The sequence below is a fragment of the Tripterygium wilfordii genome, chromosome 22 (genome assembly GCF_013401445.1).
Source record: "Tripterygium wilfordii isolate XIE 37 chromosome 22, ASM1340144v1, whole genome shotgun sequence".
Taxonomy (NCBI): domain Eukaryota; kingdom Viridiplantae; phylum Streptophyta; class Magnoliopsida; order Celastrales; family Celastraceae; genus Tripterygium; species Tripterygium wilfordii.
In genome coordinates this window covers 7,156,257-7,228,345 of record NC_052253.1, presented here as the reverse complement: position 1 = coordinate 7,228,345, position 72,089 = coordinate 7,156,257, and the positions used below count along the sequence as shown (strand labels likewise).

Genomic DNA, 72,089 nt, shown 5'->3' with positions numbered 1-72,089 from the left:
TTTCATAAAAAAAAAAAATTGAAACTCCAAATTTGGAGTCCAGTTCAAGTTTGGTGTCATTGCTGTGGATGCCCTAATATGCTCAATTAGTGGTATATGCTCAATTAATATTGGTTTGAAAGGAATTCCATATACTGCTCAGAATTGGATGTTTTCAAACAATTTATTTATTTGGATAATGTTTTCAACAATTTTTGCTACTACTTGAATACTATAATAAGTCAACTTAGTGGTTGACCATGCAGACCGTAGGCTTTCACTTGCAGGCGCACACTTATTATAGTGGTTGACCATTTCTAATGGAGACCATAGGCTGTGCAGGCGCAATTGTGGTTCATGGTCGGCAAAGTCAATAGTCAATATCTTAAACCAATTTCTCTATATAAACCATTCAACATCGATCAACACATCTATTATTCTGCATAACACAACCTAAAGAGACAGAAAAAAGCCATGTTTCACTGCAAGTTCGTCTTGTCCTTGCTGGTATCCCTAGCAGTCTTGCAATCCATTTCTGCAGTTGATTATGTTGTCACCAACAAAGCTGGATCGTCAGGAGGCAGCGTGCGGTTCAAGCACGAAATTGGCATCCCCTACAGCAAGCAGACACTAGAGTCAGCCACAAAGTTCATATGGAAGATATTCCAACAAAATAGTGTGGCCGAGAGGAAAAACGTGCAGAAGGTGACCTTAATAATCGAAAACATGGACGGTGTCGCGTACGCTGTAAACAACGAAATCCATGTCAATGCGAATTACCTTGGAAACTATACTGGTGATTTGAAGAGGGAGTTCACTGGGGTGCTTTATCATGAAATGACACACATTTGGCAATGGGATGGTAATGGACAGACCCCAGGAGGCCTAATTGAAGGGATTGCAGATTATGTGAGGCTCAAGGCTAAGTATATTCCTAGTCACTGGGTTAAACCAGGGCAGGGTGATAAGTGGGATAAGGGTTATGACGTTACAGCCAGGTTTTTGGACTATTGTAATAGTCTTAAAAGTGGGTTTGTGGCAGAGCTTAATAAGAAGATGAGGAGTGGTTATAAGGCTACCTATGTTGTTAACCTGCTTGGGAAGACTGTTGATCAGCTTTGGAGTGACTACAAGGCCAAGTATAGCCAGTAGATGTGCAACCCCTTGTAATAGCTCAAGTAAAATGAAGTGTTGTATTGTAACCTATTTGATCAGCTATATTGTCTTAAATAAATTTTATTGACACTATTTCTATAGCTATTTTGTCTATAAAATTTGTGTTTGGTTTAGCGGTTTTCCAATTAATTTTTATTTTCATTTTCTAGAAAACAAAAAATACTCTTAAAAATGTGTTTGGTTAGACATTTTAGAAAATATAAAAACAGAAAATAATTAGAAATTAGAAAACATAACAAAATTGTTTTCTATTTTAGAAAACACAGCACAAAAGTCGGAGCTCTTCGTCAATCCTCATTTTTTTCCGTAAAGCTTGCTGCCAGTGCAGAACGAAATTGCTCCCATTCCGTATTGTCATTGCTTTTTAATTAAATAATTTCTTAATAACTTAATAGGATACTTTTGACCTTTTAAAAAAAAAGTGGACCACCACGTACGTTGGAGAAAGTCGGCATGTGTATTAATTAGGACTAAATAATTAATTTGTATTCAATTCAAAACCTTTTTTCTTTTTTAGAAAATAGAAAGAACTTCAAACCAAACAAGTTTTCTTTCTTAGAATATTGAAATAGAAAATAAGAAATGAAAAATAGAAAATGAAAAAGAAAAATAGAAAACAAAAAACAAACCAAACGCACTGTCTCCTTTGTAAGAAATAAATGTTAGACTATAGTTCCTACAATTTAATTTTGATGATTTAAACATATTGTGCTATTTGATTACATGTGAAATGTGATGGATTTGTTTTGAAAAGTTTTTGAATTTGATAATGTATAAAAAGATGGGTAGTACTAGTTATACATAACCAAACATTCCTAAGTATCCCTCATATATCTGACATTCCACACCAACCACATTGACATGACAATTTCAAAACTAAATGATATTTTGAAATTCAAAAATCTCTCATAGATCTAGTACTGATATACAATCACTCTCTCTCCAACCACTTTCCATTTACAATATTTCTCTCTTCAACCACTCTCCATCTTTACAACCCCCTCTCTCCAACCACTTTTCATCTATAACCTCTCTCTCTCCAAATACTATCCATCTGGAACCACTTTGCATCGGGATAGGGGGTTGAAATTATTCCAGCAATTTAACCTGATCTCCATCATCCAATGCAATAATATATTGATTTGACAACACTACACCCAATACATTCAATGGTGCAGATCATGTGATTCCACCAAATCCTTTTCCCTTTGCATCACCCTTGGACAGATTGCAATAATTTAATTTTCCACAATCACAAGGTGGTAATAATAAGCATTGGTGCTCAGATTACCCTGCTTTATAGATCAAAATGCCTCTATTGATCTCAAAAATTCTAGTTTCATTAGCATTATAGTGTCTATTTTTGAGATCAATCCATAAATCCTTTGCAGTGTTGGAATTTGAAACGCTAGGCACAATATCTATTGAAATGTAGTTAGTGATCCATGTTCTTACTAGGATATTGAATCTTTTCCATTTGAGATATATTGGTTCTGATACATCAGGCATTTGGATAGAACCATCCACAAAACGCAGTTTGTTTCTCAATTCCAGTGCTGTCAACATGGTAGAACTCCATACACGATAGTTATCTGCAGTTAGGACTAAGGAGATAACTGCGGATGCGCAAACAAGAAGGGGAATTTATTTGTGGCTTATCAAAAAAAAATTTAAGCCAAAACCAGTTCTGTAGCAAGAACCCCAGTAGAAGAAACTGATCTTGCTGGTTTTGCGGACTCCATGCTCAAATCAAAATCTAGGGGGTTAATCACTCAAACCCCGCTCCGATACCATAAAAAGCAATGCCACAACGGTCAACAATTACATCAAGGAGACTTCGCCATAACGGCTATTACAAGTTGTATAAATACAGAAATCCCTTGGTCATATACTAGCTTATATTAACTTAAAGAAGAGCTAATATAAGAATAATATCATTTCTGAGATAACAACCAAGTGTCTCAACAGAACTCTAATAGTCATAAATTTTTATATCCACGTGAATTGGAAGCCCATGATTTAGCCGTGCATTATTCTTTTCGGTTGCATCATTCCATAACCACATTTCCTGCAAAACCATCCAAAACAATATTTACACGATCCAAAACGATAACGTTATCAAAGGGCTTTGAGAGCCCATAAAGAAGAACAAGAAATCAAGGGTTGTGGTGTAAGAGAGAGCCACTCCAGCAATGAGACGATCTTCAACAAAAATAGGATCAAAATTAAATCCAGAGTACCATGAAAATGATAAACCAGACACATGTTCCATGCTTGGTCTTGGATGACCATAGGATTCAAATATTGCTTTAGACATCTGTTCTTTCATTTTTCATTTTCCCATCAAATTAGGCCCAAGGGGCAGCGTCGATGGATAAGGCCGCTTGGCCCGCATCAATGGATGCTTAGGTTTACTAACCTTTGGGCAATGTAAAAAATTTTAAAGTTGCCTTCAAAAGGGGAATGGGACTATCTGATTTGGTTTGGAATTTGGACAGGGCCTAACTAGTAGAACTCGACAAGAAATGTCATATGTTCCAATGAGAAAAGGTTCCAAGAAATAAGGATCTACGATAATATGGGCAGGCGGCTGAAATAGATGTACCAAAGGTTTTATTTCTCCATATAAACTTGAGTGTGCACTTGCAGCAAGAACAATTTACTTAGAAATAAAAAAAACTCAAGCAGACCACCATTAACTTACGAAAACCTCATCATGCTTGGTGTTCCAGAATGACTAATACAACTTCTGAGATGGTTTGAAATTTCCGCCTTTCCTTGAGAAGCTTCTTTGCTACTTCAAGAGCCCTTCGCTCACAATCTGCCCGTTTGCTAGGATCAGTGATTGACTCAAAATCTTCAACGTGGGCCACGCCAACAATTCTCCTGTTGAGAATAACATTATTAGAGCAAACTCAATAGTATATCAGTATTACGCGCGCACACACACTATTGAAACTTAAATCAATGTCTAGAGTACTATCTTATTTTAGATATTTTTGTGCGCTTACACTTCACATGCATATGACATTCCCTCTTCATTTTGACTCTCAACTATCTTCCAGGAAAAATATGGATAACAACAGAAGCACATGTCATAAATTTTCAGAAGCCGAAAGATATGGATAAAAGCTACTGTGAAGTGTGAATGACAAGAACATATAACGTATAATACAATAAGATTTTTCCTCTCACCGTATCATTTTTGCAGCGCCAAATCCAAGGGTGTCATGGAACAGATCGCTCATGTACTTTCTTTGTACTAGCTGTTGAAGCTCGAGCTTATTATAAATTTCAGGAAGATATGCCTCTCCAGGGCCATCCTTATGCTTATCCCAGAGACCAATGAATTTAGTGTGAAAAAGATTCCAGGTCTCTTCAATTGTCCTCAAAATCCATTTCTTGTATATCTACATGACAACAAGAATTTCACATATAAACCTCAATAAGATCAGGCATAGGAAAAAGGAGGAAAACAAAAGGCAAAATGCCAAAAAAACCCCCTTAAGGATGTAAATGAAGTCTTTCCAATTGAATAGTAAGCTTAAATACTAGTGCCTCAAATATTCGTACATTATAAATGTGAAGTAGCAAAGTTCATGTAAATCCTATGAGCACCACAAACACGCATACAAAGACATATTCAGGTATACTCAAAGAGCATGGCATCACTTCTGTCTATATGTAGCAAATTTCACGACAATTAACTTCATTCTTTAATCAATCCGCAGAGGCGTCAAGTCATTTTCTGCCAATTGTTAAGGTCTAGAACTATATCTGCATTCAGCTCAGTGCATCAGCAAGTGCACTGAGCTTACTCACATGCAGACATGGGTAACAAACAAAACACTAAGCAGGTCAAAGCTACAGGTACATAAGGTTAGCCTAACAATTAGTGAGAAAATAAAGAAACTCAATTCAGCAGCCCCAATTGTTCGTCTGAGTGCATCATAAACAAAAAAGAGATTTTCTCACATACAAGGGAATCCAATTAGTAAATGAATAAGGCTAATTCAACAGTAAATAGCACTATAATATGATCAAGATCAAAGAATCCGGAAGGCTTCATTAACCTAATCCCCAAGGTGACATGTTGGACAACATGGATAGAGATTAGAGATACAAATAGGCTAAACCATACTTTATGTCCTTGAAGTTGCACATTTTCCTCGTTTTTGTCCTTGAAGTTTAAAATTTGCTCAAAATATCCTTAATGTTACAAAAACCAACTCAAATCTGTCCCGGTTTCACTGTTCCGTTAATTGTTTGTTGGATTTTGCATACATGGCAACCAAAAAATCATTGCGGCATACACGTGTCATCTTTTACAAGAAAAAATTACATGTCATCAAAATTGCAACTCATCCCTAATTTTATTTTTTTAAAAAAAAAAAACTTCTTCTCCTTCGAAGGACTAGATGGAAAGGAATTGCCGGAATCAAAAGGAGTTTTATTACACCGGAATTGTCGCCAGTAAAAGACATTGAGTTGGAAAGGAAGCAATAGGGAGAGCAGCCCCAAACAACAAGAACAAGATAATTTTCAAAACCAAGAAAATCTACTTTTACTGGTAACCTGAGAGCAAGTCTCATTCGATTGGTTCAAAGGGGTAATGAATGAGGTGGCCGAGATGGGTATTGATCTTGCCTAGGCCTAGAGGGACTACCATGGATCGTGGCTGGGTCTTTCAGATCTGCGAGCATGAATCTGATGGGTATTGATTATTTTGGAAAGCAGAGTGCAGAGACAGAGATGCCAGAGCCTTAAGCTGTTGAAAAATAACAAAGGTATGCTAAACCCTAAGCATCGGATGAGAAATCATGCACCAATTCAACACTTCTTTGAATGACTACAGGTAGTTTTCGACTCATGTTGCAAAATTAAGTAATAAATATTCTCAAGGCAACAGAAATTTGACTGAAGCTTCACAATATGTTGAAATTGGTGAGTTATTTTATTCAATTTAAAGATAGCTCCAGCAGACGAAGCTATCGACCGGTACGTCGGCGTCGAGGTCGGCGGTTTTCCTATTGTAGGGCAAAATCGAGTTTTGGAAGAACAACCAATCCCTATTATTATTATTTTTTTACAATTCCACATGCATTTTTTTAATATAAGAACAATGCCACATGTAACAACACGTGGTGCACTTGCCAGAAACATATGCCACATCAGCTTCAACTACATGCCAGGAAATCGGGCTTGGGACATGATTGAGTGCAATTTTGAAACATCAAGGATATTTGGGGGCAAATTTTAAACTTTAAGGATATAAATGAGAAAAGCGTACAACTTTAAGGGTATAAAGTATGGATTAGCCAATACAAATATAACAGGGCTTTTAGATAGGTAGAATCTTCTTTCTGTAACATTAACAACTTATGGTTCCACACTTTGCTTTTTGGTTCACTGAGGAGGTGAAGAGAGATGGTAATATGAGAGAGATGATTTTGAACTTCATTTGAATTTGTGTTCTTCCTGGCACCTTCTTGGTGCTTTTTCCCTCTTAATAATGTTACAATTTTCATTAAAAATATATAAAATATCAGCTGATCAACATTTTAATAAATCATATACAGACTGCAGTAAGGCAAAGAATCAGATAACAAAAACGAAATGGAAGCGAAGCGAAGCAAAGCAAAGAGAGAGAGCAAAAAAAAGAGGTCATACTTGTCGGTCATTCTGTTCATTTGCATGTCCATTTTGGGCAAAGAAAGCCAAAATCAAGTTCCCAATAAAAGCTCCAACATCAAAACCCATAGGCCCATAAAATGCAAATTCTGGATCAATAACCTGAGTTGACTCCAAGGTAACCATGATGGAGCCAGTGTGCAGATCTCCATGTATTAATGCTTGAGCTCTTTCACAAAACCTGAGAGAATACCCAAATCCAACGAATCATGAAACAAACTATTAAAAAATGGAATCTCCACATATTAATTTTTTGACGAGCAACAGGATAAGACCAATACATAGATTTTAGCCCAGCAACTTCAAGCTTCAAAGTATTATCCTCTCGAATAGCCTTGGCATCACTATCAAGATAAGGGGAAGTCCAACGGTTAAACTGAGATACTTTGTAAGGATCAGAGAGAACAACCTGCTCAGTAAGCCTGCATAGTTCAACATTCCCGCAAAATTCAGCAACTGCATACAGCAACAAAAATCAGTAGGTTAGTACTTTACCTCAAAAACATTGATGTAACCAGAGTAAAGGGGTATGAGTTCCCATTAATCCACTAATGAAACTCAATGATAAAATTGGGGTGCCACTGTCCATCTGCTCATTAAAATCAGGCTTGAAGCAAACTAGAAAGTCGATCCATAACTGCTCCGGCAGAATATATGCAGCTTTCAGAAAACAGACCACTCATAGAATACCCTTTTTTTTAGTAAATAACAAAAAAGGCACCTATACTTACTCCAGATGCATCATCACGTATATTATAACTAAGTGCAACCTCCAAAATAGATGATGAACTTTGGTTTTCAAACAAATATGATGATGAATCATGGAATTTTGTCCATTCTAAATCATAAGTACAAAGAGGAAGGAAAATCAAACTCCGTTCAAAAACTAGCAAAAAAAGGAAGGGGCAAATGCAGAAAATGTATTTACCCAAGCCTTTGTGCTCCAAGGTGGTGTGATAAAGCAGGGATGTATAAAAAAGAGTCTTTGACATATAATCAGATATGTGCTCTGCCAGTAATGGATATTCAATTCCAGCAATTAACCCCTTCCTGAGGATTATATGCGGAGGCTCCAAGTATCGCATACCAATCAAAGACATTGTTCGGTCAAAATGATAAACTTGTGGAACGTGTTCAGGACACAAACGACCATGCTCTTTCAGTGCCAAGGTCTCAAAATAAGCCCTTTCCTTTGTCATTGGCCATGTCTCAATACAACGTAAGTATGGAAGCGCCTGCAGTCATACCAACTAAAATAACTGAGGAACTAGTGTTTAGATCAATATCCATTTTGCCCCGGATATCAACAAAACTGAAGTATAATTGTACAAATAAACAGGTCCATGCCCAACCAAGAATGGGAATAAGCAACAGGTTGATATTATACAAAGATCAATCTGAAACTATAGATTAATTTACAAGTAAAATCACAACTCAAGTAACAATTAATAGCTAATCACAGGTATACATTAGGAGGAAAGTCTAACTATAGCAAACCCACATTCAAAAGAAGATGTTCAGCATTCACGGCCAATCAATCTCCAATACTAACCAACCCTTTAATGCCTAAGAAAAACCATTACCAAGTAATGTTTCCCGGTTGAAATTCTAAAAGATTCATAGCTTCAATTTTTCATTCCTATTTCACACTTCAGGAAAAATTATTCAAGCCAAGCACAGCAATTACCTGCTTGATGACAAAGGACCCAGATGAGCCAACAACAATGTAGACGAAATTGAGATTGCCATCCCCAACTTCTTTGACCGTCAAGTCAGCAAAATTGTTCCCAACAATAGATAAGAGAGAAGGCGTGACCTTTATGTAATCGACCAGTGCCTTATCGTCCAGTGGACGGAACTCCGAGTACTCCATCCCAGCAGTGGATATCGGATAGTATTGGAGATAATAGGGTTTAAGGAGATGGGGGTCTTCAGGCGGATTGGGATTGGACTGTAGCGTAAAGAGAGTTTAGTAGAATGAGTAAAGTTGGTAATAAATAGTAATGTGGGTTCAAGACAGCGAGATACAATGAACCTGGTCATTTGTGATTAGTACTATTTTGAAGGGATTCTCTTACAAAAGTACTTGATTAAATTATTGGATTTGCGTATTTATCCAGCAACATACATGCCGGTTTTCTTCAATGCCATTTTTTATATAATGTATTTGTCATGCCGTTTTACTCTCAAAAGCTCTAGTCCAGTCATGCCCCCTTTTTTGTTTTAATTTGTAAGAGCATCTTCATTTGCACCAAATCAAGCCTCTAAAGGGAGATGTTAAATTTGTGGTCCACTTTCTTGGATGTGAAAATTGATTCAGAGGAAAGAGAAAAGCAAAAGATGCAAAATGATAGTTAGGCCACATGATAAATTGTTACTCACTTGGTTACTTGGGTTAGAGTAGGTAATTTTATTGAGAAATCAAATAAGGTATAAAATACTGTAGCAGTAATCAAATGATTGTTTTGATTACTTTATTTTGTCAATCGCATTGGACTTAATTGAATTTTTGACTTGGAAGTAAATGGATGTGGCCTCCTCGAGCACAATCGTACAATGGATCAACTCCGATTTAGTTCATTTATTAACAAGTTTCGTTACAAACTAGTTTTGAGCTTATTTACTATCGAAGGTAATTGTAAAAGGCTCATGGATAACTTAGTTCATTCGTCGTGCAAGAGTTCAGAGAAATTTAGTTTGACTTGTTTGCATTCCTACTTTTTGGTTGGCCTTTTGAGATTGATCTCATGTTTTTTGGATAGATTTTGATTTGGTGAACTCGAAAGTCATTTCGCGGATGGTGAGCATGGTTATCAACTCTCTGATCATACTATTTTTAGGCTTTGTTTAGTCGGAATGGAGCACAACAATTCCTTCTCCATTGATCTTACCATAAGCCTCAAAGTACCTAGTCACGCACTTTATGAGTGGTTCCCTCTCTTTTCAGGGCATTGTGAATAACAAGTCTAGATTCATCAATACAATAATGCTCATAATGAACCTGGAAACAAACAATTTTGTCAGCTTGGGCAAGAAATATATTGAGTTCTCCTCCAACTGGTAGAACCACTGAGTTGCGATTTTTCTGAGGCCAGGGGGAACAACATGCACATCAGTAATCATCCGAGGCCTAAAGCATTATAAGTGCTAGATTCTGCAATCAAAAATTTGTTGATGGGGGCCACCAGCAGTACTACAAAATTCAAAAGGAGGGAGTTTAAGGAATCTTGAGGTCGATAGAAGTGTCAACCATAAGAGCTCCAAGTATCAAGTTAGTAAGGATCCAATTTCAAGAGATACAAATTGTAAGTGAGATGTATGATGTCCAAGATTTTTGACTCCCTCATCTCTTTTGGAAGAGATGGATTATTAATATATAGTTTAAGTTTAATGTAGAAGGTGAAGTGGGCCACCTACTTCCTATTACTAGGACCAATTAGAAAGGATAGTGTGTTCCTAGAAAGGAAATCCCAATTGAGGATATGGTTATAAGACTAGTGTCAGACTCATGGGATAGAGACATACTTGAAGTGATGGTTATGTCATTAAAAAGATTGGTGGAGGGTCTTGAGGCCGCTGTTTAGATCTGCCCGATGATGAATCTAGGGTTATATTTTGCATAAGGGAAAATTGTCTGGTGAACGCCTATCTGGAGAGCTTATCGAGTGTTGATATAATTTATACATGCTCTTCAGTAAAGGGGGTTGCGATTGAGTAGACGATATTTGATGTGATGTAATGGGTTAGGCGATGGACTAACAAGATCTAACTGTCGTAGGCAGAAGGCCTATGCCTATGGACGTACATCGGCATAGTTAACGGAGTTAGGGTAGGGTATATATATGGTTATAAAGGTCAAGACAAAGTTTTGCCACTAGAGCTTATCCCCCACTCTCTGAGTTCGTGTAATTTTACTTAGAAAGTAATTTCTCCTGTGTATGTGGTTCGACATAACTGGGGCATATACCTACAATAGCTGGGGTATGCACCGGTGGTGACTAGGGTGTGAATCGATAGTGATAGGATGTGCATTGATAATAATTGGAGTGTGTATCGATTGTGATCGGGATACATATCGATGATGACCGAGGTGTGTCCCGGTAGTTACAGGATATGTATTTGTAATATTTGGAGTGTATGCCAATGGTGATCAGGATGTATACTGTTAGTGACCGAGATGTGTACCGCTAATGATCGAGGTGTACCTTAGAGGGACACTCTGACCCTAAAGTTAGCTCAGTGGAAAATAGTGTTATGAATATTGTTCGGTACTTGATACTCTTTCTTTAGCAAGTAGACTAGAGTGAGAATGTGAGAGATATTTTTTTACCTAGGTGGTGGTCCCTTTTATATATGAATAAGGAATAATTGATTTTTCATGATCCTGGACGAGATTTTTGGGGTGAATCCCATCTTGATCTCTTCATTGTTCGGCGGTAAGTGTTCCTTGGTACCTCGAGGTGTTTTGGTCACCTAATCACTATGGTTATGACTATTTGGTTGCCCGAGGAGTCTTGTCAAGATGACATCTAGATTGGCCTAGAGGTTTTTAGCTCAGTTACTTCCCTTTTGGTCAGCAGGATGACACTGTCAATATTTATTGGAGTGGTAATTATGGTATTATCAACAATGATCAACCTCAAGAAACACGACCCAAGAGTTTGATTAGTGAATTGTCTGATTCTCATTGATTACTTGAGAATGTCATTTTTTTTCAATCTCTATAACACCCCTTTTATTTATATATGTATTGTTATTTGATGTCTATTTTTTTATCAAAAGACGTCGATCCCAAAAGAAGAAATAACCAAAATAAATTATCAATCTATTGCAAGTTGTGGATCAATCTACAGTTGGGCCAACTCTAAACTCAGACCATAAGCATGACCCACTCTATTGCTGGCAACAGATAAGGTTTGGCCTATGCTCGTGTAGGAAGAACGAGGCCGAAACTCACAAAGAATAGTTAAGTCCATAAACCATAAACCCGAAATCCTAACTCCTAAACCCTAATATGTTATTTTTTAAATGAAAATTTCATGATTTAACATGATCTTTGGTGGGGAGTTGTAGTCAATTCTAACCAAAAGAACTGTAGCCTCTCAACTTTCATTTAAGTGCTAAGCATATGCCTGGCAATACACAAAATTATTATACTAAATAATTTATTTTACTCAATAATCATTTTAAAAAGTTTATCTAGTCGATAACCGCATAACACTTCGAAAGTATTTAGACAATTAAATTCATAATTATTGTCAATGTATATTTTTAATACAATTCTAATAGATTTTAAGAGAAAAACATAATGAAAACTTGCATCTAAAATAAATTAGGATAACTCTTAAATTTATTTTATTCAATTAATTATTTTTAGGTTTTACTATAGAAATGCATCAAATAATTATAGGGTAAATTGCACTTTTGCACACTGAAAGATGGTGTTTGTTCCAATTTACACACTTAAGGTCAAATTGTTTCAATTTTGTAACCGAAAGATTAAATGTTTCAATTTCATAACCGAAAGATTAAATTGTGTCAAATAGGTCACTCGGTCAGGTTTTACAACTTTTGGTTAGTTAAATTGCATACGTGGCACTCTGACCGTTAACGGCGTGATGATTTGGCGAATGACGTGATATATTCACGTTAGGGCAATGACATGGCAAGAAATTACGCGCCAAAACATGTCTTCAACCAAAAACCTAGAACCCAAACGTCATTTCAAGGATCGAAAAAAATCTTCATCAAAACAAAACCCTAGAACGAAATCCTCCAAATCGTTCAGAGGTTGCGACCTGGTTCACGATCTTCGCTTCATAGTTTCTGGTAAGTTCGAGTACTTCAAGAACCACTAATTGGTTTCTATCGTGTTTTACTTAATCGGTGGAGATGAATGATGGTTTTCCATGTTGATTTTCTGAACTTCGTTAGATTTTGGGTTGTGTCGATTATAATATCTGATCATCGACTAATTTGAATGCTCTGTTATGGTCGATTTTGGGTTGTGTCGATTATAATATATTTCATCGACTAATTTGAATGCTCTGTTATGGTCGATTTTGCACAGTATCGAACATGAAACCCTAATCCATGATCTGTTTGTTGTATTTGTTCATATTAGGTTGTTTGGAAGCAATGAAGCCTGCTCTGAGAAGACCTTTCACAAGGTCAAGCAACCGCTGAAGAAGACAGTCCATCCACAAGAAAGGCTTCAGTGGTACAGTTACTTTGGATGATAGCGATGATGAAGTTCTGGACAATTTCATGGCAACTTTGGAAGGGAGTGCACAGGGTGTTGAGCAGGGCATTAGTTTGGGTGATCTTCAAGGCAGTGGAAATGTTTTTGCTGGTAGAGGGGGGAATGTCAGGACTAGAGGTGGAAATGTGTCTGGTAGAGGTAGTAATGTAAGGACTAGAGGTGGAAATGTGACTGGTAGAGGTAGTAGAGTGGGGAATGTAAGAACCAGAGGGGGTTATGTGTCTGGTAGAGGATCTAATTCGTCTAGTATAGGATCTAATGCTGCTGGTAGAGGATCTAATGCTGGTGAGAGTGAGGGCAATGGTAATGTTGAGGGCAATGGTAATGTTGAGGTTAATGTTGATGTTGAGGAGGAACCACTTATCAAGGATGTTTATGAATCTGATAATGAGGACATCCTATTGTTTGATAATGATAGTGATGGGGAAGTAAGAATGAGGGCAAGTGGAAATCCTAAATTTATACATGATGAGAATAGTAAGGAGTATGCCTTTGAGCTTGGGATGGATTTCCCTACTCTTATGGACTTTAAGGATGTTGTTAGGAGTTACGCAATTGAAGGAGGGTATCCGATAACATTTGAAAGGAATGAGAAGTTAAGAGTGCAAGCTAAGTGTGATGTGGGCTGCCCATGGGTCATTTGGTGCTCTAAAATTACTGGAGAGGCGACATATCAAATCAAGACATATGTTAGCAAACACATGTGCACTAGAACATTAGACAACAAACAAGCAAGCAGTACATGGCTTGCTAGGAAATTGATAGACAAGATAAGAGGAGAACCAAACATTAGTGCTGCTAATTTGGTGACTTATGTCAAGGAAAATCTATCTTTGGAAATATCAAGAACTCATGCTTATAGGGCGAAGAAGAAAGCACTGGAAAGCATAGATGGGAATCATCAACAACAATATTCTCAGTTAAGGAGTTACATGGCTGAATTATTGAGGACTAACCCAGGGAGCATATGAAATATTGTTGAGGATAGGGAAAGGCCTGAAGATGCAGCTGTGTTCAAAAGGGTATATGTTTGTTTGGCAGCTTTGAAAGCTGGCTTCCTAGAAGGGCGTAGGCCTTTGATTGGGTTGGATGGATGTTTTCTTAAAACAGGGTATGGTGGTCAACTACTAACTGTTGTGTCACAGGATGGGGCTAATGGGATATTTCCCATTGCTTGGACAGTGGTTGAAAGGGAGAATGGAGATTCATTGGAGTGGTTCTTGAGGAAGTTATTGTTGGATATTGGAGGCTTTGATGCAAAGAGATGGTGCTTCATTTCTGACAGACAGAAGGTAAACTGATTGGTTTCAAATTACCTACTTGTTATGTAATTATATAATTGCAATCGATAGGATGTTTTATTATAGGGTTTAGTTCAAGCAATTGAAAGGCTGTCAGAAACATTCCAGCAAGGTATAGAGCATCGTTTCTGTGTTAGGCATATCTATCCCAACTTCAGCAAAAGGTGGCCCGGGACTCAATTCAGAAAATTGGTATATGATTGTGCTAAATCAACAACAATGCTAGTCTTTGAGAGACAAATGCAGAAGATTAGAGATATTGATGAGGAAGCTTGGAAATATTTGAATGACATTCAACCTTGCTTATGGACAAGAGCATGATTCTCCACCTATAGCAAAAATGACTCAACATGTAACAACTTCAGTGAAAGTTTCAATTCGAAGCTTGTTGAAGTGAGAGACAAGCCAATCATTACCATGCTTGAGTGGATAAAAGCAGAATCAATGGACAAACATGTCAAGCTTCGACTAAAGATGGCATCAAAAGAAGGGATACTTGTGCCAGAAGTAAGAGACAGGTTAGATAAAGAGTTCGATAAAAGCAGGACATGGACAGCAAAATGGAGTGGCGATGCTCAACACTCTGTTTTTCAGGTGATTGGTAGATGGTTGCTATTTAATGATTTTTAATGTATTAATGTTAACAATCTAAAATGATGTCACAGGTTTCCAAAAGGCCATAACAATATGTTGTTAAAGTGGATGTAGCCTCTTGCACATGTAGGGCATGGGATCTATCAGGAATTCCATGTACACATGCTGTTGCGGCGATTGGTTGGCTTCACAAAGATCCAACTGACTTTGTCCATGTTGCTTATACAAGAGAGACTGAAATGAGGATTTACGAGCACAATGTGATGCCAACTAATGGGGAGAACTTGTGGTCATCATCAGGTGGTGACAAAGTACTTCCTCCACCAATGCAGGTTGCAGCTCCTGGAAGACCAAAAAAGAAAAGAAGACGGGAGCATGACGAGCCTAGATCTGGTACTAGGTTAAGTAGAAGGTATCCAAAGATCAAATGCACTAAATGTGGAGTTGAAGGGCACAATAAAAGAGGCTGCAAAAATCCACCAATATCATAAGTAAATTGAATTGAACATGCATGAAATTTATTTTACATATAACTGAATGGATATATGTGATTGTGATTGCCAGCAAACAACTGAACTTGCTGAAACTAGTGCTGCTGGTGGCAGAGGTGGTGATAGAGGTGGTGATGTTGGTGGTGGGGGAATTTGTGCCAGAGGTGGTGGGAGAGTTAGTGCCAGAGGTGGTGCTGTTGGTAGGGGTGGTGGGAGATTTACTGGGATGGAAGGTGTTGCTAGTACACATGCTACAAACAAATTGCCTATTCGAAGGCCTAATGTGACCCTTGGATCATGCAGTGTAAGTGGCATTCATAACATAATTGAATCAGGAAATGGGAGTGGGAGTGGCATTCAGAATAGAGTTGAAGCACGCAATGAGGTGACTTTCCATTCAAATAGCTCACCACCTTCTACCATTGCCACCAATAAAAGCCCAAGTAAGGGGCAAAAGGTTCGTGCGATCAGGAGGAAGCTAGGTACACAGCCAACCATTCAAGGATCAACATCTAGTGCAAGGTACAAAGCGATGTTGAATTCAACTCAAGAATCAATGACTAATGCGAGGAAGAGTGCATAGTCCATATCTATTAGTCAATAACTTATTTTGAAACTTTATCTATGGATGACTGTATTTATCTATATTTTGGATTCTATGCTGCTAGTATATGACACCTCTTTTGAACAATGAGTAGGTTTTGTGAACATTTGGATCCATGTCTAATTGCTATGGTATATGAAGGTGTGATTTGGAACTGATATTAACTTTCAGTGTCTAATTTAGAACATATATGTTTATACATTTTTTAATATTTGCACATAACGGTAACTATAGGTGTTGGTTTTGGATTTGTCCACTTGGAATTTTTTTCCTCATATAATTACTTATATCCACGTATAATTTCATTATACACATGTAATTTCCCGTTAATGGTCAGAGTGCCACGTATGCAATTTTACTGAACAAAAGTTGTAAAACCTGACCGAGTGACCTATTTGACACAATTTAATCTTTTGGTTACGAAATTGAAACAATTTGACCTTCAGTGTGTAAATTGGAACAAGCACCATCTTTCAGTGTGCGTGCAATTTACACAATAATTATAATAAGCATAACCAAAACCAATATGTGATTTGAACAACCAAATTTATAATTACGATGATATGTGAGTAGTTTATTTTAAATTTTATTCAAATTATATATACAAACTATTGATTTAAAAAATATAATTTTTTACCAGTTTGTATCGAAAATAAACTCCACCGTCAGTTGACACATGGCAGTACGAGCCCCACATTTTGCAAAAGACATATGACCTCCTGGTGACACGTGACGGAGATAGGATATTTTTATTATTGACATTTGTTCATTTTGCATGTTTTTGGGTAATTGCTGACCTGGAATCCAGTGATCACTTACTATAAATTAGGACTGTCCGAAATCCAGTGTCCAAAAATGCTACAAATCAGGGAATATTTGTCTTAATGGTTTATTCTCTTTTAAACCAGTTTGTTGAGGAACAACCAATATTCTAGCAGGATTATCTCAAAGAGAGTTCAAAGAAACCAAAGTTTGTTAGCCTCACATCCTTGAATTCTCTCACTCAAGTTTTTAGCTACTACACGACACTAAGAAGTCAATATCACATTCGGCCTATATTTCAAGGAATAAGACAATTTTCCAATGATCTTCCGTGTGGAAGAATCAATAAAATGGTTGTTGTTAGCCTTGTTCCCACAATTTCAAACACGAATCAAATAAACGTGCAAGATGGAATACATCACAACCTCTAGGAGCACGATCAGACAGATGTTGTCATCATTCTCATTTTCAAGAGAAGGTTACAATTATCAATAGTACTAGCCCAATCACTCAAGTCACAACAAGAAGGTGGTCTTACCACTTTTTTAATGATGCCCCATGATAGAGTACGTGCAGTGAATGCCATAGAAACAGGAGAAGAAAGATGGAAAATTTACAAACACCCCGCATCAACCACAGACCCAACGTCTTCAAATCTTTACTGCTTACTTAGGAAATGATTCCGATCACTTGTCTTTTCAATTGGCATGGCTCAAACCAACTAGTTCTACATTTGTCCTTTTCTTTTCCAAAAAGCTTATGAGGCCATGTCTTTAATGTAGCTTCTAAAGCATGTCTTGTTACATCTCAGGATGTATACCTTTCCAATGGAATTCCTAATGCATTTCAAGAATATGTTATTTTTCATTTCTCTCCATTAGCAGTCCTTTCATTCCAGTGATAGTCTTTTGTCTTTTGCTTTTTTTTTCCAGATTGACATTTCATGAATTTTAAGTCCTTTTTTCGGAAGACAGACCCTCGAGCAAGCAATTTTCTGTTCTCTACCTACATACAATATGTTAGGTGAAGAGGTCATACTTAGCGCGAACTCTATTAAATCCTTTGGACTGACAACAAATCTTGGCACCTGCATTTTCAACATATACAACCTCAATACTTCTGATCCCCAATGTCAAAATTACGGCATCTTCTATCCTATGTAGAAGATGATGAACATATTTTTGGCACACTTGGTGGGACATGAAGTGTCAGTTACTTGTAGTCATGACAATGAGAATTGAAAAAACAACTATTCCTTCAGCTCCATTGTATAACGTTCTGAACTCTGGAACACAAGAAAGTTTTTTTTAGGAGACGCCTTCTGGCTTTACTTCTTTAAGTCCACTTACTACCATTCCTATCATTGGCAGCACGACTATTCCTTTAAGAACAAGGGTGAACAAACAGAGGGACATGAATTAGGCCAACAAACAGAGGGACATGAATTAGGCCAACCCGAGGCTCTCTCTAGTTGCACTTCTTGCAAACCCGTGGAGCTTTATTTCTAACCACAATAGTAGCAACACCAACCTTATCCCAAGGCTGAGCTTAGGGGGCAAGTTCTCTTTGGCTATTAGAAGCATTACCATCCAACGTAGATGATTCAGCATCAACCTCAATAGGTGGTGAACAGGGACTATGTCGTGAACATTCCTTACCAAATTTAAAGAATCCAGGCTTTGACGAAATATCGAGATACTAGAGGGAGAAGTAGTGGCACTGGCGGTGAAAGGCATGCTTGTTCAATTGAGGAAGAAGTTTGACGACTTATACTTTCATGATTTCTCTCACCTGATTGTTAGCGCTATCCGCTACGAAAGAATTCTTAATGAGGAGCAGGACAGGGCCAACTCATCCAAATGAACATTCTACATATATTCAAATTACACAGTGGCCAATGTCGAAGATGATCTTAACCAAGAAGTGGTTGTTGCTGAGATTCTGAGTAAAAAGTCTTACATTTGCAAGGATATTGTCAAGACAGAACCTCCTAAGCAGTCAATAGTAGGCATATCCAAGTTAGCCAAGTTCTACACCTACGATGTATCCAAGATAGAGAAAATCTTTGATTGCCTCTTAACAGATAAGATGATCAAGTTACCACTTGGGCATAGAAATCCTCCTCCATAAGAAATCTAGAAGAAGACTTACTTAACGGTAAGTACCACAATTATTGGAGTTATTTTACCAATGATTGTGTGGCTTTCAAGAATAAAATTCAAGCCAAGATAGGAAGAGGAAACTTTATTGTTCTAGAACCATCAATGGGAGTTGACTCCGATCCCTTTCCTCTAGAGATGGCAAATCACATGGTTTCTGTCAATATAGACCAAATGCCTATATCAACTCTAATAAAGAATGTGGCTCTAGAAGATGTTCAAAAGGCCAGACCTCCAGACAGATACTAGAGACCTTCTGTCCAAACACCAAATCCTAAGGAGATCTGGCACAACCAAAATTTTTCACAGAAGCGGCAACCAATGAGACCCTCTGGGAGACCAAGGTTTTGCACAGACATATTATTCAATTAGAACAAACTCTGCCGAAAGAAGGAAGATTCATCCTAACTATATGGAAGGGATTGAAGGCTCATTTCTAGAAGACAAAAGCTTCAAGCCCGATTCAGGTTCTAAGAGCAAGTTCAATGTAAGGAAGGTGAATTCAAAAGGCTCTAACTCGTTGAAGTAGTGAGACAATAGAAAAGGAAGCAAGGGAATAAGAAGATTCAGTGATAGGCCAATCCATCATCACTCCTCCCAACCTAGGCCCAGCATGGCCAAACCACCATAGTAGTTAAGTGATACAAATTAACTTCATCATTGTGAAGGAGCAGAGAACCCAAAACACGAAACTAAAAACTAAGTTACGCCCACTTACGCTAGGGAATCACATTGGTACTTAGCGTGTACTACAAGCCTTTAAACCCTTAGGTATCCCTAGTAGACGAATTTTAGTCTTGTGAGAGTTTTCAAGGACGATAACCATAAACATCACAATACTTTTGTAGAAACAAGAAGAATAGAAATTTCCACTCCCACACTTGAATTACGCAATGTCATCAGGGCATGAAATAATATGAAAATAGTAAAAAGAACAATCAAAGAGTTAGAGCGACACAACCTAACAGCGAAGACACTCGAAAAATAATTCCCATGTATACTTTCAGCACTGCGTAGTCATCACAAAATCATCAATTTCTCCTTCATCTGAGTTCTGATTGACGAACCATAAAATTTTGCAGAAACTAGACATTCATAACTTTCTACATCTATATAGCTCACATACTGGTTCATTAAGAGCTTCCCCCAAAAAATTTTCAATCTAGCGCTTCTAGATGGGTTGCCTCCCACCAAACACTTTATTTAAGTAGTTAGTTAGGGAACTTGGAAGCTTTTTGTTCGTTGGATTGCAATTGTCATCTTCTAGCCATACCAATATCAACATCCAATGCATGTTGTTCGGCCCTCATGGCTGTGGAAACAGTAGAATCCTCAAGAAAATTTGAATGTCATTTTTCTCTCTTTCCAAAAATATCTTGTTGCAGAATATTAGCTTGTGATACTTTCACAATAGAGGGGCACAACTTGTTAGTGGATAAAGGAAAGAACTTAAAGGTGGGAGTATACTTGCCTCTCTCGTATGAAACAACTCTAAGTACATTCAAAAACTCAACCTCAATTAGATGTCCTCATTTATTCACAATTTCAACTTTAATAGTGAGTATATTCTCCATTGATTTTTCTTTTTATACTGCCTTTGGCTTGAATGTCATTATGTCTTTATTGTTTGCCATTGTCAGTGTGCCTTCGTACACATCAATTGTCATCCTTGCAGTCGTCATGAATGTTCGGCCAAAAATCAATGAAACTCTTCTCTATGACCTTGGCAGTTCTGCATATCAAGTACTAGAAAGTCAGCTAAAAAAAATTAGTCAATGTACATTAACTAAAATGTCTTCTAACACTCCCTTAAGATATCGAATAGATCGATCAATCAATTGGATACCCATAGAGGTCTTTTTGAGCATATCTACATTCATAGATTCAAAAATCGAAAGATGCGTTAAATTAATTGTTGCACTCAAATCCAATAAAGCATGTTCAAAATTTTTATTGCCTATGCAACAAGGTATTGGAAACTCCTTGGATCGTTAAGATTAAGCGGCAACTTCTTTTGTAATATGGCACTACACTCTTCGATCAGTTGAACCACCTTATTATCATCTAGTTTTTTCTTTTCCAGCAAATTGGAAGACTTTATATCCATCTTTGGTGTTTTCCTTGGTACCCTTTCCTAAGCTTGGAGAAAATGAGGATTGTTGTCAAAAACCTTCAAAAAGAGTGTGTGACTTCTATTTTTGTGGCCTCCCTTTTTATATCTTACGGTTAGAGAACTAGGTTTCCTAAAAATGAAAAGCTGCACTTTTCAGTGTTGGGGGCCGCTTGGGTGGCCCAAAATGGGTCTTTTGGTTTCAAAGTACTCAATGGATGTTGGAGCATCCTAGGCCATTGGAGCGGCCCATAACTCCCTTTCTTGTCCCAAAATCCTCTTTTTACCCGCTTAAGTGCCTATGGGCACTAGAACGGGCCTTTTGGGTGTTTTTTTTTTATTGAATTAGCTCCTCTTTTCTCCATGTGATTTCACCGACTCTCTTACAGTAAAAATATAAGGAAATCGCATAACATCAACTCAATTACATCATTAATCACCGAGAACTTACATAGAAATAAGTACAAAAGTGTGGTATAAAATATGCACATCAACTACCCATCTTCTTCTTTGTCATCGGTGTCACTGATCCTTTGCTAACATCCAAAACTCCACCTTTCATAGAGAACTTATAGCTTTTAGAATCCAGACTACTCAAAGACACAAGACTCTTCTATAAAGTTGGCACATGAAAGACACTCGTCAAGGTCCTAAGAGCTCCACCTTGTAACCGAATCTGAACTGAGTCTTTCCTAACAATCTTGTAGGAAGTACCTTTATCCACGAAGACTGTGCCACCTTTCATTGAGTCATAGGTTGTAAATGCATCCCTATAAAAAGACATGTGATATGAGCAATCCGAATCTAAAATCCATTCTTCTTTGGAGCGAGCCTGTGGAACTGTTACAGAAAGAAAAAAAGTTGAATCTTCATCTTAGCCAACATTCGCATCACCAATATTCATCTCTGCATATGTCTCTTGATTTTCATGGCCTTTGAGCTTTGGACACTCTGACTTGAAATGTCCAAACTGATAGTAATAATAGCACTGAACACTTTTCTTTGATTTTTCGCGGCCCTTTTGGAAACCATTCTTGCCCTTAATAAATGGATCAACTGCCTGATCATCACTACCCTCATTATTCAACTTGCTCATTAACTCTTTCAAGTTCAAAGATGTCTTGATATTGATCAAGGAGATTGAATTTCAGCCATATAGCACGGAATTAACAAAATAATCATACCAGACCAGTAGCAAACACAAAAAGAATAAGAGCTTGATCCTCATCGCCAACCTTGAAGTCAACGTTATTCAAATTCATGATAATTTGATTAAAATTATTCAGGTGTTGCTGTATTGACACACTTGTGTCCTTCTTAAAGGTATACAACCGTTGTTCTAAATACAATTGGTTCGTGAGGGACTTCATCATATACAAGCTTTCTAGCTTGTCCCATAACCCCTTGACTATTTCTTCGTCTACGACCTCCCTAAGCAATACATCCGCAAGAGATAATTAAATCACATTATGTGCCTTCTCGTAAATCTCAGCTGCTACTTCTTTGGATAATTTTGACGGTGCATATGCATTCAAAATCTTCGCCAAACATTGTTGTCACAAAAGTGTTCGTATTTTGATATGCCACAAACTGAAACCATTCTCTCCATCAAACTTTTTATCTCGAATTTTGCGTGAGCCATTGAGCCTTCACTCCAATACCAATTGTTGTGTATTTAAAGACAAAATTTGAATCTAGAAAATATCAGGAAACAAAAAAGAGAAACAAGACACAAGGTTTAACGAGGTTCGACACACCTTGCCTACGTCCTTGAGCGAAGAACAATGAAAAATTTCACTAATATGAAGAAGCTTTACAAAAAAAGATGACCTCTTGCACTCAAGAGCTAACCATTAAATCCCTTTTCTCTCGGATTCTCCCACTCAAAACCCCTCTCTGGCTCTAGATGGCACTCTCCCAATGTTTGCAACTCAATACAATACTCAGACAAAACTCTGTAAATAAAAATTATTTATGAGAACTGCCCCGTAACTCAAACTAGGACTCAAACATGTCTTGAGCCTTCCTAGAACGGCTAGATGAGGAAGCGTACTCTGCCTCCAGTTGCACACACCTGCTATTTGAACAGCAACTCCAGGTGTCCGGACAACATCTCCAGACAGCATACTTACAACACCAACTTTAAGCCAAAATTCCACAAATTTTAAAAAATTTGGAGTGTGCTACAACCCTCTGTTCTCCAAACGCTTTATAACCCATGAGATGACTTTTTTGGTGTATTTTAGAAAACACCTCAAACTGTGGTGTTTTTCATGATATATAAGTTTTGTGGACAAAAATACACTTAGTCAGTTAATATGTTTAAAATCATTAAAACATATTAAATAAAATATTTGTATCTATTTGCAACAAAATATGAATTTTTGGGTTAAAAATGTGGGCTTGCATGATGGGCCACGAAGTAAAATGCCCAAACCCATGTTGAGATTAATTGTTGTCAAAGAAGTCTTTTTGGATAAGGTTGGACCAAGTTGTTAGCATGGTGAGTGGTGCCAAAACAATAGTAAAAATATACCAAAAAGTAGGAAAGGTCGAAGACTATTGTCCATTGTAATAAGTGATTAGCTCATGGTGAAACTCAGCTCGCGCCCTAGAGATAGGGATTCCAAAAAATTAATATTTAAAATATCTCAAATATAATGTGTCACATAGTGAATGATTTACTTTATTTTCAACTTGGACAATACAAATCCACTCATTGCGTGACATATCATATTTGGGACATTTGGGGCTATAAAAATTTAGAATCCCTATCATTTTTTTAAATTGATGTCAAAGATTATTCTAGATGTTGGTTTGGATGAAAGTTGGATTGAGTCAAAGTTGTAAACATGGTGAGTGACACCTAAAATGAAAGTATTTGCATGTATTAAGAAAAGTAGTTGCTGTCAGTTATTGAGATATTTAAAGGATGTGATAGTTATGGACAGTTAGAATGGCACCCGTCTTTCAACAAATACACTCGATTAATGAGTCAAATCAAGCAACCCAATCAATTTATTTTTCATCTTCTACAAATTTACTTTAATTTTTCTTTCAATTCCCATTCCAATTCCAATTTATCTCGTTGTCAACTTTCCTACAAAATCACTTCAAAATCCTTTTAAGTCGTCATTACTTTGTTGATCCCAATTATATCATTATCATTTATTTATGTACTCATGTGTCATTTCAAGGAATGAACTCTTTAATTCAAACAGTATTTTCTTCAAAGTTCAATTGACAATATTCAACCAACCTCAGTTACGCACTTGTCAATTCAACATAAGTAGATTTTTGCAGAAGCTATTGATACCAGCAAATGCGGAGTTCCCAGACAATAATATAGCAAGTCCCTACGGCATCGCATAATTTTCTGATAAAAGTCAGATCCTGCATCTTAGTTTATTCATCATGTTTGAGATCCTTCACACGCCTCTGGCACATCTGAAAATCCAATACATATGCTTACAGCTAAAAGACGACTAGACAATTGCAACAATATCATTTACTTTGTTTTTTTTTTAATTAGATTTGTGGGGGATTTTTTATGCCCTTGTGGGGTTCACACCACACCCGAAGAATTGTCCGTTCCGGTCACTTGTGCATCATCGGTTAGTCTATTCCCCATGGGATAGGCCGACCAGCAAACACATCAACCTCACAAATTTATTTTAGAACCCATGACCTCTTGATAAATTGATAATTCATTAACTCAAAAATCGATAGGTTTAAAGATATAATTTGAGGGGTCAATTTATAAATTTTAAAAGCTCTAGAGGTATTTATTTTTTTCCCGTAAATAAATTGATAATTTATTCATATATAAAGAGTAGGTTTAATGCAATGAATAAAGTTAAACATTCGGAAACGACCCAAGTTTGAGCAACCACAATGGTAAAATTTTACTGGGCCGATAAAAATGTATTGGATTTTGTGTTTTGTTGATGTGGTTGTATTGTGAGACGTGTTTTGCTGATGTGGCTGTATTGAGAGACATGTTTTGGTGTAGTTTCGTTGGGGACAACATGAAGATATGAAATGTTGTTGGCCTCCATATTGGATGAAAAAGGATAATATATAGAAATTTGTATTTTGCTGATGGATTATATTGGAAGACGTGTTTTGTTGATATGATTGTATTGAGATACGTGTTTGGCTTAACTTTTTGTGTAATAGAGATGAAATTTTTATCCACCCAGCAAAAATGTCCTATTGCATTTGCTCTAAGTTTGGTAGGCATCCATTCATCAAATTTGGAGCTCCCTTTGAAGTTTGAACCACCTAGATAAAGATGGGTGCATTTTCACCTAATTCAGTCATCTTGATTCCGAGTTTGGCGAAGATTCTGTATTTTTTGAGTGAATAACAAGGAACCCAATTGCCACTTGCAATTGTCAAAACAATCAAATTACTAAAATAAATGGATTACCATTTTTTGTTTTATTACTATTGGTCATAGTTTTGAAACCCGACCCGTGCATCGAACCGTCAGGGCTGAAGGGTCAAGGGTTTCGAGGTTCAACCGTTACGATGGAAGTTGAACCGCGGATTTTTAATAAATAATAAAATAATAATATTTATACTTTAATAGTTATATACTATATATTTATAAACTATATAACAAGTTAGAGGAGCATACCTGTATAATTCAACCTTAATTTTTTTGCAAAAATTTACCAAATTCTATAGCAATAAGCAAATCAAATAAAATAAACAATTCATAAATCAAACACAAAATCCAAATTCATTAACAAAAAAAAAAAAAAAAATTATGTGCATTGAAGGTAAATTACATATTTGGCCTCACAATTCATTAACAAAAATAAAATATTCTTTGTTTTAAGTCATTTTACAACACATGCGGGCTTTCTTTTAACCTTTTTCGGGTTAACCCACGGTTTGACACGGGTTAATACACAAACGGTCTTTTTTCGGTAAAAACAGAGGAGGTCGCCGATTAACGGGTTTCACGGTCCGACCAGCTGGTCAGTCCGGATTTAAAAACTATGATATTGGTTGGTTATAAGTAATCGGATTGTAACGAAAATATAGAATAACATATGAGCCTAACATCAGGCTGTCAAGCCCGTGCGCATTAAAAATTTTCACCTGACGACTTGATAAGTTGGATCAAAACCTAGCACGTAGCCACAAGGATATTACTTCAAGTGGGATTCGAATTTGGACATCCCAATTCCACATGATTTGAACCAAGAGAGATTTACCAACTAAACTATCATGCAATTGGTTTTGTCTCTCTTTGTTACCAAATAGGAGAAATAAGGTTGCATATGCAAAAACCATGCGATGCGGGCTAACTAAAATGTCAATCCCGTAATGTTTAAGAAAGTGTTGCCAAATAAGGGGACGGCATCTCGAAACAAGAGCAAATTGTCAAGTTGTCACATTAAAAGCCAACAAATTTTGAGAAAACTCAACGCTCTCAACATGACATGTGAAATCGACAGCCAATAACATAGTTGACACTATTTTACTCTATGCACCCACTTCCAGTACTGTTTGGAGACCTAACAGATGATAGAACCCTTGGAAAATGAAAACTACGACCACATGCATTCTACCCTATAAAAACCCAATTTTCACATACACAAGCTTGACTAATTAAGATCACCTCCATACTTTTATAAGAACAAATAGTATCTCCATACATAAATGGCTGCAAAGCTACAATATTCTTCTGCAACCCTAACCCTAATTATACTTATTTTGTTTGGCTTTAGAAGTTGTTTTGAAGCCCAAGCTCGACCGTTGGAGACTTTGAAGCTGCGCAGCTCCATAGAAGGCTCCTTGATCGATAGATTCTTGCTCCTTCGGGCGACGAAGCACTCAGGGCCGAGCCGTGGTGGTCTAGGTCACAGATCTACACATTTGCCCAATATGAAGCAGCAGAGTAAAGAATCCAATGGTCCAAGCTCGGAGGAGCACCGATGAAAACTTATCTCATTCCTGGCCTTAATTTCTTCTTCGGCAAAAATATCGTTTATATCCTCCAACTATCAAGGTTTTTCCGAATCGATCCTTATACTATAAACTCAGCTATTTCTATCATCCAACTTTCAAATTTTTGTTCTATTTTTGTCCTGAATCACACTTTCGGTGAGATTTTCGCTGGATTTTGCTTATGTGGCTTCAAACTCTAACCAATTTTACGGATGGCGTGATGATGTGTCAAAAACAAAAAAAAATAAAATCTTCTACACATGGCATCCACATGGCCAATAAAATAAAAAACAAAAACAAATAAACCTATAATATGAAGAACAACCAAGGACATGTTGCTCCAACCATTGTATTCAAAGACTTTGAAATACTCGTCTCTAGGCCTCTTATCGCAAAACCCACTCCCGAGCTGACTCCGGCCGCTTCACTCAACCGTCTGCGAGGATCTGGGTCTGCCCTTTTTGCTTCTAGGTTACCATTGCGAAGATCTGGGTCTGCCCCTTTTGCCTCCATGGTTGCGAAGATATGGGTCTGCCCTACTGAAGATCTGGGAGAGAAGGAGCGAGCGAGTTGCCGGTAAGATCGAATGTCTGAAAATACGAAAGAAAATGGCTTGTTCTTTTGCTGGGTTTAGTGAGAGAAGGGAGAGAAAGGAGCTATCATGAGTTCTCGATTTGATTTTTTTAAAATTTCATTTTACATGTGGAAAGAAAGAAGGAAATTTTAAAAATTTTTTTGATACATCAACATGTCACTTGTATTGTTCACCGGAATTTGGATGTCACATCAGCAAAATCCAACAAATATCTCGTTGGAAGTGTGACTCAGTACAGAACCAAAAAAAATTTGTTAGTTGGAAGATAGAAACGAGTGAGTTTATAGTTTAAGGATAGAATCGAAAAAGCGTTGACAGTTGAAGGATATAAATGATATTTTTGCCTCTCTCTTCTATATATGCAACTTCTCTTTAGTGGTAAAATAAACCTTCTGTCTCCAAATTTAAGGGGTGTTTATGCAACTATTAGGGGTCCAATTACTTGTTACCCTTTAATTTTCTCACATTTTATCGAAATAATGTAATTGTATGTAGGATAAATTTGATGAGAAACAGATTTTGATTTCATTTTCTGAATTTATAGACAAAATACAAAATGGGGATCAAGAAAATTACAAACCATCAAGAAGCACACAATATTATATGTCAATAATACCCTCATCTAAAAATTCTCCAAAAAGTAATTAATAATCATCAAATAAAATAAACACATGTGATTCGTGGTTAGCCGGGTTCAGGTTGGTTGGTTGGTTTTGGACCTCAAGATGTGGATTCAAATCGGTATTGGCATGGGGTACAACAAAAGCCAGGTCGGTACCCCACTCTAATACTTTCGAATATCCAGATTCCAAATCTAATAAAAAAACACATGAACATAAAAATACTATTGAATATCCAATTATCTTTCTACCTTCTATCATTCTCTCTCACAAATATCCTCTTTCTTCTTCCTCCAATCTCTCTCGTCTCTTTCTTTCTTCTTCCTCAAAAAGAATAAAATCAATCACAGAATCAAATCTCAAACCAAATCTGGTTAAAGTTTCCACAAAATAGAAATTTCACATAAATCATGAAATATTTAAGAAGGGCAAAATGGGGCAAAGAAACCATCGATGATGGCAAACTCAAAAAATAGCTCATATTTGATTTATGCTGAATTGAGAATTCAGATATAACAAATAAAAACTATAAAATTCACAAACTGAAACTCAGCTTAAATTTTCCAAACAAAATTGACAATACACGCAAAATCATTACATTCAGTTGATTGGTTAGACTAGTAATTGGATCACTGAAAAAATTTTCCTACCTCGACAGCCACACGCCATGGGAACAGAAAGCGTAAAGAAGCTGCCGATGCTGTTTCATGTTGCAATCCATACTTTTCCTCTAGCGCATTCCTCCACTTCATGTAATCTATTATCTATGAATTCGGTTTCCCAACTCACTCAATATATTCCATCCTATGTGTTAACCCTAGCAAGTCATAACCTTTGACTAAAGTACATATTCATAAAGTATCTGGAAGGATTGAATCCACTTAAAATCACTGCAAAACAAATGAACTCAAGTTTTAGCAACAAAAAAACCAAAGCAGAATACAAACAGGAAAATGTTCAGACGCTTACAGATAGGAGAAAGGACAATGACAGCCCCAATTGGATAGAGGAAAAATGTGGTCCTTTCCAGAAACGGTAGTACTGCAGCATAAAACGCGTTATAATTAGCCAGCTAATCGATCAATGCAGTAATAGACGACTTGTGAGCAAATTGAACTTTCTGTGGGATCCTCAATCAGGATATGAAATTATGCAAGCGTTTCCAAAGAAATAATATAATGTACATATATAGGCTATGTCCCACCTATCCTAGTAAATAACATCTTTTATCGAATAGCTTGCTAAGAGAGTAGGTTGGTATTGTTCCTAAATAGAGGACTGGTCATAGAATATGGCACCAATCACACAACGATTTTGTAGCCGGAGAACTGTGAACAGCATAATGTTCCCATGACACATTTAGATCTATAATACACTATAAAAGAAAATGTCAAATACTAAAATTCAGCTTACCATCATAGCCCAAGAAGTTGAGATAATGGTAGTAAGAGGCCGCCACCATGAAAAGTAGATTTGATAGAAGTAAGGGTAAAAAACCATGGGCTACCAAAAGAGGTGAAAGAAAGAATTGTATAACTGCAAAAAAGAAAACCCAATCACACTGTGCTTATTAAAGTTGAGTTCTAAAAGAACAAAGCCAAGCAACTTTCAAAAATTACCGTATAGCACAACAAACATTGGAAAGAAAGAATTGCAGTGCACATCAAACGCATAGAGCCTTCAATAGAAAGAAAACTAGTCAGCCCCAAACAAATATCAGACGGTAATATATGGTACAAAAATGAAGACATCAACTCGCAATGGATAAAAATTATAACACAAAATTCCCGACTTGCCATTCAACACGTTGCTCAACCACATGACTATTTGGAACCTCTTCCCGTAGGTAAGCATTCGTCAGGAACCTGCACATTAATTGAGGGTTACAAGCTTTCATTACGTAATATTGTGAAACCTCAACTCACTAAGTCCTATAAGAAAGTAGACCAATCAGAAAGCAGTTGAGCATCAAGAAAACAGAAAACTGTAAGTTACAATATATCAGGAAAGGAACATGATTAGTAAGACGAATATTTATCAATAGGCAAAGGACCCGGAATAAGGGTTTAACCTAGCTTTCAATAATTACAAAAAAGCCAAGTGCACAGTAGTCTGAGTTCAATGAAGCCAGTAGATGTCATACATAGAAAGGGAAACAATGACAACAATAAGTTCCATTCATCCAACTCAATCCCATTAATTTTGAGCAGCTGACAAGAGTAACAAAATTTTACTTACGGTCATTGATTGGGATGCAACTCGGCTGTTAGGAAAAGTCTATGAAGGTGAGGGAGGGACCCAAGTTCAGAGTACATGTAATTTACAAAGTGGTAAAGATGAAATAGCTTTTGATATTGACAAAGAATTCTGATTGGGATGCACTTTGACCCATGGATACAGAAACAACCAAGTATAATGTACATCAGATAAGGGACATAAATATAAAGATGAATCAATAAATTGGTTATTCAAAATTTATATATATGCTTGAATGAATGTTGACATCTACAAACTATAGCATCAAAGTAGGTGACCAACCCAGAAATGAATTTGCAAGTACAGATCACAGGATCCTCACTTACCAGCAAACGTACTAACTCAGCAAATCGAGGATCAAGAGTTAATTTTAGAAGACACAAAAGCAACAAATAAAAAAGCAAACAACAAAATGAGAGGTGTTTGGCAAGAACTCAAGTGTGTTTCAAGATTAAGAGATGAAAAACATCAACCTTACAGTGTTCCAACACAACCAAAGAGTATCATCAACAATGCCACTTATCAAGCATTCTTCAGTATTTTAAAGCTTGAACAAATAAGTAGTCAAACAATGGATTGTTCCAGAGAAATGATTACTTTTACAGGTTATTAGTAAGAACACAAACTCCATAAGGGAATTACTCTTCAAAATCACAAAAATAAATAAAGGCCTAAAGGTGATCAAGAATTTGGCCTGGCCAGGCCAGGACCTAAAATATAAAATGAGGCCGAGTCACCCTAAGTTTATCTTAATTTTAGGCCAGGCATCTTCTAAGGCATACAACAGTATGTGACATCATCTATACATTTCCATTGCGCGTCACATTATAAAATAGTTTAAATTTCATCTAGTATCAAATCAGGCTTCTATGTACAGTACCACAGCCCGTGAATCTTTGTTAAAGTCCACAGTGAACTGGAACATCAATCTCAGGTCAGAGGGGCCACAAAGCCCACGACACATCTATAACACCAAGCAGATAAAGCATTTATATGAACAGTTAATCCATCGCTATTCCCATCAAACTGAGTGTAGCCATAATTGCAACATGAATATTACGCTCGTAGGTAAAAATTGCTTCCTACCAACAACATGTCGCTATAAGTGCTCCAGTAATTAGAAAATGGAAAAGCAATACTGAAATAACCACGAATACAGCATGCGTTGCGCTATGATCATACCTGAAAGAAAGAGAAGCAAGATAATAATTGATCAGTTGACAAGAACTTATCGAAGTCCATAAATAAGGCAGTAGTAACTATTCATTCTAAAACGAATATTTTCTTCAAAAACTTTTACTGAATCATGAGAAATTCTTGAAGATGCAGAAGGTGACTAGTTATTCCTCCGTCGCACATCGCCTAGGTAGGAAGTTATGAAGTGCTTTACATGGGCAAGCCCACACGTAACTAGCATGACGCATTTTAAAGTCGTGCAGGTGTGAGGCCCAAAGCAAACAATATTGTGCTAGCAGGTTTGGGCCTGCATCGGTTCGGTACTAGAGCTGAGACCCAGGTGGGATGTATGTGGGATCACACGAGGATGTGTTTCTTTGAGGAGGGGAGGTAATGATGTAGAAGGTCCTCTAGTGGAAGGTGACTGGTCATTCCTCTGTCCCACATCGTCTGCGTAGGAAGTTATGAAGTGCTTTATATGGGCTACCCCGCCCATAACCAGCATGTTCTTTTAAAGTCGTGCAGGTGTGAGAGCCAAAGCGAACAACATTGTGCTACCGGTTTGGGCTAGCATAATATGATGCTTCTTAACTTGGAATAAGTTATTACATCGAAGTCGCAACATTTATTGGTCATGCATATGCCATATGCACAGCATAACAATTCAAATGTCGAAGTAGACAAGGACTTCAGAACTTATTTTCAATTCCCATGCTACAGCAAAACACACAATCTCCAGAATGCAGAAGTATGCTTATGCATATCGGTCCACAACAAACCCCCCAGTTAGGGGAGCTTACCACTGGGTTTTTTTTTCTTTTAATGTAAATGTTACAATTACAATGAATCATTCTATCATAGCAATCACCACTAGGAAGGACTTGAGAAACTTACGCAGCACAATAAGCCAAAGTTGCAACCACCAAAAGGAGGCTGCAGATCACAACAAAAGCAGGGTCGTCACGTGCCCATTGATTTTTAGTTTCTGAGAGAAAAAAGATCGAGAAGAATTTTTCAGTTCCAAAAAAAATATCTAATAGAGTGCTCAAAAAAAACTTTAAATCAGAGAAGTTTATCAAAAAATACACATTAAAACTACCTGGTTTCACAGCCTATTGTTTTGGTTCAAAGGAAAGGAGGGGAAACGTCATAATGTGTGAGAGATTCTGATTTGTTACAGCATTAATATAAAGTTCAGCACTGTCAAGGTGGGTTATTATAAAATTTACTTTTCCCAAAACATGCATACTAGCCTGATTCCTGGGTCTCCAAACAGGCCCTCTTGGTTTATTGTTATAATCTGGTACCTACATGTACAAAAATAAAGAGAGACGAAGAGGGACACGAAAAATGTATCACACGCTAGCTAAGAGCTTCGTTAGAATGGGAACCTAGGTAAGAGATTGTTACACTAGCATACAAGGTCTACTCCTTCCTTTTTCTTTTGCCAACAACTAAATAATATTTAGAAAAACTCAACAGGCAAGCCAAATAAATGGGAAGAATGCAATCCCTTCTAGACATCTTGCTATCTCCCCCGTGTTTGTTTCGAGTCTTTGTATTCTAAATATGGTAATAGTAAGATCTTATAAATATCGGTTGAATAGTTATTGCATGATAATTCTGGAATATTGAATTACAAATCTCGAAAATAGAAGCATCTCTAAAATTACAAGAAAACACATAGCAATCTCATTTCAATTAAAAAATAACAACAACAAACATCAGAAGCCTCTAGAACAATCAAGTTAGCTATCTAAATAGTGGTCACGTAACAGAACCAAAGATATGACAAGATGCAGAACCGAAAGCTGAAAGCAAGAATCAACTTGGGTACAAGCCTTTGATGGCTAACATACCACATACTTACGTAACACTGTAAATATCGATCGCAACTGTGAAGCACTGCAATAATTGTGTGGTACAAAAACCGGGATAACAGTATGTGATTTATGAACATAAAATGTACACTACAGATGTGCGGAGTGGCATTTTCGACAGATTACTACATCTATCAAAAAATAAATCATATAACAATTGCATAACCAATTTGTCTGGACTCTTAAGGACATCTCATAACTGTGTTTACTGCATCCAACACTTGAGTGTCAATGACGTATACAACTTCCACCATTAAGAAAAAGAATATAATTCCAAAAATATTTTGAAGAAGATAGACAAGCCAGTGAAGTAGTGGACACAAGATCCTTTTTAAAAAATGCACCATAAAAAAAAATTCATGAAGCGGATAGCAATAAATCCTAAGAGGCAATAGAATAGTTAAATTACCAATGAAAACCAATCAAATGAAAGTCAACTTGTTCAGTAGGAAATGGACTTACGTTTATGATACTTAGTATGCTGATAGCTGCATCCATAACACGTTCCACATGCAAAAGGAGCAGATAATTTAATTAACTTACCTCCAAAGCTATTTAAAATAAAAATTAATTGCCAATTACCACAAACAATAGACTCCTAATCATACATGACCAAAACAATTTGGCGAATATATTTAAGACAAATTGGTATAGATTATCCTTCAAAAAATTTATAAATCGATGAAAGTTTACTTGAAAGGAAAAAAAATTCAATATGAAAATCTGTTCCAAACAAAGCTTGAAATTTTTATGATAGAAGCACCAAGGTTGGAAGATCGGTCGCAAAACGTAGGACAATGCAAGGCAGCATGGCTTAACTGTTCCTTCCACCCTAAGTTTTATACTTAATATACATACATTAAAATTAATTTATTATTCGAGAACGCAAAATATGTGAAAGCCTTGTGCACGGGAGTTGTTTAACTTTTTACTCGAGAATGCAAAACAAAAAAAAAAGCTGTGCGAGAATAATAGCAATAGTTGTATTCAAATGATGATATCTAAATAGGTAGCTACTTACACAACTTTTGGTGAGGTGCATAGGTGGAGCATTTGCCAGAAAGTATATTCAATATCCATTTGTTGCCACTACAATAAACCATGAACAAATTAAGATGACCATATGTATCAAACATTACCATCTTAAAAAGAAAAAAAAAAGCTATCTGACATTCCCGCTTAAAATATGTGAGAGAACTCATTTGCACAAAACATTATTTATGGTCCTTGTTTTCAGGTAGTTGGATCTTTTGGAACCACAAGAATCCGTAGGTGAATGAAATTCCAACACAGCACCTTTTCTTTTGAGAAGTGCTGCTCTTTCAAGACCACAATAGATGAAAGTTGTAAGTTGTGTTCCCTCGGATAAGATCCTTCCATTTAGCAGCACCTTAGGATGGCATATAGCCTTAAAGTTAAGGGCAACATTCAAACGAGGAAAGGCTTATGGTGGATAAGACAAGTAAGCCTCTCCAGACCATACAAGCGCACGGCGAGCCCATGCAAAAGGTTTGGTTAAGATATGCCAGATTCCACCAAGTATACAAATGGAACCTATCCATACATGTCCTCCAATTATATCTTCGAAATCGTCTACACTAACAATCCATCCTTCTCCTCCCGTGCCATGACAAATTAGAATGGGTGAACAAGAGGTAGGGGGATGGAATGAAAGAAAATAAAGAACACTAGTGGAAGTAATGTCCCATAAAGGAAGAAGTGTAGCTAGGAAACTAAGTTATTAATATAAAAAGATGTTTACACATAGTTGTAAGCCTGAGGATTACAAGGTCAAAATCAACAACAATATAAGAGAGGCGAATGTGTTTAGGTTGTGCTTATAAAAAAGGGATTGTGTTTGGTACGTGCGAGCATGCGGGCGGGTGGGCCAGGGAGTGGGAGGTTGGTGGATTAAATGTAGTTGGACTGGATGCATAAAAATTCTGTTCTCACTGAAAAAAGAGTGGCCAATGAAGAAAATTAAGCAAAATAATTTAGTTTCTAGCTTTCCATAACCTCATTATAGCTTACATGCAAAGGGGTTGTCTATATACTAGAAGGATAACCATGAAATATTGACAGAGAAACTTATATTCCAGCAAAGTGGTCCTCCGGTCTTTATACAATCACCTATAAAATTTTAGATTCAACTCTTTCCCATTAAAAATCCAAGAAGGGCACTTATGAAATACACAGGGTAGGCACAAAATAAGCACCTAAAGTAGGAGAAAGAACTTCGTAATCTATGTACTAGAAGGATAACCACTGAAAATGTTGTAGTGAACCATAGATTCTATAAAAGTGGGTCTCCATAGATTCTACAGCTTTCCTACTTCCTATGGGCATTGTTTGGTGCCCATAGGAAGTATTTTTCTTACTAATACTATTTGTTCTACTTTAAAGCTTAGATGGTCTAGTAGGCATGAGTGCCTGGAAATTCTCTTCGCTAATCCTTTTGGCTGACTTCTTCCTTTTTTTTTTCTTGCCACTAAAAAGTTGTGGGAGCTGTCTACAACAATAAAGTAACGCACACATCACCTTCCTTTGCTTTATTAAAGTTTCAAAATTTCTCATCATCATTTCCTTATAACACATTAACGCTTATACAATCCATATTCTTTCCTCTCCTCCACAAGGTTCGTCCACGGAGGGTGAGTCAAGGCCAAAGATCAGGCCGAAAGGCGTAGTCAATTGTACTACCCCTTGTTGGTCCCGAGGGACGGAGGAGGCTAGGTTAGCCGAAAGATGGTTATCGGTTCAAGGACGCAAGGTGTCCCTGCTTTTTCGGGGGAAGAAAGGGTAGAGAAAATGCCTCGAGCCAATGTTCAAGTACCAGGCGCTACGGCGCTGAAGTAACCCATGCCATACTCCCAGGAAAAGCTCGAACGACCTTCAACAAAAGGGTACTTGTACCCGAAACTGACACAGGTGGGTAGGTAGAGAATACCTAGTGACGCAAGGTCTTTTCACACTGAATTTCGAACTCTCAAACCTAATTTTAAGCTATTTCATCTGTTTCCCAGTAATTTGTAACCAGATCAAAACCTATGCACCAGATTCCCATTACGTGAAATAGAAACCTAACTACCTAAGATCCATGATATTCACAACCCTAGATCATATAAAAACTTGTAGGATATAAAATCCAGATACATGCAACATTATTACCTGCTGGAGAAAAAAAAAAGCATGGCAACTGAACATTGATCAGCTAATTCATTTAAGAAATATACAAAGCATCCTTCTTTTTGAATGGAAAGAAATTTTACTACACACCAAGTTGAAAATAATGACACGCATTACAGCATTTCAATACTATCACCATTCCCAAGGTCAATGGAGAATATATGAGAGAATCTTGATCATACAACTGCAGACAATAATTCCATAACATACGGAAAATTCATGGAAGTTCAGAAAAATAAAACCATCAAACCACCTCCCAAACGAAAATAAAATAATAAAAATCCAAGTGATGACATAAAAAGGATCCAGAACATAACTTCAACAAGTCAAAGCATCAGTATAAAGTAGAGAGCATACGGTAAAAAGGAGAACAATTCCCGTGCAGGTCAGTTACCACTTACCAACGTGCCTTACTCCCGTATAATATGTGGAGAGATTGTTTCCAAGAATACAATTGAATTAATATGCTATTCAAATTTAATTAATAACTTATTCTTTTATTTATTTTCAGATAAGGCATAATGTTCTATAATTAATTTTTTAGAGGGGGTAGGATCAAACATTGCATAAGGAGTTGCTAGTCATGGATAGGATATTCACACCTGTATTCATTATACGAGGAAATTATATCTCCAATACACAACTTCCACCAATACAGTCCTTGTGCCCTCCAAATATAACTTCAGTACTCCACCTAACCCCCTCCCCCCCTCCTTGGCCCCAATCATTAGTTCTATAAACGTCCACTAGTGCTGAAAACGTGCTTCTAATGTTATTGATCAACATTTAGATCAGTTCGAAAGAGTTTCGCACCTCAGTATACGAAATAAAAAAATTCAGGTGATTCTCGGCAAAGAACAGTCGGTTTTCCATAGTTATTCAAAATATACGACTTTCCAACAAAATTGTGCGATTAACAATTCTTGAATCAATTTGCTAGCACAAGCACAAGTAACTAAGGACAAACAAACAGTGAGATTTCATTGGAATTGACGATGAACAGAAATCTATATATTATCTGATCATGCGCACACAAGTAATTGGTGAATAGTGATTGCAACTTGACAAGAAGACCAGTACGATCCAATGACAGAGGAAAATCACAGTACGGTTGGCGATAAGATCAGATCCGCGAAAAGAGAAATAGAGAAGTACCTTCACAATTCGACGGAGGTACTGAGGGGACATGGAATTGGCTCGAGACGCGGAGGAAGAAGAACGCCCTTTAGAGACCGTGGGCAGCATTTTTGCTTAGTCTCGTCTTCTTCTTCGCCTTCAATTCCTTGATCGAAGATCTGTGGGTGTATGCTTCAGACCTCTGCTTACGGTGTTTCAGATGCGATAAAGAGAGGACTAAAAACGAGGACGTTTTAATTTTTTATTACTCTGAGTTTGAGCCTTGGGATTATTCGTCACCAACTCTCGACTCTGGAGTGACACACACACCAAATGGTTGTAACTTTCGACCATACTCTCCAATTTGATAGATAAAAAAAAAGTAATTTTATTTATTAATTTATCATTATTTTAATGATATTATGTAAGACGATCAAATATATTTTTAACTTATATATAATTTAATTCAACATTCTCTTCCCTCTAATTTACCCCATTTTAGTAAAAAGTATTTTGATAGAAATTTGATTAGATCTCCCCCGAACTCTTCAAATTCCTCCCTTTAATTTTCTCCTAATTTGCAAACATGTTTCCTTCTTTTAATTTCAATCAATATTTACTTATATTTGATTCAGTTCGGATCGTGGTTTTCATAAACCGAGTGTTGCTGTTGGATTTTCTCACTTTTCTAATCCTTCTTCGGTTTTGAGTTTGCAGAACTGAAGTTGTTCGATTCTTTGATGTCTTTTGACTTGTTTGATGTGTTTTTTCTATAACGCGATGTTGTTTTTTCTTTTTCTATTGATTTGATTTTGCATTTTAATTTTCTTTTTTTGAATGAAATTGATTTGTTCAGGGGTTTTACTATTGATTTATCTTTTATTCAAGTTTATCTTTATATTCGTTTTTTGTTTTAGTGATTTTTATGGTAATTTTTGTGGTAGTTTTGTTCTAGTGATAACATTTTGAAATTTATTAGTTGAGGTTTTCGTTTTTTTGTTTGTCTTTTTATATGTTTGTATGTGTTTTTGATAAATACATATATGTGAATTTTATCTGTTATAATTTATATGTTTAGATTTCTATTTTTCTGTTAGTTTTTTATATGTTTTTGATAGATACATATTTGTGAAAAATGTGGTTTTGGGGTGGTATTGTTCAGGTTATGTTGTGTTAAAATAAATCAGTTGAGATTTTTTTTTTTTGGTTTATATGTGTTTTTGATATATACATAGCTGTGAAAATTGTGATTTTTGTGGTGATTTTGTTTAGATTATGCTTTTTTGAAATTTATATGTTTATCTGTTGGAAATTTGAGGTTTATGTTCATATGTTATAAAATATGTATTTTTAAACAAATTGCAATGGCTCCATGCTTATTGCCTTCATCACTAAAAGCTAAATTAAAAAGATGTCATCCTTCGTTTTGGATATAATTGTGAATAAGTTTTGTCAATGTGCTTATGTTACTATTAGGGGTGATCGTGTTGCAAAATTTATCGAGCAGGTTGTTGCTAATAGTTGGGCTAATATGTATTTTATAGGTAAGTGTTACAGTGGGATGTGTTCGATTATTGTTAAGCCTTTCAATGCACAAATATATTATTTACGTTCTATGCCAATCACAAATATGATTGATACGATATGCATAAAACTCATGAATCCCACAGATCTGGTGGTTCTACCTTCAGATCTGGTGGTTTGGCCCACAGATCTAAGGGTTTTGCCTAGGTTTCTTGGTGAGAGATTCAAGATGTAGGGTGTTAGAGATAGAGGTTGGATTGGGACTTATGATAATCTCGTGGGCTCTTGGGTATCCTTGGGTTTCTTGATGAGAGAAAATCGTCGATGTGTGGCTGTACAAATTTAATACATAGTAAAGTTTTCTCTTGGTTGTCTTTTGACAACACCTATGATTTTTTTTTCGGTTTTGGAGTTTTTCACGTATATTCTTGTGTTGAGATTATTGCACTTTTTTATTTCAATTTTCTCTTTTGTCGTGTGATATTTCCGTCAATGATGATTGTGGGTCTAATTTCCCAACAATTGGTATCGGAGCTTAAGGATTTAGTTTCTTGGGCGGTTACAGTTTTCTAGGAGCAAATATGTCAAGGTGAAAGTTGACATCAAGAAGTTTGATAGGAGAATAAATTTTGGCTTGTGGCAAGTATAGGTCAAAGTTATGCTTATTCAATTTAGGTAGAGGTATGAACAATCTTGGCATCTGAAGAAAATCTGTTAAAAAAATGGAGCAGGTTTGGCTAAAAGCTCCAAGTCAATAGATGGATATGCTATTTTTTGTCGCTAACGGTGGGGTCTCTTTTCTCCATAAGAGGCTGGTTGATACTCTTGGCATGTTGATTGATTTCTATATTGCCATGAAAGATAATGGGTTACTGAAAGCGGGTCCACAAATTTACACACGGGGATTGTCTTGACAGTTATACAGGGTGTGTGATGGAAAGGTATGTTGAGGGTTGAGGAACTCCCAAGAAAGCCAAGCGTGGGGGTTAAATCATAAATTTTTAACAGGTTTTTCGACATAGAACCGAAAAGGAAAATCTTGGAATGGTAAAGTTCTGAGTGGGTATACTTGTTATAGTGGAGCATGATTGTTGGTAAAGGCAATATTATAGCGAAAACGATGGACGACGATTCTCGATGTAGAGAGTTGTGATTGTCGGTAAAGATAATGGTATAGCGAAGGCAATGGATATTTTTTTATCAAGGTGGAGTATTGTTGAATTTTGATCAAAAATATGGTGTTAAAAGACAAAGAAACCAAGCAAGAGTGCATTTATCCTAACGATTGATGGACAACTTCGATTATGGAACAGTTTTTTGGCTGCTAAAGAGTCCCGATTGCGATGCAACTCAATTTTCAAGTTGGTATCTTGTTAGGAATGTGATTGATATCATATTTGTAATTGAAAACATCTTGAGGAGGGACTCCTAGGTACAATTAAACTAGGAAATTTTGTACTACTATAAATTCTAGTGATTTATTAGTGTCTTGGTAGGGAGAAATCAAAGAGTTGTGTGCGGTGAGTATAGATAGAGAGCAAAGGGGAAAAACTTTGTGGTGTATCTCTCAGCTTTTGCCTACATTTGTTGGTGAGAGATTCAAGATGTAAGGTGTTAGATATGGCACAAATTTTCTTCATAGTGAAGTTTTATCTTGGTTGTCTTTTGACAACACATGTGGTTTTTCTTAGTTTTGGAGTTTTTCACGTATATTCTTGTGTTGAGATTCTTGCACTTTTTTATTTCAATTTTTCATATTGTCGTGTGATATTTCTTTTAAGAATGATCGTGGGTCTAATTTGCCAGCAAGGAGGTAAAAGAAGTTGTCATGTAGTAAAGTAATTTTCTCTTTCAAGATCTCATCTGAAATTGAGATCTTTCATCCATTTGAAGCAAATTTTTTTGCAGCCTTAGTGCCTAGTGGTCTATCATGAGAGTCATGTAGGGAGATAGTAGAAGTCTTATGCCTTTTGTTGGAGAGAGTTTTTTCTCATTTGACTTCATCTTTCAATAAGATCCAATAATGCTAAAGTAGAATTGGTTTACCCTCTAAGTCAGTATACATGTCTTGAGCATCATCTATTTGTATAAGAAATAACAAAATAATGACTATCAAACAATAATTTAAGGATCACTTAAATAGGTTCATAGGAAGCATATGAGCACACTATAGTTCCCTAATTCACAAGCCAAAATATCTAATCAGAAATGCACAATCATACAAAGTTAGTTATATAGTAAGGTAGAACAAAAATTATCATTCCTTACTCAGTTTGTCCGCTAAGGTATCTTCCTTCAATTTGACGTAAGTATTCAGAAAATTTTTGATAGCTCCTCCTGTTAATGTCATTCCACCGTTGTTTTAGAGATGCTTGGGTACGAGGATCTCCATGGGTATTGAAGAATTGATTAATTCTTTGTCAATATCTATTAGAGTTTTGAGCATTCCTTTGAGTTGAATCTTTATTGGTATTTAGCCAAGTGGACACAAGGAGTTTATCATTGTCAATTGAGAAATTCTGGCTTCTTCGACTAGTTCCTGTTAAGGGCACAACCTCTGATGGAAGTCGTGACTCCAATTGATCAACATTGTGATCATCATGCAATTCATCGTTGATGAGCAATGATGCATATGAATTGTACATAGAATTCATAGCTGATCAAAATCAAGAACCAATTCAACATTAGAGCCAACACAATTCCACAACTGCAAAGCTAAACAAAGCATTCACAAAAGCACAAAATTATTTTTGGAGAGACGACAACACAGTAGCAAAACCCCAAATACCTACTCAAAGTTTTGGACAAATCCAACAATCCTCTGTCGAACACAATAGCACAAAATAAATTTAAAACAGAAACTCTACCTATAAACATAGATTCATATACCAACAAAAACTCTGCATACAACATCTGATTTCAATTATCAACAATACATAATACCTACACCCTCCAACAATCTCAATTACATCTACACAACCACAATTTCAATCATAAAAGCACACTAAAATACGAAGTAAACATACCTATCAATGAAGGAGGATCAATCGATAGAGGTAAAGGAGGGTAACCCTAGTCGGACACCTTTGGCAAGTTCAACCCAAACTGTGTCGATAGTTGGTTGTGATATGAATTCGATGTGCATCTTCGATTTTATGGTGGGTTTTGATGGTCGAGATTGAGATTGGTGTTTTTTATGCATAGCCGTTGAACAACGAAGTTATTGTCTCTCCCACATGTGGTTGCAAACTCTTTCTCTCTCCCCTCTTGGTACGAAAATTTGGGAATCCATAATGAAGTCGCAAATTTGCGACCCTTTTTGCAGTCTCTATTGGCTTGATGAAATCACAAAAATTGAGATGCATATCAACAAATGTGATTTTAAACCACCTTTACAGCCTCTGTTGGAGAAGCCCTAAGGGTGAGGAACTATTACTTGGATAATACCCAATTAAGATGGATTGAGGGGAGGTCCAATACTTAAAGTAGCGGACTATTGTACAATACAGATTGTGTGCCATAAAATCCAATAGTTGACTTTTTTCTTGATAAAATTATTTCTTCTCTCCATTTTCCTCTCTCCTCTAATTTACTCTCTTCTTCCCTTTCATTGATAATTGTCTCTTTTTCTTTCCTTCCTTGACTCTCTTTTCCTTCATTTTTTCTTTTCAATCTCGCTCTCTCTCTCCCCCTCTGTTTCGGTGACCAAAGATGAAGTCACTCGCCTAACATTGACTGCAACAACCAGCAGCTTAGATCTGCGGTCCTTTCTCTCGATGGTTTCCAATCTCTCTACCTCTAGCCCTCTCTAAGCCCCAATCTTCTTTGAAGCCGCCACTGCCTAGTCCATCATCGTCAATTTGGGGTCTTTTGGCCCAATGATTGGCGCCAAGCCATCTGCTTTTTGAGACAAAAAAAGACGAGGTCCATCTCTCTTTAGTTTTTTATTGTTTGTATTTAATCTAGATTTTTCTTCTTGATCATATCATATTTTTGTTGTTGTCCATCTCTCTTTGATTTTGTGGAGGATAACACAATTCACAAGTAGGAAGAAGCACAAAAGTGGTTGAAAAGTTGTAATAAATATTTGTGTAACTAGGACCATTGGATTTGCATCTATACTATACAATAGTATCATACTTTAAGTATCGTACCTCTCCTCAATCAAATTAAGATACGCCATGTCATAACCACCTCGACTGATGAATTATTGTGGATCAAGAGTTTAGTTGTGTTTTTTACTCAAAAGAGACCGGTCGGGAAAAAAGTCTCCCTATCACAAAATCAATTTAAACACCTTCAACTCATTTTAATTTTATACGGAGTGTATAGGATAAGAGATAATATGACAAATGACAAAAACACTCCGTTAAAAAAAACACAAACCCAAGCCTTTTTTTTTTTTTTAAAAGCCCACAGGCCACACACACGCTAAGCCATGCCCGAGGGGCATGAAGGCCACCACAGCGGATGGAAAACTACCCAAATCCCAAACTCCCCTGATGAGAATAGAACCCTGGACCTCAAGATCCTGGGCAGACAACTTGACCAACCAGGCTATCTCCCATTCTCTAAACTACATGTACTTCTATAAAAACATTTAGTCACACTAGCGACAAAGATTTTTTATCTTTAATTTTTCATAAAAATTGATAAAATAAAAAATAATTAAAAAAATAGTAATTATTTTAGTTGAGGGTAGTTTAGACAAATTACCCCATTTCTTATACTATCATTTTGTCTAACAATAGACCAAACGTTGTATTGTATAAGAATTATACTATACAAGCCTAATACCAGTTTTTTTTTCAAACACTAGATATGATTAAATTATACATCCACTTATCCAATGATTAACTTATACATTGGATAGCAAAATTATACTTTCTTATACGAAGTTCCAAACGTAGCCTTATAGAATACCGACCTCTCGCGACTAAAAGCATTAATTTGCGTGATCCACAAACGATAAAAACTTATCCGTAATCTCATCTATAAATTCACACCATTGTGATGCCAATCGATACCCAAAACTAATCCGTAATATCATATATAAATTCAAACTCCATGCCAACTGAATTCTGAGAAGTGATGTTAAAATCAACTTATTTCAGCTTTTCTTCTATGGCGGCAAGCATTAGATATTGCAACATTCATTACCTTTGGTATGGTGAGATAACCAACACCCCAACCACAGTTAGCTTACCTTGGTCTTTTAACTAAGGGTGCGTTTGGTAGACAATTTTGACAGTAACATATATTGTAGATAATAAATAGTGGTAATAAATGGTAGCAGATATGGTTCCTGAAATGTTGATAGGTGTGTGGTTGTACTTTTGTTGATAGCATATATAGTGTTAAAATTGTTGTGAAAATTACGAGTAAGGGTATTATGCATTTTACCTCAAATAAAATATATTACATATTAAAATAAAATAATAATAATTTCTTACATATTTGTAAGATTATTTTATTTATTTTATTAATAAATTTATTTTAATATTAAAATTTTCTTATAATTCTTATGATTGTCCAATTCAAGCTTTTTTCATTAAATGACATCCATATCGTCTAAACCTACCCCGGAGGAAGAAGAAGGGTGGATCTGACCCCAAGTTCGATATCGAATAGCACTGTAGCAGGAATTCAGCTAGAGCTGGAGCGAGGGTATTTCTGGAAAATCAGAAAAAGGGTGAGGATAGTTTTGTACAAAAAGCCAATATTATCTCAAAATGATCCAAAAGGGAACAATTTCGCAAATGACAATTTATGGTCAAGAAATTGTCTTGGTTTTTGGGTCCAAAAATTGTTGTTTGGTTGTGCTTAATAATATATTGTCAAACTACAATACGGCGGGACTATTCCCACCCTTCTTTTCTTCTTTCACCCCGACTCTATCTCTATGAAATGACCCCATGTTTTGTCCTCTTTGCTCTTTTTGTAAAAATAAATAGCTTTGCTGAGATGACTTTTTGAAATGACATTCATTTGCCCTTACGTGGGTTCTTTTTTTTTTCCTTTGCATGGGACCCTCCACTCCTCAACCTTATTAATTCCTTCACTTGCTTTCATGTGTCTCCACTCCCTCTCTAAGTCTCCTCCTCCATAGATCCCTCCACTCCTCAACCTTATTAATTTCTTCACTTGCTTTCATATGTCTCCACTCCCTCTCTAATTCTCCTCCTCCATAGATTCCATCTGTTACTACTTCTTTCACCAATTCAATCTCTTCTTATCCCAAAAAAAAGCTTGTAAATTGCTGAGAACCCAATTGTCGAAAATAAAAACCCTGTTCAAAAATGTCACCTCTACTCTATGAAATGACCCCATGTTTTTGTCCTTTTTGTAAAAAGCAATGAGGCATTTTTTTGTCATTTCTAATTTAAAAAAAAGAGGTTTTTTTTGTCTTCCCCATGTTTTTGTCCTTTTTGTCTGACATTAAAAAAAAAGGCTTTTTTTTGTCTTTTAAATTTAAAAAATAATTATGACATTTTAGGGACTAGCATTTGTGGCCCTTTTTTGTTTGAAAGAGGATTTTTTTATCTTTTTAATTTCAAAAATAAAATGATTATTGATGTGACAAAATAAAAGAGGGAGGGACGTTCTTGTTTTAATTTCCAGAAAATATATTATTTATGTGATGACTTAGATATTCAATGTAATCTTCTACCACTCTTACAATTATATAAAGTATAATACAATGGTTTCAAAAGGAAATATAGAGCCTCTACATTGCATGTTTGCCGCAAGTTGTTCCGTATAACCCTATGTCAAGGCAATCATAATGGGAGGTATTGGATAACCCTATGTCAAGGCAATCTGGACAAAGTGATTGTGATTAACGAACCCGATAGTGATAGTGACATGTTCATGCGGGAGGGGAGGCATTGATCGCAGTGGCAAAAATGTCAAGCACTGTTTAGAACTAAAGAGATGTAATATGACATTGTGCCTTGAAACAATCAAATGACCCATGTCTGGCATTGTCATCCAGTTTTGAAGTGGTGCTGGTCTATCGGATTCCCAGAAGTTCAGTGAGTTGTAAATGGAACATGCCCGACCATTACCACCAAATAGATCAACATACTCTGCCCAAAATGTTCTCAACTCGTCAATCAAGTTTTGTCGGACGTTTACCCATGCATCATCTCCAAAACCAAGTAATCCAGCAATAGCCTGGAAGCCACAATTTTCATCAAGTCTTATATCTTTTACAAACATAATGTAAGGATGCAATATAGGTGGGAATTGACTAAGATATACATGCTGATGGGCAGTTGACCTCGATCTTGAAATCCTTTGCGTAGGAAGTGGTGGAGTGTTATAAAGAGATGAACAACTGTGTCTACCTCGTTCCTGAGAATAACAAAAATATTGATGAACAAACTTGAATTCAGACACACCACCACTAGTAGATCTGTCTACTTTCTTTTTTGAGGAGGGGCGAATTGGTGAACAACTGTGTCTACCTGGACCTTGAGAATGATTCAAATCGTGCTGAACAAAATCGAATGCACACTGGTTACAATGAGTTGATTTGTCTACTTTCTTCTTTGAGGAGGGGCGTCCACGAATATTTGTCTTAACAACTGCTTCAAGAAGAGTAGTTATTGATGGATTAATTATCCCCCTCAACTTCCTTAGTAGACTGACTTTACCAGGCCTTGATTGATGCTTAAACTGTTCTGTGAATATTTGTAGCTCGACACTACAATTGATATCAGCATTGATAGGTGAAACACTTGACAATAGGTCAAGTTTTTTCCAAAGCTTATCAATGCAAGCAAGTGGTATAGGACGATCTTCATTCGTGTATATTGCAAGCTTGTGCACACATGGCAGTCCATTACTCGTATGAAGTTTACATCTGCAAGAGTAGATGTCTTCTCCAACAACTTTAGAACGTTCAAATTCCAACCAAATCAGATTCAACGCATCCATTGAGACAAAACCCCGTAATTATCGGAATAGGTGTGTTTTGAATCGATGTAGGACAATATTTTTGCTTTTCTCCAAACTAGCTTTTATTGCTGTGAACTAACCTTAGATGAACTGATGAACAGACGAGACTGCTGACTCCAAGTCTGATTGTGATGTGCCTAAGTATCTTTTCAACTTCAAATGCTGACTCTCGACTCTATTAGTGGTCAGGTTGGCGAAATGCATATAGGTGTCTGTCCAGGTGGATTTGAGCATCTCCTTATATGGTGTCAACCATACATATTTAATATAATTCATGACTTTGGAGTAGTTTTGTAAAATTATCTCAAGAGCAGATAAATTGTACACATACGCATTCTCGGTTTCTGATTCCATTAATATGTGCCACATGGAGTAGAATGAATCCCAAGATTCCTTGTCTCGAAATGATTTTTTACAATGGGCTATAACAGCTCTATCGATTTGCCATCTATAAAGCAGTTTCATCAACTCAGGAAATACTTAGGCACACGACCTCATCAATGCCAAATCTCTATCAGTGACAATAACTCTTTGAAAAGTGGCCTCATCCATTGTTGATCGTAAACAATTCAGTACCCAAGTATAATTGTCCTCCTTTTCTGATTGCAAGAAAACAAATCCTACGCAAAATGTCATCTTCGTTGAGTCACACCCACAATCTCAAATAGAGGCATCCTGAACCTGTTAGTTTTATATGTAGCATCCATCAATAACACATATTGGAATGCACGCAATAGTTCTAACGAGCATGGATGTGCAAAGAATAATTCTTCAAGCTCATTAGTATGAACATTGCTTCGATTAAAGAAAACGTATTCGTACTGGTGTAGGAATGACATGAGTTGTTGCATTTGGGATTTACCAGCTTTCTCTGCAGTTCGAAACTTTTAGCGTGCATTGTATATAGTTTTAATGGTGGACACGTTGTTCAAATCCCTGTTCTTTAACGTGTAAAAGATGTTTCGTGGCTTCACCAAATTCTTTGACATATCTACCAATATTTCATTTTCAGCAGTATAAAGCTTACCAACATAAGAATGGCCCTCCATATATAATGTCACAGAATGGTTATGCACTCCACATACTACTCTTACCATCCAATCATCATCTGTCTTCAATTTTATCCCTTTCACTCTGAATGGACAATCTCGTTTTTTTTTTGTGCCAGTTAACCTTGTAGAGGTTTTCTTACTATTGTAGGTACCACCATGATCACATTGTAACAATAATTTGTGTCTCCTCCCAAATCCACCAATCTCTGACCTTTTAGTAACAATAACAAAACCCAAATTATGTCTAGTATTCTGCACCCATTCAATTAACGATTGACGCGAATTGAATACCTGAGAATGTATTAATTTTGTTAGAAATTAACAAAATATAGCATGTATTAATTTAGTTAATTAGCATACCATATCGGTGAAAAATTCATTTGTAACATCTACTTCAATGTCTTATTCACCTTCATTTACAAGATCAGGTTCTTCTTCTTGTTTTATTTCATTTATATCAATAACATCCTGCCAACAATACAAATTCACTTTAATATATGCAGTTAATCAAAATAATTATTAAAAAAATAAACTTGATAGATTTACCTTATCACTAGAACCACTTGACAATCTTAACTCTTCACCCTATCATTTCAGATGATCCATTTTTTCTCAATCTCGAATGGAGAAGGGTGATTATAAGCAAAAGGGGAGGCCCAACCGGTCTTCCAGATCCGCTGCTAGCAGCCCTTCCTATCATAGGAAGGCAACGGGTCGGGTACCCTTCCAATTAGTGAATACCAAAACCGTTTCCATTTAAGGTACCTAATACCAAAACCTTTCCAAAACAGTTTAAAAAACCATTTAAATTTCCAAAACCGAAACCATTTTATAACCGTTTACCATCGGGTACCCGTTTACCATTTAACTTTTTAATTTTTTTAACTTTTCTATAAATGTATAATTCAATTTCTTAAAAAATAATATGACTTATCATGTTATTATGGTTTGAATGTATAATATATAATTCTATTATATTATTTTATTTAATATACTTGATCATGTTAAAATTTAGCATCCTAATAATATACTTTTATAAAGATGATTTATAATGTTATTACTATAATTTACTTTTTTAATTAAACGGTTCGGGTACCCTAAATCTGGCATCAAAAACTAAACCCGACCCTAAATCATAACGGGTTTGAAAATCAAAACCAAAACCGTTTCCAAACCCTATAGGATCGGTTTTCAGGTTTTAAATGGATCGGTTATCCTATGGATAGTGCTCTAATCGGTTTTTTTTGCCATCCCTATAATCCTAAGCGGTTTAATGAATCCCGAGAGAAGAAAGCACGAGACTACTTGAACCTTTGTGAACTGGAACAACCCTTATAGGAGAGATGGTTGACTTTACGGAAATGAAACTAGTGAAGTTTTCCTAGAGGCTTCAAGCTAGAAAGTAAATAGCACTTGCAAGAGGAGTAGTGATAAAGCTACTAAGATTATGAGAGCGAAGGTCGGTGCTTGATTCAGTCAGTCAAGGCATTGGAGTCTTTATGTAGAGTGAAGAATAACAGAGTAATTGAACCAACCCCCTTCCCAATTTGGACATGCAAAAAGTTAAAGTGACAAGACAATGGATAAAATATTTTGAAATGATATCAAAGAGTCTAGAATTATTAGCTTTTTTTTCTCATTGAAACAACAATGGGAGGTGGTGGCGAAGTTTAGCTACAAAGGGTCCCTTCATCCAAGGGGACCAGGGGACATTTGTTGCTAGGATAACGAATAAGGCAAGGGGTGGCCCTCTTCTCTATTTATTAGTGTTTAAAATACTAACCTGTACGCATTGGTTGAGGAAATAAAGGACGAGTACACTGAATATATGATGTAAGTTGTTCTGTATACGGTGTAACCCATGCAGCTACGCAATCGTACTTATCCCTAAACCATTGAATCACAATAGGAGGCTTTGGATAACCCTATGTCAAGGCAATCTGGACAAAGTGATTATTATTAATGAACCCAATAGTGATATTAAACATGAAGGAATCAAGTGACTCATGTCAAGCATCGTCATCCAGTTCTGAAGTAGTGCTGGTCTATCTGATTCTCAAAAGTTTAGTGAGTTATTGTTTTCCTTAATTTTGATTAATGGATGAGAGAGAGAGGGGAAAACATGGCCGTACCAAAACCATTCATGGAAAAAATTTAAATTAATTTCATTTTTTCATTTCATTTCATTTTTATGTTTATTTAAATTAATTTTATTTTATTTTTATTTTTATTAAATATAAGCCAAATCGCCGAGCCCACCATGTGTTCGATAAAATACGCAAATGAATGAAGAGAAAGCATTATTGTTGGATTTACGAGTTCACGTACATGACAATCCATACTGCCTCACAATAGAGTTTAAAAGCTAACCGTAGAATCTGTTAACATGGACAATCTAACGGCGTTGACACTTGACATGAATTTTTTTTCCCTGGTAATAGAAGAGCATAATGATAATTGGAGGGGCCCATAAAAAAACTCTAAAGACAACTGTCTAATCAATGGGGGTTTAAATAGTAAAAATGTGGGTGGCAATAACAACACCCCTACAATGTATGATGCACCAAACACACCCTAAGTCAAAGTTGTCTTATTGGTGCACTCTATGAAGTGCACCGTTTCACTTATTCTTTTAGCATTATTGTTTAATTTCTTTTTGTGGTCATGTCTCTATGACCGTTGAAGCCATTCAAACTACATTAGATATATATTGTACTCTGTACTTTTTAAAACGTTAATGAATACAATTTTGAAATCTTCTTCTCTCTTTGTGTTCATCTCTTTCTCCTCCTCCTCCTCCTCCTCCTTCTTCTTCTCATCTCCATCTTTTATCTTGAATGATTTGCAAGACACGTTGCTGAATCATTAACTATCAAGTGAGACACATTCCATGGTAACTGCAACGAAACATATTTTCATTCTCTCCGGCCAAAGCAACATGGCCGGCCGTGGCGGCGTAATTAGAGCCAACGACCACCATCACCAACAGCATTGGGACGGAATTGTCCCTCCCGAGTGCCAGCCCCATCCCAAAACCCACCGCCTGGGCGTTACTCTTCATTGGGAGCAGGCGCGTGTGCCACTACACGCAGACATAGACACCCAAAAAATCTATGGACTAGGTCCGGGCATGTCCGTTTCGAACGCAATCAAGGATCACTATGAGGAGGAGGTGGTGGTAGGGCTAGTTCATACACAGTAGGCGGCATCGCCATCAAAGAGTAGGCTCGTGGGGAGCAGTTGTATGAGTCGATGGTGGAGAGATCTAAAGAAAGTGTTAAAGATGGAGGGGAGATCAAAGCATTGTTGTGGTACCAAGGAGAAAGTGACACGTCGAGCACACATGATGCTAAGGCATATCAGGCGAACATGGAAAGGCTCATTGAGAATGTGAGAGAAGACCTTAATTTGCCTTCACTTCCCTTCAGTCAGGTTAGTATTAAATAAAGTTGAATTGATTTTTGTAAGATAACAATATCAATCTTACGGATGTTAGTGTTTTTTGTCATAATTTTGTTCCAATTATTGAGATGGACGATCATGTGAGCAAATCTCAGCATTTGGGATAGCTCAGACAAAACACACTGAGATGTTTTTAGTGTTTTTGTCTCTAATTTGAATTGGATTTTATAGGTGGTGTTGGCTCTATTTGGTTGCATATGCCAAAAAGATCACCCCTACCCTTTATGGAGACGAGATCATTGTGACGATCAAACGGTTGCAGGTCTGCCAGAGACTTACAGTCAGTCTCAAAGTGTAAAAATAGAATGTATTACGATTGCACTGATAATCTAACTTCTGAACCAAACGATTGTAAGTAGAAAGGGTATAAATCATGGTCTCAATATGAAAACTCCAAGGAACTCTAGATCTACTGAAGCGCGCTTCAGAAATGAATGAAAATGCCAGAATGTAACACTTCATTGATGAACAAAGATGTACATTGAGGTTAAAAAACAAGAGTGTGTAAGAACAAAGCTTGAGAACAAGAATGCTTGAGAGCTTGAAAGTTTGAATGCTTGAGAATTTAAGCTGATGGGCTGAGATTTGTGGTTGTTTGATGTGTGTGTGTGTGTCATCATCATCTTCTCTTCTTGCTTTTATACTGCATCAATACCTCCATATAAGCTAGAACTTCGCCCATATCCGTTAGAAAAATGGCCATAACTGTCATGACTACTGTGGCCCGAAATTCACCATCTTCTTCAACCGTCTCTTCTGGAAGCTCCATGTCTCCAAAAACTCTCTCCATGTTGTTGAATTCGCGTAGAAAATAATTCTCCATGATAATAGGCAACTAAGCAACCAATCACCTCGTAAATAGGAACAATCCCATGTTTATAGGAACAAACCCAATAACTGATCTTATCTCCATGATTTTGCACCTAATACGGGCCAAATAAATCTTTAATTAATGGCCCATATCATGCAACTAAGCTCGGCCCAAATAAACCTCACTCTGTCCAGCCCGTGCGACCAAACTGCAACCCAATCTCCAACGCTTCTGTCAAGCCCATACTCTGACCTTGCCCAGCCCATAAGTCTGCACAAATATGGTGTAAACAGGTGGCAATTGCATCAGGAGATAAAAAGTACATGGGGAAGGTAAGAGAAGCATAGTTGGGTATGAAGCTTCCAAACGTGGTGTGCGTGGATGCCAAGGGATTGTCGCTCAAGGAGGACAACCTCCACCTGACTACTGAGGCCCAAGTTAAGTTGGGCCACATGTTAGCCCAGACATACCTTCACCATTTTGCACCGTCAAATCCTCCGCAGGTTGCTTGACTTGTAAAATGAACTACCATGAATTTTTAGTTGGATTATTTGAGTTGTAATTTTCTCTTTTATTTTACTGTTGAGCTAGCTACTGATCTAGTTTGAAAAGTAGAGCCACTTTGTCGGAAACAATTTCATTCCAACATAAATTCAAGCGTAAGATGCTACTTAATTAATTTCTTCAGTTTCTAAATTTATGGTCAAGGTCTTTGAAAAATTGAAAAATCTCTTAAGTTTCTATCCAACAGTTGATTGATGAGTTGTCAAATATTGTTTAAGTTCATATTTGATCCATGAGATCATCTAATATTGGTATCAGATCATATGGTACATGTATTTTCGGTTAATATATATGTTATATAGATTGAATACAATGTGTTAGAATGAAGGTATGCAAGTATTGTTGTAATATGAAAATTTTCAAAACATGTTAAAACCAGAAATTGGAGGGTTAATGCTCTCCCACGAGTCTCTCGTGTGGTTGTTTTTCCTCCTATCCCAGTATAGGTTTTCTAAGTTTCAAGGGTGGCGACCAGTGAGTTTCTTTGTTTCTTCTTTGATGGTGGTTTTAGATCTAGCTTTTGATGGCGAAAGATTTATCAAAGATATGGACTCGGTTCACTTTGACGGAGGAGGAGGGTAGTCAGGTTATTTTCAATCCGGATCTATTAGAAGAAACCAAGGGTGTTCTGTCTTTCTGTTTTCTGGCGACGGTCCTTACTGATAAACCAATTAGTCTAGAGGGGTTTATCTCCACTATGGTGGGATCATGGAAGGCACGGGTGGGAGTTGAAGGACGCGAAGTGGGTAATAAAATTGTTTTGTTCGAGTTTGGATGCAGAGATGAAAAGGAATGGGTGCTTCAAAATGGCCCCTGGAATTTCAAGAATCAGCTTGTCCTACTCAAAGAAATCAGTGGGGAGGAGCAAGCATCATCGATTGAACTCCGTGAAGCTACATTTTGGGTGCAGATCCATGATCTCCCCTATGTGCTATGACTGAGAAAGTGGGTAAGCAAATTGGGTCTGCAATTGGAAGGGTCTTTGGAGTGGATAGAGTTACCGATGGTTTGGCTCTGGGGAAGTTTCTTCGAGTACGAGTGGCCCTGGATACAAGTAAACCTCTTAGGAGGGGACAAAAGATTAGTTTTGGGAACAAGGGAGATATGTGGATTTCTTTCCTCTATGAAAGGCTGGGTGATTTTTGCTACTGCTGTGGTAGGATGGGGCATGGAGAGGGGAACTGTTTGGAGGCTGTGCGACAATGTCGACACTCAGGTGATGTAAGGCGGGAATATGGCCCATGGCTGAGGGCAAAATCATCTAGATGGCAAGGCCCCTCAAACCCACATGCTGCGAGAGGAAGAGGGGGTGGTATGCAGGTAAGGAGCGAATGAGGGGGAAGTAGCAGGAAGGAAAAAGAGATGCTTTCTGATGGAAGGGAAGTGGGGATCGAAGCTAAGCAAACTGAGGATACCCACAAATCGACTCCAAATGAGAGTATTGTGGGGTCAAATGGGAACGCTGAAGAAGGGCAGGTTGGAAGTGATTTGGCCAGAACACTGGGAGGGGCTGGAGCTCAGAAAGAAAAGGTCGGGGAGGGTGGTTTTGAACAAATAATGACCACTATCAGAGGAATGGTGATGGTGGAGCATGGAGTCTCTAATATTCCTAAAGAGAGTCCAATGGAGTACCAAATGTTTCAATCAGATACAACAATGGATATCACTACGCTGTCGAGGTCAAGGCAGTGGAAAAAGAGGACGCGAGGGTCTCAGAAGAAGAACATAGTTATGCTGGATAAAGGGGAAAGTTCTTTGTTGACAATTGGGGAGAAAAGAAAGGACACCATGGATATGGGTGAAGTCCAGGATGGACAACTTTCTAAGCGTTAATGTCTGGAAAAGTTTGTTGAGGCGGAGGTTGCAGAGCAACCCCGCCTATCGCAATGAATATCTTAAGCTAGAACTGTCGGGGTTTAGGGAAGAACCCGACAGTTCACGAGTTGCGGAGGTGTGTCCGTGAAAAAGTTCTTGATATTCTCTTTCTTATTGAAACTAAATTTTTGAAGGGGGAGATGGATAGAGCTCTGTTGGGCTTGGGTTTTATGCATATGTTGGCTGTTGATAGTGTTCGTAGGAGTGGTGGTTTGGCCCTTCTCTGGAGGGAGGAGGTGAGGGTTTCTGTTCAGTCTTTTTCAAGATCTCACATTGATGCGCTTGTGTCCGGGAGTGATGGAAGTGGCACCTAGAGGTTTACTGGGTTCTATGGGGACTTTGAGGTTCGGAGGAGATTAGAATCTTAGGGTCTGCTTCATCGTCTCTGTTTGCAGTTAGACCTTCCGTGGGTTTGTATTGCTGACTTTAATGAACTTTTATGGAAATTGGAAAAAAAGGGTGGAGCTCTTAGAGCTTAGTGGCAGATGAATAACTTTCGCCACTGTATTGAGACAGCGGATCTTCGGGAGGTTGTTTGTAGGGGGATCGTTTCAGCTGGAGAAGATGGACAGGTTGTGTGGTGGTGAAAGAAGTGTTGGATACGGCGTTTGCAAATCAGGGTTGGCTTCAACATTTCCCCGAGGTGTCAGTCTGCCCATTTGGAACAGTTAGCTCAGACCACAAAATGCTTCTTCTATCATTGGGAAGTCTACCAAGGGATAGAAGTAGGAAAAGGCATTTTCGATATTAAAAACGTTGGGAAGTTCATGATGGTTGTAAGGAGGTGGTGAACCAGTCTCGGAATTCTGGGAATTTTCAAACTAATCTTTATGGAATTTCTAGAAGGATTGCCGAGTGTGGATCAAACTTGTTAGGGTGGAATAATGGTGTGTTTGGGAATGTTCTTAATAATATCAAATCTCTAAAAATTCGATTGGATCAGCTTCGAGCTAATGAGGGGCCGGCAGTAGAGGTTGAGATGAAAGAGGTGGAGCAACAACTGACTGAAATGTACAAAAGAGAGGAAATTTTATGGAGACAAAGATCGAGGCAGCTGTGGTTAAAGGAAGGAGATAAAAATTCTAAGTATTTTCATCAAATGGCCTCTCAGCGGAAGAAAAAGAACTATATCCAGGTGTTGTAAAAAGAAATGGTGGGTCTGATTTTGCATTTTTTCAAACAGCTCTACATGTCTGAGAGTTCCTTAAATGGGGAGGAGGTGTCTAATCTGGTCGCTCAAAAGGTTCCAGTTTCGCTGAATGATCAGTTATCTGCCCCCTATAAGCAAGAAGAGGTGGTAAAGGCTTTATTTGAGATGCATCCAGAAAAGGCTCCAGGCCCGGATGGTATGACAGTGGGGTTTTTTCAATATCATTGGCCGGTGACGAAGAGAGAGGTGTGTGATGTAGTGCTGGGTTTCCTTAATTCGGCTGATGACATTGGTTTAATAAATCAAACGACTATTGTTTTAATTCCAAAAACAAAGAGCCCGAAAAGGATCTCAAAATACAGGCCTATCAGTTTATGCAATGTGATTTATAAGATCATCTTTAAAGTCTTGGCTGACAGGTTGAAGAAGATTCTTCCAGCTATTATTTTAGAAACTCAAAGTGCATTTGTACGGAGCCGGCAGATTTTTGACAATATTATTGTGGCTCAAGAGTGTCTCCATACCTTGAAGAACAAGAGGAGTGGAGGTTTGGGTAGTATGGCTATTAAGGTAGATATGATGAAGGCTTATGATCGAGTAGAATGGGACTATCTGGAAGGGGTGATGCGTCGGATGGGTTTCTATACGAATTTTGTGGAGCTGGTGATGAAGTGTGTTCGCACGGTCTCTTTTTCAGTGCAGATTAATGGTGTTCTGGAGGGGTCTTTTTCCCCTTCTCAGGGGATTCGTCAAGAAGACCCGTTGAGCCCTTACTTGTTTCTTTTGTGTGCTGAAGGTCTAACTGCACTTTTGAGAGAAGCAACTTCAGTAGGTAAAGTTCATGGTCTGTCGGTGAGTCGTTATAGTCCGTGGATTTCCCTCCTATTTTTTACGGATGACTGTCTATTGTTTTTGAGAGCTTCTATGGAAGAGTGTGACCAAATGAGATCCATTCTCCATCAGTATGACCAAGCGTCGAGCCAAAAGGTAAACTTGCACAAATCCTCAGTGTTTTACAGCCCCAATACTGACCAGAATGTTAGAGACCAAATCTCTTTTGCATTGGGTGTGAGGCATATTATGCATACTGACTTGTACCTTGGGGTCCCTATGCTGTTTGGGAGATCAAAACAAAGCTTATTTGAGTATCTCAAGCAAAGGATGTGGCAAAGAGTGCGAGGATGGAGGCATAAAAATCTTTCGAGAGCTGGTAAAGAAGTTTTAATCAAATCGGTCATCCAGGCAATTCCTACCTATGTAATGAGTTGCTTTAGAATCCCTATGGTAGTATGTGGAGAGCTCAATAAAATCATTAGGCAGTTTTGGTGGGGAAGTGAGGATAAAAGATCCATCCATTGGCTAAGTTGGAAGGATTTGTGTAGGGCTAAAGCTGATGGAGGGTTGGGTTTTCGGGATCTGAATTCTTTTAATACGGCTTTACTAGCCAAACAAGGGTGGAGACTGACTCAAAATCCAACATCACTTGTGGCTAGGGTCTTGAGAGCCAAGTATTATGCCACTGGCTCCTTCCTAAATGCCCCAATAAGAAACTCATGTAGTTTCCTCCGGAGAAGCTTACTGTTGGGCAGAGAGGTTCTGAAAAAAGGGCTGAGTTGAAGGGTAGGTAATGGTTTGTGTATCTCTATTTGGGGTGATAGTTGGTTACCGGGGCGTCCTGGAGAGCTGGTCAGGTCCCCGTGTCGTGGTCTCCATCACAATGCTAAGGTGAGGGAGCTGATTGACGAGGATAATGGGAGATGGAACGAGGCTCTAGTGAATCAAATATTTAGGCCTACGGAAGCAACTGCTATTGTGAGGATTCCACTTTCTACATCTTGGCCTTTGGATTCAGCCATTTGGGGGCCTTCAAAGTCAGGTATGTTCTCTGTTAGAAGTGCTTATCATGTGGCTTTGGGTTTAAGAAGTGGAGGGAGTCTCCCCTCCCCGGGCATCCAAAAATTCTGGTCTTCTATTTGGGGTTTACCTACCCAAAATAAGATCAAAAACTTAGTCTGGCGGGCTTGCAAGAGTAGCCTCCGAACTCAGATTGGCCTTGTGCGTATGGGAGTTGATGTTGATTCGGCCTGTGCGATTTGTGGGTTGGCTGACGAGACAATAGACCATGTCTTAATGGACTGTGTTTTGGCAAATGAGTGCTGGTCTAGGTTAGGTATGTTGCCCTATATGTCAAGCGATACGGGGAGATCTTTTTCAGAAGCTTTTCAAAGAGTGTGCCATCTGTATGATGAAGAGAAGATTGCTCTTATTGTCACTGTGCTTTGGTTTTTATGGTTCAATAGGAGTAGAGTTATATGGGAAGAGGTGTGCTTTCTGCCTAAGAAGATAGTCCAAATGGCCGAATCCTCTAGGCAAGAGTTCATTTTGGTATCACGGTATCCTCAAACCATAGCTCCTTCTAGGAATGTTTCTAATGTAGTGTGGAGTCCTCCTCCTATAGGGTTTTTCAAGCTTAACAATGATGCATCGGTGTCTACTCATTCATATAGATATGGGACGATTATTAGAGATTCGAATGGGAGAATTTTGGGTTCAGGCTTTGGTAGAAGACAAGTGGGCTTGGGGGTCTTCCATGTTGAAGCTGGAGCTCTTCTTTTTTGGTTTGAAGTTTGCCATCTCTTTAGGGGTGAGAAATATTATGGTGGAAAGTGACTCATTGGAGGTGATTTCGGCAATAATGGACTCGAATCGTTCTATGCACCCATGTGGAGTGGTGGTTCATGATATTCAAGCCTAGGCTAGGCTCTTCCATAGCTGTTTATTTTCTCATGTTAAAAGATCAGCCAACCAGGTGACTCATCACATAGCTAGATTGGCTTTGTCTTCATCTAATGATGTTTATTTGGTTGAGGAATGTCCTCATTCTCTTCTGCAGTATGTAGTGTCTGATTTACCTTAATGAAATCAAGTTTTCATCTCAAAAAAAAAAAAGAAATTGGAGGGTTAATGTCTTTCTAGTGATTTAAATAAATATTATGAAAGTATGTAATGAGGGCTTTCAACTATATATTCTACGTTAAAATCATACTTGAAATAAGAGAGATATGTCCCTCGAAACTTGTCGACTTAAGATCATATTTTGATGAAGTTCTAGAAACTGTGACAAATCCAACACTTTGAGACTTTATAGTTTTCAGAGTATATCATGTTGTTTTAAAAAAAATTACATATTTATGAAGTGTGTAACTTAAGCTTTCAAACCTATAATGTATGTTAGTATCATACTTGAAATGAGGGAGAAATAGGCTTGCAAAATAGGTGGTTTGAAATTGAAAAGGCTAGTTAAAATTCGGAGTTTTTTGAGGTTGAAGAAGACTCTAAAAACAAAGCCCACTTGATGGAGGTTGACATATGAAAGGTCATTTTTTTTTAACAAAACAGGGCACATTTCTGGATTTAGAACGAAAAATCTGATCAGATGTGAAAATTTTGTGGTAGTTGGAGGTCGGTAAGGCTGCGCCTGGGGGTTTATGCGCCATCTAGGCGAGTCAACAGAAGACAAGACATGGCAGCCATCTTTCTCCACACGCACAGGTGCGCGTGCAACCTTTTCTTGTTGCTTTTTTAATCCGAAAAATACTGAAATGTTCAAATTAAATTCTCATTTTCTATAATTTTGAAATAAATTGTTGATCACCGAAAGAAATAAATATTTTTTTAACTAGAAAACATTAGAAAATTAAAATAAACACTTCTAATTGGTCAAAAATTATGAAATTTTTTTGAAAAATTAATTAGGAGCATTTATAACATTGTGGAAGATTAAAAAGTATTTTTAATCATAGTATGAACTTCACATTCTCTATTTGCTACCATCTGAGTAATTCTATCTTCTCTTATCATGTATTTGTTACAGGATAAAGAATGTCATTTCTAATCAGGATTACAGTGAGTCGCACTCCCTATTTGCTATCTTATGAGTAATTGTATCTTCTCTTATCCTCTATTTGTTACAGGATACTAAATGTTATTTTTAATCAAGACTCCACGATTCCTAAGTCACATTCTCAACAAGATAGACTTCTTGAGTCAAAAAGGGACATAAATTTTTCTTGAAGGGACATAAATTTTTCTTGTTGGAATAAGGATATAGACATAATAGACCATGAAATTACTATTAATGGAACATACAACAAGTGTTTTGTAATGGATAAGAATTTAATGTATCTATTCCTGTTAGAGCACTTGTATCAGTTTTTCTAAACTGATGCAAGTAGGTATTTTAGATAATAGAAAATTCAGATTTGGGTAAAAAACCAAGTGCATCCGAATCTGTTAGAGTTCTGTATAATAGATAAGTTCAATATTTATTATCTACGAGGATAATCACTATTGCATTTTGAACTATTAAAATAATATTATTTTTGTATCTTCTCTCTCCTCTCTCCTGCATCCCACTCCTCTCTTAAATAATATAAAATCAATAAAAAAAGAAAAATCAATATTTTAATGAAGTAGAGATTATAACAGAGATACTGATGCAGTGATTGTTAAATAGAGAAGCTGTAAATTGTCAAAAAATGGTGTTTGAGGAGGTAATATAGAGAATCGGTTAAGAGACACTAATGCAAGTGCTCTTAGGGTCAAGAGAATTTGTTATGTATAAATTTTATTTATTTTTTTCATTGTATTGTACTCAAAATATCATTATAAATATAATATTTATTTTATTATATTGATTTTTGTGATTAAAAACAATGAGAAATAATTATGTGGAAGTTCTAACTATTTTTTCGTAGACTTTGCATAATTCATCGAATTAATAATGATTTTTCGCATGGAATTCAAGATGTTGATTGAGAATATAGTGAACTTTCAATTTTGTACCTACTGTGAACTTATTAATTAATTTAATTAATTGATAGAAGGTGAATGCATGTTATGTATGAGTGATGAGAATCCCACATCAACCTGGGTTTTAAATAAAGAGTTAGGCTCAAACTTGTGATGTTAGACTTTGATGCCCATCCTGTGTGGCGGGTATTCATAATTGGTGCTTTCATTGAGATTACTCATCATGGATTCTAATAAGAATCGTATCAAAGCCAACCTTCAAGCGTTTAGCATGGAGATTCAACAATAGTTTGCCCTACCTCGACAACAGCTAGATAAGCTTGACGACTTACTCGTCAAGAGCAAAGATTATCTGAATAGATTATTAACGTCTATTTTCGATGAAGAAAAATAAGAAGATTTGAACTTGAATTCTATTGATTTGGAGATAGATGAACTAACAGTCTCAGTATTCGATGACTATCCGGATGAAGAAGAGTTATTGCTGAAAGAGGAGATCAAAGAAGAAATAATGGAGGAGAAATCCCACATTATTCAAGAAGCATATCTTAATCATCTTATGGTGTCGGTTGAATATTTCAATTTTGTCATTCCTAACGGGTTTAGCAATGTCAAGAATCTTTTAGTCTCTTTGATAATTGAAGTTAAGGGTTCAAGGAAGTATTGGTCAATAATGTTATTCTAGACAGAGTTTTTACTACTACTACTACTCCTCTTTAAAATTCGAGGTCGAGTATTCTCTAACGAGGGGAGACTGATGCAGTGGTTAGAAAGTTGTTCAAGATGCAGTTTCATCCTTGAGGACAAGGATAGTCTTGAAGAGGGAGGGAATGATGAGAACCAAGAAAAGACAAAACTATTATTAGTATTTATTTCCAATTAGTATTTGTTTAGTATTTATATTCTTGTTGGTAGTTGCTTTTAATTAGTCTAGCTTAGGAGTTGGGTTTCCGTTAAGGTATAAAGTAGTTTTCCATATAGTTTTGGTATTCTAGTTTGAGTAGGTTTTGGGTTGTTTGCTTTGACTATATAAACCGATAGAGTTGTACTTATTTTCATGAATCAAAGAAATTAAACAAAAATCGAGAGTTTTCTCTCAACCCAACCTTGTTCTTAGATCTGCTAAGATCAAGGTTTACATCAAAAGTCATATTAGATGACCTTATGAACCAAGTATGAACAAATAAATCAAATTTGACAGCATGCCAAGTTATCTTGTAGTTGGTCTAAGATACATCAAGAAAATGAAATGTACTTTGGTGCCCACATATTAAATACAATCCTTACACTAGTTTGAGTGAGAGCTCGCATTCTTGAGAGAGTTTTGGAGTACCTAATTTGAAGTTGCTCTAGCGACTTACTCTCTGGTCTATATAGTGATTCACATCTTCTATAGTCACTCGAACACTTCCAAAAGCTGCTTGATCAGCTAACTCTCTAAAATTGAAAATAGCAACCTTTTATTGTCGCTCGAGTGACTATCTCTCTGACACCACTCTTTTACTATGTTAATCCATGTTCAAGCAACACGTTTTGGAGCTACTTTCCATTCACACCTATCATGTGAATGTCGGGTACATGTAGCACATCTATGAAAGTAAGTTCCTTTCCTAAAGTCATTTTCAACACCATCTTTCCAATTCCTTCAACTTTAGAAATTGCATAATTTTCCAAGTATAATTTTTGACCATCCATACCATAGGAGTATATGCAAACATTCACTTGTTGGAACACACATGGTGAGTAGCTCATGTATCCACCCATCATTCTTTGGAATTGCCAACCAAGTTAAGTTGTGAAATCACTATAGTAAGATTGATGTCATCAAATTGTTTCTCCAAGTCGGCTTCGTTGGCTTGTGGCTTCTTCTTGTCGGTTTATTTGCCTTTACACGAATGTAAAACTTGGATGTCCTACTTTGTCACACACGTAGTACACACCTTTAAACCTCTTGAAGTTGTTGCTTGTAGAGTTTTTGTCATTGTACTTCCATGTCTTCTTTTCAGAATTGTTATGCTGCTCCACAATATTAGCTTTCGCTTCAGTATACCTTGCTCCTTTTTCAAAATTACGATTATTTTCCTCTATCCACAAACGTATAATTAAATCTTCAAGTTTTATCTCATTGCGTTTATGTCTTAGATAGTTCTTGAAATCTTTTCAAATTGGATGCAACTTTTCAATGATTGTAGCAACTTGGAATGATTCATTAAGAATAATATCTTTGGCATGAATTTCATGAATAATTACTTGAAGATCTTGTACCTGATTGATCATTCTCTTCGTATTAATCATCTTATAATTTTGAAATTTACCAACTGCAAACTTCTTTGAGCCAAAATTTTCTTTCTTATATTTATTGTCTAAGGATTCCCATAATGCCTTAACCGTTTGGATTGGACTATAAACATTATACAAAATGTTGTCCAATCTGTCAAGAATGTATTTCATGCATAGGAAATCAGAATGTTTTCAAGTATTTATAGTAGCCACATTTTGCATACAAGTTCCAGCCTCATCATGTTTTGACTCATCTTCGTAGAGGAATTTGATCAAATTCAAGATAGCGAGATAAAACAACATTTTCTGTTGTCATCTCTTGAAATCTGCACCATTGAATTTCTATAATTTTTCTCCATGAGAAAGAGACATTGTTAGAGTAAGAATAGGGAGTGCTATTGGAACAATCATATTGACTCTTTGGGACATTTGTCGAATCGTCCCTATTATTATTTGTTTCATTCGACATTTATAAATTCAATTATACAAATATACAATCAATCTTAAGATTTTTTTATTCTAACCGGCTTGATATACCTTTTATTTTGGTTAGTGTGGTTACTGTGGTATATTTTTTCATTGGTGCCTGATATTTTTTTCTTGAGAATTTGATATATTTTGCCTAATACATATAATGAGTTTTACATGAATTCACCGAAGGTGCAGGTCCAATGAAATACAATGGATCCACCTATGTAGGTCTATGATACTGAATTAAACAACTATGTAGACCATTTTAGTTCCCTCATTTGACCAATCTTTGATTTCATTACAGAAGTAAAAAAGAAGGCAAAAAGTAGACTGGGATTTGATCATTGGAGGCTAAAAGACAAAATAGAAATGCGAACATTAAAATCAATAATGTGTTGATAACGAACAGAAAATAAAATAAAGGCAATGTACGTAGTGCTACCAACTAGAAAGAAAGAATATGTTGTATGACTTTAGTTACAGTTGCACTTGTAAATGGTTCAAGTAATCAAGTCTCAAGTGCGGGTTGACAACATAGTTTGGCTTGCTTCTATAAGAAACCTAAAAAATAAATGATTTACACACCTACAATTCAATGAGACTCGCTTCATTCAACAACATCCCAAAAACCAGGCACATGACTAGTCCTGTTCATGTTCGTACTACCAACACTAACACGGGAACACGCATGCAATGACAGACACACACTGACACATATATCTCTAGCCCACAAAATCCACCCCCAAAATCATCAATAAATGCAACGACACTGACATGCGTCCAAATATTTGGAAGTCGCCGACACACTGATCAGCGTCAGCCACGCCGCACCGATACAAAACGACTGCGTTCAAGATTTTTATTTCGGCGCTTCCTCCATTCTCACAGTAAACGCGTGCCAAATCCTCCTCGCATTGGATTCCGGGGTCTATTGTAAAATTTTTACAGCAAACCACGTTGTAAAATGAATCAACGGTGGGATTTGATCTTGTTATCCAATGGATGATATTTTAAAAGCTAAAAAGTTATTAATTTATTTAATCATTAATTTCTTCCTCTCTCCAAAAATCCCACGTACACAGAGGCAAAATAAACTTCAAGCTGTGTCTCAAAGATCTTTCTAATTTGAGGACCTGTGAATCTTTCATAAGCAAAGGATACATCAGTGTGGGTGTAACAATTCTGCCATTGACAGTGGCTTCTCTATAGACTCCATCTTTGGGTTTGTAATGGGGCAACTCGAAATCAAAGTGAACCAGCAAAACCCAAAATTGTCCAGAAACCAAATACAGTTTAGTCCCAATTACTCCATGTTTGCAAAACCCAGAAATCAAATCAAACTCAGAAACCAAATCAATCCTATAAACAAAATGAAACTCATAAAACAAAATCAAACCCATAAGAGACAATGAAGAGGGCGAAGAGATCGAGGGAGACGAAGATGATGTAGAAGATCGCCTTGACTTGTCGATTTCCTTGGCTTGTTGATTTCTTATCTTGGTTTCCTTGGCACGAATAATTGTTGTTGATAAGGGAGAACTCCTCCTCTGGTCGTCCGGAGAAAGAAAGCGAAGAAGGGGTTTGCGTCTGTGCGCGAGTGGGATTTTTGGAGAGAGAGAAATTGACAATTAAAAAAACTAATAACTTTTTGACTTTTAAAATATCATCCATTAGATCTAATAAAATAAAATCCCACCGTTAATTTAGTTTACAGTGTGGTCTGTTATAAAAAATTTTACAACAGACCCCAGGAACCCCCTCTCACTCACACTGTCGGCGAGTCCCAATAACACAGGATCCAAGGCAGTCACTCCCTCTGACTTCAAACCATAACTATTTTTTTAAAATCAAAATATTCGCCCTTTTAAAACTTTACTAAATTAGTTCATGAAAATAGTAATAAAAATAGAAACGATAAGCATACAATAAGAATAATATAAGCACATACGCTGTTCTTTTCAGTTTTCAGAGATCAAAGATGCTTCAAACCAAAGGGATCACATCGTCAACATGACAGTGGCTATATCTCATTTAAAATATTCATATTCATGACACTGATACGCATTATCTTAAAGTAAAATAAAATATAAAAAAAATAGTGTATAATAGTTGTCTTGCACTAACTAAGACCTTGGTTTTCCACCGTAAGCTTGCTTGCAAATAGAACTTGATTTCTGCTGTGGACTGCAAAGCTCAGAAGACCCTGGACACCCTTGTAGACAATTATCTCCCAAGCTACCGGAAAACGGCATCCCGCCTGAGAAGAACCCAGCAGGCGGAGTCCCGATTAAGAAGTTGCCGTCCAAATATATCCTCCTCAAGTTCTTTTGCTGGCTGTACTCCAATGGGATGTCGCCACGTAATCGGTTGTAGCGTAATGACAAAGCAGACAACAACGGGTATGCAGCGAAATTCACGGGCGCGTGGCCCTCGATTCTATTGAACCCGAGATCGAAGGCCACCAGGTCGCTGTTCCCACTGAGTGGCCTCGGCACGTCGACACGTGTCAAGCTGTTGTTTGACAAATTGACCTGCTGAATTGCCGGCAAGTGAAAGAACCAGCTCTGTAATGTCCCGGCGAGCGAGTTCACACTGAGTTCCACCACTTTCAACTGAGTTAACCCTTGAAAAGACGATTTTAGGAGAGAACCAGAAAACGAATTGGCCTTCGCAGCAAAATAGTATAATTTATAAGGTAGATTGGGTAGTGACCCAGCGAGTCTGTTGTAGCTCAGATCGATACTCGTTAAGCTAGAGAGTGAATTCATGTTTTTAGGGAGATTTCCAGATAGAAAATTATGCGAGAAGTCAATTGAATCGAGAGATTTGAGTTGGGTTAACGATTCAGGGATCAGACCGGAGAAGGAGTTGGACCGGAGAGTGAGCATTTGAAGATTTGTAAGAGATGAAATGGAGAGAGGGATTGGGCCGGAGAAGTTGTTCTCGGAGAGGTCTAGGATGTTAAGTTGGGAGAGTTGAGAAACGAGTGGGGTGAGTTGACCTGAGTAGCCAACCGGGTCAAGAGTGAGTTGGGTTACCCGAGTTGAATCGGAGGAGCAGGTAATTCCGCATGTGAAGTGGGTCCGGCGAGGGAGCGAACATGGGTCGGTGGAGAAGTCCCAGGAGGCTAGGCAGGACCAGGGAGGGATTGAAGAAGGCTTGATTGAAGCCTTGAATGCTTTGAGAGCTGAGATGTCTTGAGGTGCAGTGAAGGCAAATCCTGCAGGGACAATATTGTAGATGTGGAAGAGAAAGCAGAGAATGTTAAACATTGAGATCGATTGTATTTCTTTTTCTGCTGAAAAGCTTTGAAATTTGGATTTGGTGTGGACTTTGCAGTTTGGAGTGGTTCATGACTTCATGTAGTTTTATATGATTTGTCAATACTAAAAAGTTGAGTGGCGTTGGTTATGGCGTGTCCAATGTTATTAAAACCGTGTTGGAGATCGATTCGGGTAGGAGATCATGTCATTGGTTTATTGATTCACCAATGGGTTATTGATCGAATCGTAAATTTAATTTTTTTAAAAATATATATATATATATTATAATTGAATTTAATATTAAAAAATCAAAATCAAAATAATGAAATATCATCATCCAAAAAAATGAACTTTTCCGGTCATATAAAATGACAGTCGGTTTTACGGGTTTTTGGTCCGATCGTTTGGTGTGGACTTTGGACTTTGGAGTGGTTCATGTAGTTTAGTTTTATATGATTTGTGAACACTAAAAAGTTGAGTGGCGTTGGTTATGGTGTGTATACATAGATATTTTATTTATTATCGTAATCAATATGTCGTCTATGGGTGACTTTGTTTATTATGGTAGTCAATTTGTTGTCTGTGGGGTGATTCCCTTTATGGAAGTCAATTTGTTGTCTATGGGGTGATTTTGTTTAGGGTTACACTCAAAAGGTTGTCAAAATCGAGATTTTAGGTAAGATCGATGGAAGACATGCAAAATCGAATTGTAAAATCAAATTGTGAAATCGTAAGATTTTATAAAATTTAAAAAATAAATGTAAAATAATATAATTATTTATTTCTAAATAAATAATTAACATGATATAATATACTATAGTTTATAGGTAATAAAAAGTTCAAAAATGTGATTATTATTTATTTATATACATGTTAATATTTCATAAAATTGTAATTTTTTAAGATCTCTAGAGAACTATGAAAAACAAACACAATAATTGTGCACGATTATATCATGTTAATAAATTAGAACCAATTTTTCAACAAAAACTAGGATTAGAAACATAAGCACATGATTAGTAAACCACAACCCATAAACCCATGACTCCATATGTCTATTAAGGTTAAAATCGGTAAGATCGTAAAATCGGTAAGATCGGGTAAAATCGTAAGGTAAGATCGATGGATTTTATCAATTGTGGGATTTTACATCGATTTGAATCGTTTTGGTTACTTAAGATCGTACGATTTTACGATCAAAATTGGGATTTTGACAACCATGGTTGCACTATTCAAACCCCCTATAACTCTATACAAACCCACTTATCTCATCTCATCTCATCTCATCTCATCAATTAGTCATACATTTTACATGTGATACAAGAGTCTTCTACCACCTTTGAGAATAACAATGACATTGTACCCTAATCATAGATGCTAGTATAGTACGCCAAATGCAAGGGGTGGTCTGAGGAGTGTCGCCTGACATTACACGTGACAACTTGAGAAACAATTTATCAGTAGTCCTTTTTATTTTTGATTTCTGATGATGTTTAGACGTGACAAAATCCTAGCCACTTCTCAAATGACATTACTCTGTGCCTCATGTACAAAAGTTTTAAAAAGACTTGTTGATTACTATTCATGAGTATGCCTAAACCCTAAACCCTGATTTATACTATTCATGAACATGCCTATGAGAATCTTGGCAGTCTCTCCTCTCTCTCATATCCACCTATATATATATATATATATATATATATACAGCTTTTCTCTTATAAGGACTCAAAATAAGGACTGAAAATAAGGACTAGTTTAATAACCATTGGATCAAACCAAGAGACCAGATTAAATCTAAAAAAAACCCTCTTTTTTCTCCCCCACGCGCGTCTACGTTTCTCCTTCTCTCAGTCGTGAACTAAAACCTCCTTCCCCATATATCTGTCGAGAGACCTACGGCCACCATAGTCGGCCGGCCTTTACAATCCATCTCTACCGGAAATCACAAATAAATCTTCTAGAAATGTTTGCAATCTCCCTCTCCCTGATTTCGCAAAACCTTCTTCTCCATTCTCCATCTCTCTTTCACGACCAGCCACCATAGCCGGACCTCTCACTCCTCTTCTAGAAATCACCCACGGTTCTTCGCGATGACCTTCTTAAAAATTTGAGAAATTTTGGAATCTGATTTCAAATGGGTTTGTTCAACCATTGGTGTTGTTTGTGCCAATGAAAGAGAATCTATTTTTTTTATAGATCTCAATCAATTTTATTGATATTGAAGAAAACAAAATACAAGCCAAGACCACCAGATCCAGACTATCAAGACTCAACCCTATAGAAGTAAAAATAGATCTGCCCCATAGCAAACAAAAGAAAAACAGAATTGAAGGCAACAGATACGACTACCCCAAAATGGAAGGCAAAGAAATGAAATCCAAATCTCGAGCTTCAGACGGTGAGAGCCCATCCGGTTATGGTGAACAACAGACACGATCTCATCGTCGGATGAGAGAAGCAAGAGATGGATTGGGTGATTTCACGAAGAGAATGAGTGGAGAAGGTCCGACTATGGTGGTTTCGGGAGAGAGAGAGGAAGAAGGGAGGAAGAATTAGAGAGAGAGAGGGAGAAGTAAGTCACGCGCGTCTTGATGCAATTGTTTGTGTCTTTAATTGGAAATCAGATCTGAGCCATTGACTTGATCTAATGGTTGGGAAGGGTGTACTTATTTTGTGTCCTTATTATGGGTACTTATAAGAGAAAACCCCTATATATATATATATATATATATATATCTCTCTCTTTCTATGTGTATATCCATCAGTAAAGAATTGAACTAAAAGAAGGGACAACAACAACTTATAGAGCCTCACTTGCATCGAAGAAGTGCAGCCGAGATCTATTATGGATATGGATCACTTGAGCGATCTTTTCAACTACCGCTTGCCAAGCAGTTCAAGTGAACATGTAAATACAGATACTGATTTAATATTTTTAAGTAAATATTTTTTTATTTAGTGTATTTTAAGTAAATATTTTTTATTTAGTGTTTTTCTACACATATTCAGTGTAAATTATATTGTTAGTAGGGTGATTTTATCTCAGCCGGAATAAAGCAAGAAGACAAACATGCGGACGAGATGGCAGATAATATCAAAATTGACGATAGATGTGAATTTGAAACTGATATGGTATAATGTTTTAGTCAATGCATGCAAGAAGCACAAGATTGCTGAGAGATCTGGTCAATCACAGATGCAAGTTGTGTTCTCATTCCTCAACGACCATGAATACTTTTCGATTATCGGGCAAACCATACAACCAATGAGCTCGAAGATTTGTTCTTCACACATCTTGGCTCTCTAGATCGATTGTGTGCATTCCCGCATGTATTGTTGATGGATGCGACATATCAGACCAACAGGTACAGGTTGCCTCTCCTTAAAATTGTCAGTGTTACTTCAACTAGTCAGACTTTTTGCATAGCCTTCACATATTTACACTCAGAAAAAGATGTTGGACAGATTGCTAACAAATGCGATGTCACCTTCATAGGAGCTACGAACTACCATGTGCTCACGAAGAAGCCATGTACGTGAGCAAAGGTCATACTGTATCGCTTGATGCCATTGATAAATTTTGGAGAAAGCTTGATCTAATGCAATGTTAGTCGCTTGAAGAGGATGACATCGACTGTAACGTTGATGTACAAATGTTCATAGAACAATTCAAGCAATAGCCAAGACATGTTAAAGTCAGTTGGCTAAGGAAATTGAGGGAAATATTCAGACCTTCAACAACTTCTCTCCGTGAACTGGCTGTGAATAACAACACTAGAGGGCATCCGCCCACAAAGAAAAAGGTAGCCACCACCACCCATAACAATGCAACTGCATCTGTTGTTGATGGGAGTGATTTTGCTCAGCCTTGGGAGCCTCACAGACACAGTTCCTCATTCGGACGCCCCAAATCAAAGATTTTTTAGTACGATTTTTTCCAATCTTATGAACCTACAAGACACAGTTGCTCCTCAATTTACAATACTCAGCCTCTCTCCACACAAGGAAGTTCGATGCTCAGAAAGAAAAACAGTCTTTATGATCATATATTGATCAGTTTCCAGCTATATTGCATCCTTACATTAGGGACGTACAAGATGTAAAAGTTGATGGAAATTGCGGCTTTCAATCGATAGTTGTGTGTCTCAATCATGGGGAAGATGAATGGCCCAATGTCCAGTATAACCTGATGACAGAGTTGGATGCATTTTGGAAACAATATGTTGAAATACTTGACGGTGAAAAGAGGGCATACAGTGTTAAACGCTCACTGAACTTTTTTCGAGATGATGTTGCAGCACCATTTGAGCACTGGATGACAGTGCTAGACATGGGTCTATTGATTGCTTTTGCATACAATGTGATATTGCATGTTCTTCATCATGCAAAAAGTTGGACATATCTACCACTACGTACAACTCCTCCACTACCCTATCAGCGCGTTGCCATCACTATAGGGCACGTAAATGGCACTACGTCAAAATTGGTCTGACAAGGGATTATCCAATGCCTCCCATCACACCTAAATGGGTTCACTGTAGGCATACTTGCGCAGCTGCATGGGCTACTACGTGTGCGGAACGATTCGATGCGTACATGCACGCATATGGATTCATCAAATCTTCTTCCGAAATTTTGTTCATGTGCTTTGATAAATTATTGTCTGTCTTGAAAAATTATCAAATTAATATTAAAAATATAATTTCTTTTATTTACAGAAAAATTAAAAAGGAAAATAATAATTTAAAAAATTAATAAAAACCGAAAATATTAATCAAAATCGAAGCATTTTAATTAATAAAAAAAATTGGGTGAAAAAATATTAAAAAAAATACAATTAAGAATGTGATCTTTTTCTTTAATATATATATATATATATATATGTTATTAGTATAGGGAGTTAGGGAGACATGACATGATAGTCTAGGGTCTAGGAGAGGG

General features: G+C 37.0%; 5 protein-coding genes and 1 pseudogene across 7 annotated transcripts; 3 read left to right on the top strand and 3 right to left on the bottom strand.

The window, feature by feature from the left end:
- The first annotated feature begins 418 nt into the window (after positions 1 to 418).
- Positions 419 to 1,217, top strand: LOC119991763. The gene has a single exon (XM_038838211.1). The coding sequence runs from the start codon at positions 454 to 456 to the stop codon at positions 1,129 to 1,131; it is 678 nt and encodes a 225-aa protein (XP_038694139.1). The 5' UTR covers positions 419 to 453; the 3' UTR covers positions 1,132 to 1,217.
- Positions 1,218 to 2,899: 1,682 nt separating this feature from the next.
- LOC119991762 (methylthioribose kinase-like) lies at positions 2,900 to 8,826 on the bottom strand. Of its 3 annotated transcripts, none has more exons than XM_038838210.1 (7): positions 8,534 to 8,826; positions 7,775 to 8,081; positions 7,128 to 7,302; positions 6,826 to 7,027; positions 4,351 to 4,565; positions 3,822 to 4,041; positions 2,900 to 3,223 (listed from the first exon to the last, which is right to left on the bottom strand). In XM_038838210.1, the coding sequence occupies exons 1-6, from the start codon at positions 8,717 to 8,719 to the stop codon at positions 3,870 to 3,872; spliced, it is 1,257 nt and encodes a 418-aa protein (XP_038694138.1). In that variant the 5' UTR covers positions 8,720 to 8,826; the 3' UTR covers positions 2,900 to 3,223; positions 3,822 to 3,869. The 3 variants fall into 3 exon arrangements, with proteins under 3 accessions (XP_038694138.1, XP_038694136.1, XP_038694137.1); XM_038838208.1 differs by having other exon boundaries at positions 3,860 to 4,041; XM_038838209.1 differs by having other exon boundaries at positions 3,866 to 4,041.
- Positions 8,827 to 13,113: 4,287 nt separating this feature from the next.
- On the top strand, positions 13,114 to 14,730 carry LOC119991473. The gene is made up of 3 exons (XM_038837821.1): positions 13,114 to 14,035; positions 14,150 to 14,400; positions 14,476 to 14,730. Exons 1-3 carry the CDS (start codon positions 13,114 to 13,116, stop codon positions 14,728 to 14,730), a joined length of 1,428 nt encoding a protein of 475 aa, XP_038693749.1.
- A 14,033-nt stretch (positions 14,731 to 28,763) lies between these two features.
- On the bottom strand, positions 28,764 to 38,251 carry LOC119992105 (protein unc-50 homolog). The gene is made up of 10 exons (XM_038838730.1): positions 37,962 to 38,251; positions 34,642 to 34,709; positions 34,083 to 34,108; positions 32,635 to 32,725; positions 31,651 to 31,746; positions 30,105 to 30,173; positions 29,928 to 29,986; positions 29,722 to 29,844; positions 29,278 to 29,349; positions 28,764 to 29,198 (listed from the first exon to the last, which is right to left on the bottom strand). Exons 1-10 carry the CDS (start codon positions 38,049 to 38,051, stop codon positions 29,134 to 29,136), a joined length of 759 nt encoding a protein of 252 aa, XP_038694658.1. The 5' UTR covers positions 38,052 to 38,251; the 3' UTR covers positions 28,764 to 29,133.
- A 13,036-nt stretch (positions 38,252 to 51,287) lies between these two features.
- On the top strand, positions 51,288 to 53,245 carry LOC119991472 (annotated as a pseudogene).
- Positions 53,246 to 65,769: 12,524 nt separating this feature from the next.
- LOC119990461 (LRR receptor-like serine/threonine-protein kinase EFR) lies at positions 65,770 to 67,307 on the bottom strand. Its single transcript, XM_038836384.1, has one exon. The coding sequence runs from the start codon at positions 67,155 to 67,157 to the stop codon at positions 66,009 to 66,011; it is 1,149 nt and encodes a 382-aa protein (XP_038692312.1). The 5' UTR covers positions 67,158 to 67,307; the 3' UTR covers positions 65,770 to 66,008.
- Positions 67,308 to 72,089: the final 4,782 nt, after the last annotated feature.

Coding starts and splice junctions, on each gene's coding strand:
- LOC119990461 (XM_038836384.1), bottom strand. CDS start 67,157: ATGTTTAACATTCTCTGCTTTCTCTTCCACATCTACAATATTGTCCCT.
- LOC119991473 (XM_038837821.1), top strand. CDS start 13,114: ATGGCAACTTTGGAAGGGAGTGCACAGGGTGTTGAGCAGGGCATTAGT. Junction 14,036..14,149: donor ACAATATTCTCAGTTAAGGA/GTTACATGGCTG, acceptor TTTGTTTGGCAG/CTTTGAAAGCTGGCTTCCTA. Junction 14,401..14,475: donor TCATTTCTGACAGACAGAAG/GTAAACTGATTG, acceptor GTTTTATTATAG/GGTTTAGTTCAAGCAATTGA.
- LOC119991762 (XM_038838210.1), bottom strand. CDS start 8,719: ATGGAGTACTCGGAGTTCCGTCCACTGGACGATAAGGCACTGGTCGAT. Junction 7,028..7,127: donor GTTGCTGGGCTAAAATCTAT/GTATTGGTCTTA, acceptor GTATTCTCTCAG/GTTTTGTGAAAGAGCTCAAG. Junction 4,566..6,825: donor ATGAACAGAATGACCGACAA/GTATGACCTCTT, acceptor GTTGTCATGTAG/ATATACAAGAAATGGATTTT.
- LOC119991763 (XM_038838211.1), top strand. CDS start 454: ATGTTTCACTGCAAGTTCGTCTTGTCCTTGCTGGTATCCCTAGCAGTC.
- LOC119992105 (XM_038838730.1), bottom strand. CDS start 38,051: ATGCTGCCCACGGTCTCTAAAGGGCGTTCTTCTTCCTCCGCGTCTCGA. Junction 32,726..34,082: donor GCATACTAAGTATCATAAAC/GTAAGTCCATTT, acceptor TTTTTCTCTCAG/AAACTAAAAATCAATGGGCA. Junction 29,350..29,721: donor CAACTTCTTGGGCTATGATG/GTAAGCTGAATT, acceptor TTTATGCTGCAG/TACTACCGTTTCTGGAAAGG.